This window comes from Mesitornis unicolor, unplaced genomic scaffold, assembly GCF_000695765.1.
Source record: "Mesitornis unicolor isolate BGI_N332 unplaced genomic scaffold, ASM69576v1 scaffold16617, whole genome shotgun sequence".
Classification (NCBI taxonomy): Eukaryota; Metazoa; Chordata; class Aves; order Mesitornithiformes; family Mesitornithidae; genus Mesitornis; species Mesitornis unicolor.
Genome location: NW_010194483.1, coordinates 17,515 through 75,179, shown reverse-complemented (window position 1 = coordinate 75,179; position 57,665 = coordinate 17,515). Strand labels below are relative to the sequence as shown.

Below are 57,665 nucleotides of genomic sequence, written 5' to 3'. Positions count from 1 at the left end.
TCCCTAACGTTCTGTGATTCTGTGATACCCTGACAAAAGGGAACTGACTTTAAAGAGCCTTGGTTTGAACTTCCCACAGTTAATTTTGTTCTTCTGAATACTGGTGTCCTGTATTATGTTTCTTTTTTTGTACTATAAATTAAGCATGCAGTCGGTTAAGCCTAGAAACAGGTGTTCAAATAAAATAACAAAATGTGGTTTTTTTCCAGTTTTTTTCAGTATTAGTTGTAGAGGTGAGATCTAACTATGCAATACTGAAATGGTAGCTTCTAAAGTCTTTTGCCTGTTGCATTGGGAGAAGAAAGTCGAAATTGGTGGTTTCCTAGTCCTCTGCTTTAAGAGCATCAAGTGAAATTTTGAAACTTTTTCTTTGGAGTAGAAAACTCAAATGCCTGGCTTTATTGTGGAAGTCACTTCTTTTAAAATAAAGTTGGATGAAATCCAAATGGTTTATTTACTAACTGGTTAGGAAGAAAGTGTCTGAATTTTTTTTCCCTCCCTTTTCTTCCCTTTTCAGATCTTAACCACTGAATCATAGGATCCTAGAATGGTTTGGGTTGGAAGGGATGTTAAACATCATCCAGTCCAACCCCCTTGTCATGGGCAGGGACACCTCCCACCAGACCAGGTTGCTCAAAGCCCCATCCATCCTGGTCTTCAGCACTTCCAGGGAACTTAAATTTTGTACGTTTTTGTTGCATATCAGTAAGTTGGACTATTTAAAAAGAAGCAGAGTGGATCATGATGTGCAGCTCAATGCTTAAAGGACTGGATTCACTTGGATTTACCTTAAACAGCTACTGGATAGGGGAGGTTTCCTCTCTCTACAAATACATGGAGGCAGAATGTGCTTAGTGGTCTCCAGCTTTTGAGTCTAATGGACTCTGGAGACGTTCATGAATCTTTGTGTTACTGCAGTACCTGTGAGTTGGAGTCTTGGGGACGAACATCACTATTTTGGTGCTGTAAAAATAAAAGAAAAACGGTTCTTGTTCCTCAACCGTCACAGTTAAGTTATTACGGTAAAGACAACATACGGGTATAGATTGGCAGAGAGACACAGGGAAAAGTGTGATGTTTATTAGTGTGGATAGCTGTGGTCTCAGGCTAATAGCTGTAAAACGCTGTGTCCCTTCTCTCCCCATGCCCTGGCATCATGACAGAGGTGGTTGCTAGTGATTAGTAAGAGAGGGGCGTAGATGGCTGGGGGGAAGTACAAGTGTAGCTGTTAGACACGGTAGAATACAGGGTGATGGACTTAACTTAAATTGTAACAAAGATTTAGAGGTTTGGACTAGATTCCTTCCTGATATCCTTCCTGATATCCTATTGTGAATACACAGCATTTTTTCTAGATGAGATTGCGTATCAGACACTGACAGGAGGCAGATATTTTTAGATCTTTCTCCTTTGCTGTTTGCAGAAGCACCTTCCCATCTTTTCAGGCACACGTTATTGATCACCATGCCCCTGTCCCTGCAACTTTGTGAGTGAAAATGCTGTGTGACTGTGTGCAATTTACTGCCGAATGTGGTTCTGCAGATTGCTTGCCCTGGCCTAGTGAGCCACGTTTTGGGATTGCTGACAGAGAGGGAGCCTAATGCAGTGACAGTGCTGGACAGGCCCTTGTTCACCTACTGTCACGTTCCCTCTCCCCCTGCTGTATTCGCTGTGGAAAATCCCACCAACCTGCTCTTCCAGGCCATCACTCTCTCTGTTCTTTGTCCCTCTGAGTGAAAGCAGGGAGTCCTCATTCCATTTAAACCTGAAGATGCATAATTTGTTTGTTATCCCCTTGTTCCTTCTCTTCCCAAACCATCCTGTGCATATATAGTTTATCCATGTTCTTTGTTACTAATTCTTTTCTCTCTGTCTTATGCTTTTCTCCCTAGTGGAAGCAGCAAATCAACTTTCGTCAGTAATTCTGGCACCACTAGAAGGAGAAAATGCAGTTGGCTTGGCATCAGGCTCTTATTTTGTTGGCAGTAGGGTTGATGTGAAATCCCTATTGAAGATGTGTAAGAACTGGAAGAAACCCTCAGCCCTCGTCAAAGGGAAGTGTGTGCTGATCTCTCGCTTGCGGTTTGAGGTTGATATTGGATATTCTGTGGAAGTGATTGGAGTATTCAAACAAATGGCTTCCAGAAATTATGGTGAGTCTCTGGTTGTTTCTGCTTTATTCTAATGATGATGTTGGGGCTGCTCGTGGAGTGCTGCGCATGCTTCAGAGGAGAGAGATTGTGAGAGTACGTCGCTCTGAAAAAGAATGAGAGGATGTGCTTTGGTGAGAGCTCCTTTAGTTCTTGTATAGTGCTGTATCTGTGTCCTGCACTTTGTGCCAGAACATGTCCTCTTCTGGGCCTGTTAGCCAAGGTGGTATTTCAGGACTCAGCATGATTACATTTACTGTTGAGGTAGGATGTGCTGATAAACTGCCAGGAGTATGGACACCATGCATAAGTTCTTATCTTTATTACCAAATGCAGTTGGACATTCTCATATTTCTCTTGCTTTACTCTGGTGTGTAACAGCTGCAACTGCCTGAGCAAACAGAGTTTACCAGTAGCTTTACTGATGTTTTTTAGGCAAGTGGGACTATAGAGCACTCTTCATGTTGGAATTCAGATTTCAATGGTAAATACCAGTTTTCCCATTTGTAATGTGGGAAATGAGGCACAACCTGCACAGTGTCACAGCAGGTCAGTGACAGCCTGGGAACAAATTCTGGAGCTCTTATTCTTTGGGCAGGGCCCCACCTGGCTCACTGTGTCTTCAGCTGACTCGAAATTCACTCTACCCTCCCTGGAAGCTGTAGGCAGGTGCACCCAGGGATAAACCTGCCAGACAATTCTGACATTCTTACTACATTTTGGGTATTGATCAATTGGTGAGTTTACTCTGCACCTTCCTGAGCACATTGTAGGGCACAGAGGTACAGCTGAGAGTGATTGTGTTACGGACTGAAGTCAGAATTTGTTGGTTAACAAATGGGAACCTTCATGCACATTCTTCATCCCTTCATCCAGTGAAGAGAGAGTGGTTGCTGAAATCCTTGGGTCGGTGGGTTCTTTACAATGGTTCATTAGGGGAGTTGACCTTGATACCACCACTTCTAGATGTGTGATCGTACTTTTAAATTTTCAAACTGTTTGCTTAATATGAAAGCAAACAGAGGAGAATTGATTGCTGGACAAGGTAAGAATTCTTTTAAAGCAGCTCTGAAGTGCAGAGGATATGGATGGTTAGCCATGTTCTTGTGGACAGAGAACTGAGTCTTTTGAAATGGAGACTTATGACACTGTTTGTCTTAACTATTGCAGATGTGAACACCCGAAAGTGGAATTTTCTTCTGGAGGACTATCCCAAACTAAGTAAGTATCTGCATTTTCCTGGCTAGGGCTATTTTCTGGGGACGGAAATGAGTTCTGACTTCAATTCTTGGGCAAAGCCTTTTCACTCTGGGGAGATAAGTTGCTAACGAACCACGAAGCAGGTGTTTTCCCATTTTGCCAGATCCTTACATGGTTTGCCCAGACTCTAAACTTTATAAATGTGTGTTATTCATGTCAGTCCTTTAGGGGCCTACTGGGAGGGTGGCTCTGTTTTGTTTCATGCTGCACAGAATTTCTGTGCTGTTCCTTAGAGCACATGGATGGATTTACTGTAACAAAGTTATTTTTATTGCTTATCATACAACAGCTCTACTTGAACTGAGGAGTTGCAGGAGAATCGATTCCTCTGTTCCCACTTGCCAAATTTGAAGAGGTCAGCATGGTGGCTGCCAAGCCTTCCTGTCTTGACAGAAATTCTGTCTTGCTGACTCTCAGTAGCTGAGCTCCCCTTATCCTCAGTGCCAGCCCACCTTACTCCCTCTTGTGTGTGTATCAATTCACATGCTGGCACAGCCACCCCTTGCTTAAAAACCAAACATATCGGACTGGTTTACTTCAAATTCTTTAAGTAGTGTGCGCAGTGTTGTGGTATTTCGCTTCACAGGCAGAAAATTCTGTTTTTCAGGTCAGAGCACTAGGTTTTCAAGTCAACTGATGATTTCTGTAACAACCAGTTCATCCGCGGTTACGGTCTGGGTGCTGTCTACCTGATTTTGTTCAGCCTCATATGTTACTTGTGGTAATAATGGCTATACTGGCAGCGCACAACTGTTAAGTTTTAACTGAGGTACCAGGCAGGTTAGAATTCAGATTGCTTCCATAGCTGAGTTAATTTTGAGGCAAACAGGAAAACCCGCCTGTTTCTCTGGCGGAAGTGTGCAGATCTGCTTGAAGCAGAGGCATTATTCTTGAAGCAGAATTTCATACTCTACTGAAATGCTTTGATGCTGGTTGATGGATGATTGAAAGAAAAAAGAGACAAAAAAAAAAGAGAAGAAATCTTTTTAATAGTGTTTTCTTTTCCCCTGCAAGTGCAATCTAAGGCCATGGTGTTGCTACAGTGTTCATTTCTTGACAGAAATTGACCAGTAGACATCTGTTTAATGCTGGTGAAGCTGTGATTCACTGAACTGAAATGTAGGACTGTGGTTTTTTGGGTTTTATTTTTTTTAAAAAATGGATGCCACTTTGCAGTATAATCCAGTCTTAGAAGCATGCTCCTAGCACACCTGCTTCTTAGATTTTTTCTATTTAGTTAAGTTTATAGAGTGCTTTGAGATGAACAGCGTTACACAAGTCATAAGTAATATTATTTATCACCCCAATTGTCCTGCTGAGTTTGCTGTGGTATTCGTGTGAGGGTGTGTGGCTGTGGAATTTGATTGGGGTAAGCTTCACAAAGATAATAAGCAAGGTGCTCTACACACATCCTTAGAAAGTGTGTCTGAGTGTTTCAGAGTTGAATTGTTGTTGCTTTTAGTAGTTTTTCAATGGCATAGGCTCCTGCTTCCATGCGATACCAAAGCACATTTAATAATTGAGCATCTGCATGCTCCTATGATGCGTGTCTTAACAACATTAGTAATGGTTGTAGGGCTGAAAGCCACATCGTAGAGCCTTGTAGGAATGCTAGATCATGAAAACAAGTGAGTGTGTCTTGGGGGAAGCTATTATGAAACTCCAGGATTGGGATGTTGACAGGCCCTGATTTCAAGGAGAGCTGATGGTCTCTCTCAATTTGCTAAAGGGGCCTCTTGTATGAGCAAAGGGCCTGATCCTGTAGCGCGTACTAGGCAGTCTGAGCAAGCACATCGTCTCCTAGTCTGTCACTCGGCCATGCTGGCTGGCAGTTGTATACATCACACGAAGGACTCAGAGTCCCATAGATTGAAGGAAAGAAAAAAAAAAAATTCTCCCTAAATGTTCTTGCAGGGTTTGGTTTGTGAGGGCATTTGAGGCTTCTAGCGCGTGCCTTTTTGAGGAACAGCATTTGTTTTGTGCCTGTTCATCTACCTACTTAAAAAAACCAACAAAAACAACAACAACAACAAACTTAAGAGGCTGGTTGCCATTTCCAGAAGAGATATCTGTTAGCTGGGAACTGTTTGTAGAGGTTAATGTCTCTTTGCTTAGTTGCTCAGTCATCTTTATATAAAGGTCACTTCAGTAAAAGATGTCTGTTGGATGAATCATGCTGGTGGCAGATATATCTTAATCACTCTCCCAGCTCATGTACAGAACAATAGCAACAGAATTATCAGTGAGCAAATTGTAGCAATTATGCTAACACATAGCTCAGTCTGAGTGTAATAACAAGCTTGTGCTGTACTTCGGGTGGAGAGAGTTCCTGCTGTTGAAGAAGTATAAATTAAACTGGAGAGTTTGAAAAGTTTGGTCATTGCCCAACCACAAATGGCCATCTTTTCATATGTGTATTTATTGGAATAGCTTTCCCCCTTCAAATGGCAGGAGTCCATCCTGCTGCTTTCCTCTTGGAGGTAACAAGTGAAAATACCTCACAGAATTCTGGCGGGGCATCTGCTGTTGGTATCGTGAGTTCCTATTCCAGTTTGCATAGCTCTGGTTATTTTTACAGAGTTTTTTTTATGTCTTCTTGACTTCATATACAAACCAACCAGTAAAAAAAAAATAAATCATTCTCCCTGCAGTAAAGGATCTGTGCACATGCATTTGTGTTCCTATTGTAGAGGTGTCTTTTGTTTCTCAGTCAGTGGTCAAAGATTAATGACTAAACATGTTTTCCTGGTCCCAGCTCCCTCCATGTTTTAAATTAGTATTTATTTTCATAGAAACTTGCTGTTGGACTGAAAAGGAATACTTTTATCTTTTTGGGATGGGATAGAGAGGCTACTGGAGGGGACTGAAATAAGGTTGTATAGGAGGAGAATTGCCCTCATGCTTTGCTTCTTGTGATGCATGGATTGTAAAAGATGAGGGCCCCAGGGTCTTTACATCTTTACATGATGGAGGCTGGGGATCCCTTTAGTTTGACTGGGATGGTTTTATGCTGCAGATAAAGTTGAGAGACTTCATGGGTGAAACAGCAGTAGTGGTGAGGGACTCCAGTGCCTGCCTGTGGGCTGCTTCTGGCCCCCACGCTACTTCTGTCCAGAACAGCCATGGGGACCGGTTGGGCAGGGAGCTGCTGTTGGTACCACGTCCCTGGAGGATGGCTGTTGGAGTGCTGCTGATAGTGGTACAAGAGCAGTTTCTCTGAGTCTTGAGGTGCTTCTTGTTTTCTTATCCAAACATGGTAAATGAGAGCTGATAAAGTAAAGACAGAGCCAAACCTGTGTGAATGTGGGGAACAGGAGAAGAAGAGAGTTTTCAAAGCTGAAGATGTATGATTTTGTTTAGGTAAATGTCTCTTGGGACACCCCTGATCACTCAGGGGTGGTGGAGACCTCAGTTACTTAATGCAGAATCTCAGGGTCAAGATAAAGATACCCCTGCCTTTTAGGCTTCAGGAGCTCTTTTGTTCAAATCTATACTTTTGTTTGAGTAAAGTGTGCCCTAAGCTTCCCTCAGTGTGAATAATCCAGCTCCAGCTGTATTAGTAGCAGTCATCTCTGAATGATGGCATCAGACTCTCAGTTTTTTATAACAAAGTCTAAATACAAGGGGAGGAGATGTGATTCATTATGTGGTTCTGAAATAGACTTCAGGGAAGAGGCCAGGCCAACATCTGTGCATGATGCAGTGCTTTCTTGAGCTGTTTCAGGATAGGAAATAATATTGTTGTTACATAACGTAAGTCATGTGTATGTTGCCCCTTCTGATAATAATCTGCTCTGTTCTTTGCAGTGGAAGTGTTACAGAGCCTTGTGTCAGTAGAAGTGGAGCCGCTGCCTGAGGCAGTGATACAAACCTTTGCTGCTCAAATAGAGAGATCTACAGCACAGGCAGACATTCCTGATGCCGACCTTTCAACAGTGGACTCCAAAATTGTGATGAGCCTCATGCCCTTTCAGCGGGAAGGTGTGAAGTATGTCACTTTTGCATGCTGTTAAGAGCTAGTCCTTGCCTAGAATTGTGTGTGTTAGATTGGTGCCCGGGCTGCATTCTTTTCCATGGAGGGCTCCACATTTCTCCAGAGTCTTGGGCTGTTGCACTCTGGCACTTTGGGCTCTTGGTTGTTTGGGATGGTATAGTTTGCTTTATTGTTTGTTGTTGATTTCTTTTTGGTGGATTTTTTTTTTGAGTGACACATCTGTTTGTTTCCAGCTGGAATTCTTCATCATGAGTCAAGAGGAAAGTAGCATCTTGCTAGTCTTATAAAATTGTTCAAATGATACATCTCTGATCTCCCTCTTGTGATTCAGTATGTGCCTAATTGTCATATGATATTTTTTTGTTTTGTAAGGTCATTTTTTTTTCAAATGCATCTCTTTTATTGTTAGTTTTAAAATATTAACTGTACATGGGAAAGTGCCAGGAAATGGGATCCAGGCCCTGAAAGATTTAAAATGACTAACTGCATGTAGAGATAAACCCTGTCCCCATGATAGGTAGTCATTAGTTGTTGACTTCAAGATGCAATCCAGGAAAGTTTGTACTTACTGGTGTTAAAGTGGCATTGTTATTAATGTTTTCTTAGGACAGAATGTGAGTAGTATTATGGAAAGAATGTGCTTTATTTGTAAGGCCTTGAAGACCACTCCTGATATGAAATCAGAGTGTCTAAAGACTGGGCTGAACCACTCTCTTTTGGAGCTTCCAAGCTTTGAGAGATATGTGAAAGTTGCTCACTTGTGTTAGGACTAAGGGAGAAGATCCAGGTTTACTAAACCCACATCACTGCCAGGTGATCCACATTATAGGCTTGGTGATGAGTTGTGCTCATCCTGGCTGCCAGGACAGATAAGTAACCCATTTCTTGACTCTTACTTATTTCCCCTCTGTATTTTCCCCAGTTTTGCAATTTTAAGAAATGGACGTTTGCTTCTTGCGGATGACATGGGCTTGGGCAAGACCATCCAGGCGATCTGCATCGCTGCGTATTACCGAAAGGAATGGCCCTTGCTGGTGGTGACTCCTTCTTCTGTGAGGTTTACATGGGCAGAGGTACTGTGAGCTTGACTGTGTGCAGGTGGCTCGTGCAGGGCATGTGTGATGGTTATGCTGTGTTGCCCTCTGTACAAGTTAAAATTTTTAAGAGATGTATATTAAGGGGAAGAAACTAAAATTGTACTCATTTAATAACTTCATTGGCAGAAATTGCTTGGCACTGACTGTATCACATATGCCTATTTTCTTTTATTGGCCAGTTTTCTTTTTGTGGTCCAGCTCATCTATTGGAAAGAGGGAGATCTAGAGTAAACATCATCTCTGACCCTCTGTTAACTTTGCTCCTCCAAGTCAGCTGGCTCCAAGGGGGTGTTTTACTCATCAGTGTCAAAGACAATACTTGCATTCCAGCAATTAGCTGTTGTATTCAAGCCCTTCATAGTAATATTTGCAGGTTCCTTGGCTGGAATAGAAGCCCAGATGCTGGGATTCTCCATTCTGTTCAAGAGGCCCCGTTATAATTATTGTGTTTGTCACAATACATCTTTTGGCCTGTCCACTGTATGCTGCTCACTCCTCCAAGTCCTTTATTCATGTTGACCAGAAGCCCAAGAAAGCTTGTATGGCTGGGAAATGGATCTTGAAATAAATCATTGTCACGGCTTGTGTGCCGAGACTGTTGGGTTGCCATAGGCTAGTGGAATGTTCACTGTGGGAGAAAAGGTGAGCCAGAGGTTTTAGGTCAATAATTTCATGCCTGAGCAGGACAGGGTGGGAGCTTAACTTTCCCTGAAGTGTTGCATTGATTAAAGGGGTATTGGTTGGAATTTGCTGGTTTTGTGCTGTAATCAGGTGGTTAGAGCATCTTGGTTTCTGTTTTCATGTCCAGTAGTGCAACAGAATGTTGGGCGACAAGAAAATTGTTTATTGAACAAGGGAGTGATGTTCATCATGTTTGGTATTTCAAAGGCCTGTCGGCCTCTGGGTCAACCCCTAACCTGAATCCATGGCTTCTGTACAGCTGGGAGCTTCAAGATGCTTTCCTACCTTTGTTTAAGTTTTGGCTTAGTGTCAGCTATGTACTTTTTGGTTGTGATCTATCCTTGCCCGCACGTTGGCCCATTTTGGTTGTGGTGTTTACCGTCTGTGGTGAAGGACAGTTCATTGGTAGTTTCTCACATACTGAGAAATGTGAGAAGCTCACATTTAACTTCTCGAGCTGCTGCATTGCTGAATAGAGGAGAGGAAAGGTGCTTGGAGGACTTCACAAGTGAAGGGCCAAGAGGCAGAGATGCCATTTCTCATCATGGCTCCTTGGGTACGTTTCTGTAAGGACCAGATCCTGACTGGTAAAGCCCCAGCCCGATCTCTGCAGAGCAACATCAGCAGAACGCAAATGTTGCAGAGAAGTTGGTGTCACTGGGGACACAATTACAAGGGAAATGGTGGGTGCTTAGTAGCTAACAGATGGGTTTGGGGGAGGATATCTTGCTCTGGTGTGTGGAGCATTTCAGGAGGTTGATTTGAATGACTATCACCACATATATTTCGGCTGCTGTCATAGAGCAGCTGGTGTGTTGTCAGCTTGATCTTTTCATTTTGTTTGGGTTTTTTTCTGTAGACTTTTTAAGAAGGAAAGGTAGTGGAAGAATTCTTGTTGATCTGGGTGAGTTGTACTTCATCCTCACTTTAGAGTAAACGTTGCTATGAGAGGTGTTTACTGCTTAGAAGTCTGTATTTCACAGCCTGAGGTTTCCTGTTGAGTGGGAAAACTAAATTTCCCTGTCAGTAGTGGTCACTGCATTCTCTGGCTCTGAGCATAGCATGTAACATTGTCAGGAGGTTATGCACCTTTCAACTACAGATCAGATACTTTTTTTTTTCAGTAAGAAGCAAGAATAGAGCATGTTTGAGCCTTCCTAGCTGTGGAAGGTAGGTGTGGCTAAGGCCTGTGAGTTCTGTTCTTGATCTTTCTTTCCATTACTAGGGTTGTTGCCTTGGGAAAGCTGCTTACACTTACTGTGTCCCCAGGTGATGTCTAGTGGCAGGTGAGGTGGCTGCACGTTCATGAGGATGCTGTGCGAAGTGCTTTGGGATGCCAACTGAGAACATAAGCACCAGAATGCAATTAATCCCTTTCCTCTTCCTCCAGGCATTTCACAGGTGGCTTCCATCCTTAAGTCCAGATAGCACCAATGTCATAGTGACCGGCAAAGACAACCTAACAGCAAGCTTGATCAACATTGTCAGCTTTGACCTCCTCAGCAAGATGGTCAAGCAACTTAAGAGCACTTTCCAAGTAGTTATTATTGTAAGTGAGACACTAAAATTTTGAAGTATGCTCCATTGTGCAGCAGAGAAGTGTGAAGTGGGCCTTATTTAGGACTGAAACTATCTTGTGATTGTGATTGTGCTCACTGCTTTCTTCATGAGTAGAAGCAGGAGGTTTCTCTGGAACCTTTTGAGAGAACTAGTGGAGCTTATTTCCTTTTTGACTCCTCAGACTGTTTTCTGTTTTACTGGTTATGGTGCCTCTCTGATTTTGTTGCGTTTGGGCATGTCCTCTGCTGGAGAGCAGTGTTTAATGTGGTGTGTCAATACAAGTCTTGAAACTGTATCTTTTTAAGGCGATTGGACTTCAGGGTGCTGTCAGTGTTTATCCAGTAAGCTAGATAACCTCTCAACATCAAATACGTGGGGAAAGCATCAAAAAATCTCCCTTTGCTTCTGTTCCACTGACAATCTGCATTAAGCCTTCTTTGATCCCTTGCATCATTTCTTTTGTAAATTACATTGAAAGCAATTTTTAACCTTTTACAGAGCTGTGGTAAAAAGCATTTTTCTATATTTCAGTTACTAAAAAATTCAAAACATCTGGTGTTTCAAATCCTGCTTGAATTAGTAGAGACCAAAAGTGTCTTCGTAGCTTACTATGAGTGTTTGATGTTCTCAGTCCAGTTTTCAGCACGCACGTGCACCCGTCCTTAAGATCATGGCAACTGGAACACAAAAATCCTTTTGTTTGTCAGCATCAGATGGGAACATAGGAATAGATGAAGTTACTTGGAGGCCAAACTACTCATGGGGGATTTGATTATTTTTCACCCCCTGCCCCTTCTCTGACAAGACATTGTCAGGGTGGAAATGCAGATTGGTGCTTTTGTGTGCTGGTGTCTGAGGTGAAGGGATTTGGGTTCTAGGGCTACTGCCCTGGGACTTTTTACCAGTACTGAGCTGGCAGATGTTCCTTGTGTGTTTATATGTTCAAATTTGGACCCTGTATATGTTTTAACAGATGAGAGTAGTCCTGCTGAGTGCTGGTACTCCTTGCTTTTTCTTCCAATCTTCTTTTGATGGCTAGGAACATTAATGTAGCTTATTTGTTAATCAGGCAGGATAAGGCTATGCCTGAAAGGCTAAGCAGTTGTATTGTCTTTGCATGCATGCTTGCTTGCTCATCCAGACGTGGAAAGATGAGAATGTAGCCTTGGAGGGCGCCAATTACTTTTGGTGTCTCAAGTTCTGCCTTGCTACAGCAGTAGAAATGAAGCTTGTTTGGGGGTGATGTCTCAAGTAGGAGGCTATTATCCACCTGGTGAGCCCTATCAGTGGAGCAGTTGGATGCTAATTAGATTTCTTTTTTTTCCTTATCATTTTCATTAACCCATTATTTAGGGAAGTGGCACTGTATAGGCCTCCTGTGTTTGCTGCATTTAAAGGACACATGGGGGCAAATGAGTATCAGTGGTGGAAATAATGTTCCTCTTTCTCCTCCCCTCTCCAGCCCCCTCTGCTAACTTGTTTGCAGTCATTTGAGTTTTGTGGCTTTAAGGTTTGATTTCTGTTCCATTTGCTTGCAGCTGCCTATTAAAATACAGGAAGCCTGCTACGCTGCATGCTGTCTTTTCGTTAAGAATTTGATGTGACTATCCTAATGCTTGAAATATCCTCTGGGATGGTAGACTTTTAATATTAGATAGCTGAGAATATTGGGAATTTGTTCTGTAGCCTGCAGTTAGACTGTGGATCAGAACTATCTTCACTTTCATGCTTGTTTTGTTTCAGGATGAATCTCATTTCCTAAAGAACATAAAAACTGCTCGATGCCGAGCTGCCATGCCTCTACTCAAGGTGCGTACACTGGGTGCCTAACCTCCAGCAGCTAAGATCAGGCTCCCAAAGCAGGGTTCCTCCATTTGCCAGGTCTGGAAGCCAGCAGCTGAATTCTGTTGTTGTGCACATGGAAATCCAGTAATGTAGATCCAAGAGCAAAATTTGTCTTTGGCTTAGTCGCTTGTTTCCATACAAATGTTAGATGGTAAGACCTAACAGAAGAACTTCAGAAGCATCCTTGATCCAATTGTGGTACTGCCACTGGTGAGTTTTATGGTGATGGGGAAAAAGGAAATGTCAAAACTAACTGAATGTATTCAGGGAGAGTAGAAAGAATATAGTAGTGGAGGCTTAAATTGTTCAATGGATATAATTTTTATCAGTTACTTTTTGGCACACAAATCACTGCTGTATATAAAAATGACATTACCTAAGTCCCTTCCTTGGTTTTGGGTTCTACTCTCTTACTGCAAGCTTCCAATGTATTTGTGTGTCTGGAGTTCAGGAGCGCTCTTGCCAGTTAAATGTACAGAAGTAGTAGGAAATGGCAGAATGTGAGGTTAGCAAGACACATGGCCCACAGAAAGGAGTATCTGACAGCAGGATAAATCTAAATTTTGTCTGCCTATTGTCCTGGAATCAAAGAAACAAACTCTCCCTGGTAGCCTCTAGCAGATTAAAGTTATGAGTAGTTTCTAGACACTGTATGTACATTAGAACAAGGTAATGCAGTTCCTTTTCAGCAATTATCAGCAAGTGTTTATATAGAGATGATTTGAACTGTGATGGCTTTATAGCAACCAACTTTTATATACTAGATTCTTAATGGCAAGCCAAAGGTGGTTGTCCTTGAATAACTTCATTGTTCTCTTTAAAGGCCTGACTCTTGTCTTCTCTTGCCTTTCAAATCACTTCAGGCTTTTAATGTTTGTAAACTAAGTAGGAGGTCCAATTTTATGAGCAGTTTGAAGTACAATAATTAGAGTGTATGTCTGAAAATGGTGGAAAATAACAAATATATCTAATTGCACAATGCTGTAAAAGTGGTCTTATCCTTTCCTACTTGTAGCTTTGTAACAGTCAGCTTGTCAAAATTATTTGCAGGCTGCAAGATATGAGAGTGAAAGATGGCAGCTGTTAAGCGGAGGTTAATTGCCTGTGTGAACTTACTGAGATTTTACAGTTTTATGCTGTCATATCATTGGTCTTGGAGCATTGAGAACTGCTGCTTCTGAAACTGAATTTCAGTCTTCTGAAAGCGTTAAGAGTTTCATGTTCATATCATACATTATCTCACCTGCAAACAGTATACAGTACCAGATGTTTCATGTTAAGATGCTCAGGTAAATTTTACTCTGCTGCTTGTTGTCCATAAATTCTGAAGCGAGTATTTGCTGCAATAGCCACTCTTCTGCCCTCCTGCTTTCCAATGCAAGCGCTTTGCTTTAAAACTAGCCCCTTTGGCAGCTTTGTCTTTGGCTCCCAGTGAGCGATGCTGTGCTCACGACTGGCATGGCACATCACAGCAACGCTTTTGTGTTTGAAAGAACTGGATTTAACAACTATACCATGTCATCTTTATAGTAACTAGTCAACAGGGTAAAAATGGGAGTATTTTCAGTATTTTACATGATTCTTCGAGATTGTGTGAGAGGCATTGATAATCATGCTGCTGAGGATAACATCCTTTCTCTTGCCTTTCTGCTAAAAGGATTAGAGCAGTACTGGGGCTTTATGAGAGACCAAAAGGGGTGTAGCCATAGGTACACTGCTTCTAGCAGCTCAGTCCCTACCACGGGGTCACAGTGTGAAGCGGTACCAGAGCCCCTGTAGCCAACGTGAACCTTGTTTACTTTCTAAGCATTGCCACTTCTAACTGCTGTTAGCATTTTACTACTTTAAACCCTTCTGAAATTACCATACTTGTTTGTATTTCCAACAAGGTTCATAATGTCCTAAAGCAGGAAACCTTAGCCTTGAACTGCCTTTTGGGTACAGAAAATAAAAAAACCCAAACACCTAAGAAATGCGATCCTTGGTCCTTACAGGCTACGAAGATTTATGAGTCCATAATGACAGTAGACAGATCTAAGTTAAAGTGTTTGTGAGCCTGAAATGTTTCTGTTGCTTCCATCCGTACTTAATGGGTTCTTTGTATCTTGACAAAATCTGTTCCTGTGACTTAACCATTTGAATAATAAGTAAAATACAAAAATTGTTGTGGCTGTTTAGACAGAACTGCACAATAATCAGATCACATCAGTATATTCATAATAAAGATGACTTACCTTGGATATTAATTTTGAATCTGCCTTGTTAGACAGCCAAGCTGAATCTCCACCTCTGAAATATTTAACCCGTGGTTTCAGCATTTAAAGCCTCATTTTAGTTTTAATAACTGACATTGACCAGTTTTCAAAATGAAGTGGTATTTTTAGGCATTCAGTAATAATTCATCTTTTCCTGCTTTCCTCTATATATTGTGGACCAAGGGTGGTGTGGAATTGTCGTGCAGAGCCACGTATTAAACATGCAGCCTAAGTTCGTCAGTTGGGAACTTCTAGATATGTTTTCAATATTAAAAAAAAGCCACAAACTCTGTATGTGCGCAGTATTTGGTGTGTGCAGCATTCATTATCTTTTGATGTGCTTAACTGCTACCCTAACAGAGATTTAGGGAAGTTCTGGTTGAGGCAGTGGGAAGCATGACCAGAAAGACTTCTTAGTGCATTTTTATAATGGCTGGATGTATGCAATGACCATGCTCGCTAGCTGGTAGCTTGCACTGGTTTGTCATTAGTTTGGAGTAAGTATATAGACATGTTGTGCCCAATTTATTGTTACAGGACAAAACTTTGAGAGGCATTTATACACAAATAGTAAGATAAGGTGAGCTGAAATAGCAGCAGCAAAATGTTTAGGCCAGATCTCTTACTCTTTTCACATTCACAGTGGATGTGCAAACTTGTGGGTGTGCAGACTTATACATGGGGGAGAATGCTTCGTCTGCCTGGAACCAGGTGGCACAGTTTGCACACAGTCTGTGTGCATCCCTGCAAAATTATGAGGACGGATGGATTGAAAGCCATAGTAGAAAACAGTCCTTTGATGTTTGCTATGTGGTAAAAGTCTGTCTTTCACGGTCAGCCAGCTTTCACATTGGCTGGTCTGTGCCAGAAGCTGCATGAGACCTGTCCCCAGCTTCAGCATCTCTTAGGGGACTCCAGAGGGCTAGAAGTTCCTCTGTTCAGAGTTGTCCTTTTTTCTTATTTCCAGGTGCATCAGAGTGATAATAAACTCATACTGTTGGGCTTTTTGATTGAGTCACCATTGTCAGGTCTGGCTTGTCCCTGCCCCTAGTCCAGACCTGTACTGACAATACTGGTTGTTCCCCTTGCCTCTGCCCTGCATCTGCTTTGTCAGAGGCAGAAGTGTCGTGGTGTTACACCTTTTGTAAGCATTTTGGTTTTTTTCCTTCCAAGATTAGACTGGCCCACACATGAACATAGGAGAGGGAGTATACATCCTACCCATATCCATAAAACAGCAAAGCCCTAGGGTAGATGAAGAAAAAACAACGAAACAGAAGTGTTTCTCTTGGGAACTGGAGTGAAGAGGGTTCTACATCCTTTGACCAGCCAAAGTGCTGCATGGTCTTTGTTCTTCTGTAATTGCATGGAGTGCTGCAAGGGCATGGAAACTGAGGGTCTCAGCGGAACATGCATGAGTTTTTTGGAAGCATAATGCTATTTTTTTAGTGGAGAACTGGGTTACAAACTGAGAAAGAAAGAGCAGTACCTAATAAAATATTCCTGTGGCATAACATGGTCCTATTACTGTTGTGCTCCCTATGGGCTTTGTTCCACAACATTTAGGTAATACTACTAATGGGATTGTTCCTATTGAGCTGCTGTTCAGGTTAATAGCACAATACACATCCTGGTGTTTGCAGAGTTAAAGGTCTTAGTTTCTATTATGGAAGTCCAAATACATTGTGTGGCTGGAATCTAATATTCTTTGCACTTCTTTTAATAAAGAGATGCTTAAAAATAATAGAGGGAAATAGGTCAGCGCTGAGGGTAGAAGGTGAGGAGGGAACACGAAAATCTCCATTTCCAGTGAGAAATAAATAGCAGATGACTTTAGGCATTATAGATCCATATAGATTGGATAATAAGCCTTTGCTTGTTGCTGCCTGCTGAGAAAAGGAACTTTATCTTGAAATCGGAGAGGCTGTGAGCTCTCGAGGCTGTATCTTCAGATCTGCTCTTTCCTTCCTCCGCAGAGTAGGTTGGTAGTGACTTGTTTCGGTCACACTGGTCGTTGTTATTTGACACATGTTTTCTGTCTAGAGGTCACTTACGAATGGGGAAAAGCATTTACATTTTTTTGAATAACCACTGTAGAATCATCTTTTGAAGTGGGGGAGTGCTATCTATCTTACCCAAGTACAGAAACAGACTCCTCAAAACAGCTGCAACCCTTCCCCTTTATCAGATCTTCTATTTCATCAGGTGATTATCTCTGTTATATTATGACCACTCTCAGATTTTTCATTTCACAGGATAAGGTATTCTTATGCTAAGCAGTTCAAAATGACAGAGTAAGCAAAAACCGGGGACACAAGTAATTGTATCAGAACCAGCCACACTTATTTTAAAAAGTTATGTCAGCCTGTTAGCATATGCCAGAGCTCATGCTGTGAAATTCATTTAAAACAGAGACAGTCATCGTATGTTAATGAGGCTCTTTGCATGTTCAATTATTTCTCTGTGGCATAACCCCCCGTCTCACCTACTCGCCTTCGAATTAGTTGGGTGCTGGGTTTTGACCTCTAAGGTACTTGCCCCTGGGGGTTACTATTTCATAAATTATTCTTTGACTTTGAAAAGTGACTTTTGTAAATTGTCACAGCTGTGGAATTAGTTCTTGCTGGTGTCTTGTGTGTGCAGCTGTAATACTGCAGAGCGACAATTGCCTTATGTTACTTAGAAAATGGGGGCTACAGAACAGGTCTCCACTAGTCAAGTCATTGTCAGAGTTCCCTTAAGCAATGTCACAAGCAAGTAGCTGTAAGAACAGTCACAAGGACATATGAGAGAGAGGAGTGCTTCTGGGGAAGATTAAACTTCATGCCTAAATGCTAATAGTCAGCTAATGTTAGTTCTCTTAAGTGGAAATATGTATATATTTAATTACAGATCTGTTTTTGCTAGAAGGTCCTTGCTGGTCACTGCAATCTTATTTTCTGTGCTGTTCTGTACTATTCTTCCAGAACTCAGAAGAAAGAGGGTAAGCTCTCAGTCTTGACAGCACAGAAGGTTCATCAGGAAACAGTAATTATGCAGTTCATCTGGAATATTGCGTCCAGTTCTGGGCCCCTCAGTTCAAGAAGGACAGGGAACTGCTGGAGAGAGTCCAGCGTAGGGCTACAAAGATGATCAAGGGAGTGGAGCATCTCCCTGATGAGGAGCGGCTGAGGGAGCTGGGTCTCTTTAGTTTGCAGAAGAGGAGACTGAGGGGAGACCTCATTCAAGTTTATAAATATTTAAAGGGTGAGTGTCACGAGGATGGAGCCAGGCTCTTCTCGGTGACAAACAATGATAGGACAAGGGGTAATGGGCACAAGCTGGAACACAGGAGGTTCCACTGAAATTTGAGAAGAAACTTCTTCTCAGTGAGGGTGACAGAGCACTGGAACAGGCTGCCCAGAGAGGTTGTGGAGTCTCCTTCTCTGGAGACATTCAAAACCCGCCTGGACGCCTTCCTGTGCAACCTCATCTGGGTGTTCCTGCTCCGGCAGGGGGGTTGGACTAGATGATCTTTTGAGGTCCCTTCCAATCCCTAACGTTCTGTGATTCTGTGATTCTGTGATCAGCAGAGACTTCTCTGCAGGAGCAAATCTTCATTGGCATCAATTCAAAATGAGTTGCCACTAGAAAGATGTGAATCAAAGCGGTTTCTTTCATCCAGAATTTACCAAGCCTTCTACTCTCGTCTTCCTAGGATTTTTTTTTGTTTTTCTCTCCTGGGCTCCTTCTGTCATGGATTTTAAAACTGAAAAGAGACCCTTGGGATACCGGGTTAGACCACCTATGTTCCACAGAATTTTCTGGAATTAATTTCTTCAAGTTCTTCACAGCAGTTGTGGAGATAGTGTCTTTTGGGTTTGGGTTTTTTTGTTATTGTTTTGACTGCTGGCAAATTAGTGTTCCACCCTCACCTCACGTAGCTCCTGAGGAGCTTTCTCCAAAGAGGGGAGCCTTAAGAATGGCATAAAACCTTTCAACACATTTGGGTTTCTGTTGCATTTAATACGCCCCTGATCTGTTTTGAGTGAACTTTTCCTGCTTTAGCTTTATCCAGAGTTATTTGAAAGGAGCTGTCTGTAATTGTGCATGACCTCCGTGTTATTAGTCCAGGAGGAAAAACTTTAATTTGGAGGTTTCTTGCACATGAGGGACTGGCTTGTCTTGTTTCAGGAGATTTCTCAGGGTGGTGTCAGTTTATTCTTCAAAGGTTTTTGCAAGGCATCAGATACTGTTTAGGTTCTGCTCAGTTGTCTTCCACTGTTACCTTAATTTAAAAAACTGACCTAATTTCTGCTTTATCAGTTTGTTCCTCAAGAGATCTCATCTCTTTGGCCTCTGTGACTTCTCCCTCTTGAGTCGCATAGGCACCCTTGTCTTGTGCAAACTTACTCTCTCCTGTCCAAAGGTTTGACCTCTCCTCTAACTTCATTCGGTAAATATCCTGCTTTTTAAAATGTTTGTGGAGTTGTCTGCTCCTGATGGTGATCACATTTCCTTCTGATGGGTTTAATAGGGATGGAGGGAGAAGGCAAGTCCCACCTTGATTACAACCTATATATAAGTATCTGATAAAGAGTCCTGAAATTAATTTCCGGTAGCTGATCTGTGAACTCTTTTTCTGCCACATTTGGCTGGTGAGTGGATGAATCAGCTGAATAGATTTGGGTGAGCGGTAGATCTCAGTGAAACGATAAAAAAAAATTCATTTTCTTTTTCATTTAAATGTGAATGAGCTGTTGGTACAGATGTCACTCAAGAATCTCTGTGATTTTAATGAATCTGCATTAAGTCATGCAGGAAATTACAAGGCGCTTGTAATTTAACTACTATATGTGAATTTACAACAGTAGAAACTCATAGCTCTCATCTAATAATAGAATTAAATAATAATGGAGGTATGAGGGTAGAAATACATCTTGGAGGGTTTTATGTCTATAGTGCAATTCTTTTTCCCCACTTTTTGGGAGGACCTACTTTAGATGCAGGTGTCCCACCCCACCCCCTTCCTGTCTTCCATGCAACACGTTTTACAATATTCTTACATGACTCGTAGTTATTAATTCATGTTCTAGCATCCAGCCTGCTGTGCCTAGATGTAACACCTTTCAGGTGGGCCTCTTCAGGTCCTGCTTCAGGCAGCTTCATCATTCTCTCCTTGCTAGTGGAATTTTAAAAAATAAACAAAAAATTAAAAAATCCTGCTTTCTCAGGATCTTTTCTGCTTTTGTGAGGAAGACAGTCTGTTTATGGCTTGCTGTGGCAGATTTATTAGAAAAGAATTTATTTTGGAGGTGAGGATGTACCTGAGAGGTGTCATTTTCCTATGACATCTGATAGCAAGTGCAGTGTTGAGCCAGGGATAGCACATTAACGTGTCTACTGGGCAAATGCCAATTCAGAAAGTCCTGTCATAAAAATTGATGTCCCCTTCCCGTACAGTATGTGGATGATGAATAAGAAACAATATGAATTCTCCTGCTTCCTAGAAGTTTTAAGCACTGTCCTTTAGTGTCTTCAGGCAGTGAAGACTGAAAGTCTCTGTGGAAGGTGAAGCAGTCTTCCACTTAGGGTGCTTGGACAATAGCTCTGCGATTTTCTTTGGGGACTGGGGATGACTTCTTAGCAGGCTCAGCTTATATTGTAAGCTGTATGATAACTATGGTCCATCTTGTTTTCCCAGGCTGCCAGGAGAGTGATCTTGCTTTCGGGAACCCCCGCCATGTCGCGGCCCATGGAGCTCTACACGCAGATCGCGGCTGTCCAGCCAGCCTTCTTCCCACAGTTCCACTCCTTTGGGCTACGCTACTGTGATGCCAGGAAGGTACTTCAGGGGGAGAAGTGGCAGGCTGGGACTCTGCAAACAGCATTTTATTTTATTTTTTTCAAAATGTGAGGGCTTTGTCTTTCCTTCCTTCTCTTCGATGTTACATCGTCTTTTTTTGAGAGAGTCTCACTCCAGAGTAACATTTTGAAAGTTCTTAACCTGAGAAGCTCTAGGTACTGCTCTGGGGGGCCTAAGACTTGAAGGCAGTAATGCATCTTGTGAAAATCTACCCTGAAAGCCATGGAAGTAAAAAAAAAAAAACTTAAAAAATAAAATAAAATTGCCGTGACTAGGGAAAGGAGCCTATTCTAACAAGAACTTCCCCTAGAGTGTTTTAAATAGGCAGGGTAACTATGGGGCCTTTAAGCAGCTGCAGGTTTGGCCTAATTGAATAAAAAAACCCCCCAAAAATGAGTTTCTGTTCTGCTTTAGTGACTGTAAGTAGGACTGCTTTTCTGACAAAGACAGACCTCTGTTGCTTGAGATTTTTGATTTTATTTTTCTTCTATCTCCAGGTAAGTAAAAAATGAAGACTTACAGTCAGTCCTTGTATTCCATCTTCTTCTAATTCAGGAAATAGATGTGGTCCTCAGCATATCTTGAAATAAATTAACTTCTCTTATCTCTGCCATCTGCTCAGCAGTGGATTCTGCAGAGTCACTGAGTCCATCCACTGCAAGGGACTGGCTTTGCAGGAAGCCAGCACGATGGCAGGTGTCTGCCTTGCTCTTAAGGGTTGGGCAACTCAGCTGTGCTTGGATTTGCCATCTCTAGAGCTGCTGTGTGTGTTGAAACACACTGCTGAGAAGAGCTCTCGCTGCTGCCTGTTTTACAGGGAGGCTCTAGCATCTTCTGTGCTGCCTGTGTAGACATGAAAAGGGGAACCAAAGTTCCCCTGAGTTCTGATTTGGAACAAGAGCCCTCTAAGCTGGCTTGCTCTCCAGTTCCTCCAGGACAAGCGTGTAGCAGTTAGCATGTGGCACAGAATGGCTTTGCGGTGTGAATGTGGACCTGCAGTGCATGAACTTGCTTGCTTTGCTTTTGTTCTCAAGTAATCAGTTTAGCTTCTTGTAGCTTATTTTCTGTGAAACTGGGCAGTAACTTTCAGCAGAGTGTTTGGAAACATCAAATGACCCCGTCAGTGCTCAAAAATATTTACAGAAGAACTGAACATCATCACTGTATGCCATAAAAATAGTTACAGGCCTAATTTGTAGGGCTTCTGTGTTTGTTTTCTCTGTTTTGGGTAGCTAACATATGCCAAGCTTCCATCAAGAAGAAACATATTTCAGTCTCATATGAAGTTCTCAAGTCCCCTTTTTCCTGGATCTGAATGCCCACTTCTGCTTTCACAGCTAGTGTAGTGCTGTTCCATGTAGGTCCACATGTGCAAGATAAATGGTCAGTTAATTGGCTTTGGTACTCATGCTGATGCCATTGATTAAAGTAAGGCCATTTAGCATGCAGAATCACAGACACAAAGCTTGAGTTCTGGAAGATGACAGCATTCATGTTAGCAGAGCACTGCCTTCCTGGCAGAGGATAAACTTACTGTTTCACCATCCATAGTAGGAATCATGGAGGGAGAGGGCCACATCTTCATTATTTCTGTTGAAAGATTCCTGCCTGAGCAGTGTCCAGAATTCTTCCTAGAGGGAAATGAAGAGATGCAGTTTAGTCTCATTGGTTTTCTGCAGTAAAAAGGGAAGTTGAATTTCAACGTGTGAGCGTAAATAGGTTTGGAGTTTCATAAACCCTTTGAGGGTAAAGTTCTGCATGACTAGCTGCTGTTTCAGTTATGAGGCATGTGGACCTGAGATAAGATGTTGAATTGGATAAAAGAAATAAATTTTTTGGACAGTCCAGGTTGTAACAGTGTATTCTGTGCAAATGAGTTTTCTACCTGTGAAACTCAGCATGGAGGTCGCAGTCTGTATCAGCTTCCCTTCAAAACGTCTGCGGGGTTTCTAGCACAATTTTGTTGCTCTGTTTGACCTGCCTCTGCTAGACAGTTGAACATTACTGGTCTTCTCAGTGCTCACTTGGGACATTTTGCTACAGTTAATGTCAGTAAATGCTGGAGTGAACCTATAAAGAACTTGGTTATTTAGAGAAGAAGTCAGGCTGCTGGAGATGGAGATATGGGTAGTGTTAGAGGAAAACACGCTACTGCTGAATACTGGGTTGCCATAGATCCACTCAGCAATGAGTAGATTAAAAGGTGTTTTGATGACTGTGGTCGTTCCCTCCTGACTGTAGCATGTTCCTCATGTTCCTTTTTGCAGCTCTAACCTGAGATTGTGTTAGGAGTTACATCCTCTCTGAAGAACTGTTGTGGTACTTTTGCTGTCATTACTTAAATAGGTTCTTTTTGTCCTGAAAGCGGCAGCATTACGAGTGGGGATGGAACTGCACAGAACCAGAGAGGTTTTGCAGGGCTTTTGGAGATCTGTCAGGACGAAAGGTGCTCTGTAAAGATGTTTTGGTATTAATAATAAAAAAAGAAAACTTTACAAACCAGAACCATTCAATTTAAAACTAAAACCTGACTAGTTTCTATTTGAAGATAACAGATCTTATGACAGAACATTGCAAATCTCTGACAGATGTGATTAGAAAAGATGTAAAATAAAAGTTTATCATTTTGTAATTCAGCCTCCCAGCATCTGTACTCTTAAAAATGCAGCAAGTGAAATGTCACCTGCTTATTTACAAAATATCTCGAGTCTGTTTCCCAAAATACATGCTGTGAATTCATTTTTCAAACTGGGTGATGTTGGCAAATATTAAATAATTTCTATCTGAGCACATGCTCTGAATTCGTAAGAGTTTGGCAGCTTCTGCTAACGCTGTAATAAGTTTACTGACTCATGTAAGATGCTGTAACACTTCGGTAAGAAAATCAGTTGGAAGCATTTGTTCTGGAATGTTATGGATCAAAGCCAGATGTGTATTTTGGCAAAATAAATGCCCCTCTTTTTTCCCCTCTATCTTCTTTTCCACAATAGGTTATGAAACTATATTTTAATAATGTTTTTTATCACTAGCTAGGTGCAACACAGAACTGATGTTTCCCTGTTTGCAAATTGTTCCAGCATCAGTCACCATAAAAAAAAAAAAAAATTAATCTGAATATACTGTAGGGATTCTGCCTGTATGGGCTGTTTAATATGACAGTAGATAGTGTATTGGCTCTGTGCCTTGTTCTTTCAGTTATGATTGTGTTACTCTTCTGAAATGGATTGTGCTATGTGGAGACAAAACATATATATTACTTGCTTTTTATGGAAGTGGAAAGTGGGGAAAACATTGGCTGCACATGTAGAATGAGGTAGCCTGAGGAGAGTGTCCAGGCCCTGTAGCAGGTCTTGCTTAGCAGCGTAGTCAGCATTGATCCTTGCTCCTTAGCTACCAGTGTGGAGCAGCATGGGCAGAGGGCTTATGAGACTGGGTGCAGCACCAGGTGAGTCCTTCTTGGTTCTCTGCATCTGCTCTGCTGGGTCTGCAGAGCCTGAAGGAACGCAGAAAGGGGGCATGAAGTCTGGAGCTCAGCACTGTCAGCTGTCGTGCAGCAGGCCTAAAGCTAACAAACCCAGCTAGACTTGAGCCAGCATTTCATGGACCTGAGGGATGTCTGCATTGCACTCCTGCTTTCAGGAAAGCAAAGCAGTAATAGCCATGTTGGCTTTTGGAGGGCTTGGCTTAGATTCAGGTGGGCTTACTACCTCTAGCTGTATACCAGTGTGCTGTTGTCAGAGCCAAGGTTTTAACTCTACAGGAGCCAAACTGGCTTTGTGTCTAGAGTTTGAATCACTCCCTGCTTTAATGAACCAACTGTAGATAATCAGGTGGTACCATGATTATGTAGAAGTAGTAAAATGAGTTTTGATGGTGGGCATAAGTGCCAGAATCTCTAGTCAGTTAGTGGTTCACATCAGTACAACATGGCAGTAGCATTCCAGATTGTCCTGTTATGTCTCAGTCTGAGGTAGGAATGTTCACTTTCAGATTTCAGAGTGGTCTTAATTGCCTATAAGCTGTTTGATTCCTCCTTTTTGTCTTATGGCATGTTCTCATCCCTGTCCCATCAAAGCACCATCCCTTAACGCAGTCAGCAGCACAACTAACCTTATGGCTGGTATGACTTTTTTTGTCTCATGCATTCTACAGGAGGATGGAGGCTGCAGTGAATACTTGGGAGCTTTTTTCTATTTCACTTCCTTTTCTGTGTTTCAGCAGGCTTCTCTTGGGGAAGGCAACTAAAAGACAGATTCTTAAGGTTAAATCTATTTTGGCAATTAATGTGGCACAACAAGAGTAGAGCAGCAGATCAAAGGGGTTCATGCTGAGGCTCCTCACATCTGCATTATATGCGTTTCAGTAGGGTGTATGCATACATACGTAGGGGGTTATTTTGGGTGGTTGCTCTAAGACCAGAGGTTGTATTTTGGGCTTTTTTTATTGCTGGCACTGCCAGTAAGACTTGGAATTAGAGCTGTAAGGAAGATTTCCCCTTCCCCCGGCTTGGTTTTCAGTATTACTGTAGCTGTACCTCATAGATTTCATCTTATTTGTGAAACTTCAGCAGAAGGGTAGGTATCTCTTTAACCTCTGCTTCAGCATAAAAACCTTATAGGTGTCCTCTCCAAAAGAAAGTTGTTTAAAGATGTTTCTTTTGGTGAATGTACCATTTTTGATGCTACAGTTTGTCAGCTTAGTTGCTGTTTTCTGGAGAACAGATGATAGGCTGTGGGGTTACCAGTAGGAGAAGTGATGAGCTGGAATTAATGGAACAGGTGTGTGTTGTCTGCATACAGGATCTTGGAGGATATGGCACATGCAGAAGCGAGTGCTTCAAGGAGGAGTAAATGAAGGGTTTGTTCAGAGGAGCTTTGAACTGATGATGCTTTGAAGAGACACTGCTTGGAGTGATGAATTTTGGGCCACAATTTATTTATGGTTTGCTTGAGTCCATTTCTGCCATCACCACGTTTGGCTCACAGTATGTCAGGAAGCAGATCAAGAGACAGGTCACAGTAGAAAACAGGCAATTTTGACCTAGCGTTTTCTAGGCATGTCAGACAAGTGTAACATCTCTGTAAAGGCATTTGGGTTAAGGATGTTTGTCCTTGTGCTATTAGAGAAGATTTTAGTGTCCCTTTCTGCTTAAAGGTGGGGTAGATGTGTGTCTGCAGAACTGCAGTGAGTTCTGTCAGCCTGTCCAAATCTGCAAGCAGAGAGCAGAAAGCCTTTGCTGTGTGAAGATGAATACCAGGGCACAGTACTGTGGTAGGGATCCCTACCTGCCTGCGTAGTCCTCTTCCCTCCACCTCCCTGAGCACTTGCAGATAGGAAAAAGGGAAGTTTATAAGTAACCTTCTCATGTTGGATGTATTGGTTTGTACACTTCTATCTTATTGCCATTTTTTGTCACATCTCCCTTCCTACTGACCATGAAGTTCATGCCTTGTCCAGTTTCCCTGGAAGTTTTCTCTTCTCTTGGATTGCCTGCAGACCAGTCTCTAGTAAGTTTGATGCTGATAACTGCTTTGGTCTTTCCCAGATGCCATGGGGCTGGGACTACTCTGGATCATCCAACTTAACTGAACTTAAAATTTTGTTGGAAGAATCCATCATGATCCGACGCCTGAAATCAGATGTGCTTTGCCAGCTTCCAGCAAAGCAACGCAAAATGGTTGTGGTGGCTCCTGAAGGCATTAATGCAAAGACAAAAGCTGCCTTGGCAGCTGAAGCGAAGAAGATGGCCAAAGGATATAAAAGTGTAAGTCAGAAACTGTTTTCATGATAAGCCATTGATATTTCAGGTACCTTTATTTAAGAACATCAGTGGAAAAACAGTACCCCCGAGTTCCGAGGAAGGCGAGAGCCACACTTCATGTAGAAAGCACAGTGGAAGGCTGTTGAAATTAAGTTTTAGTTTAATTTAGTTTTCAGTTTTAAATTAATGTACAACACAATCAAAACAGTTTGGTGGGGTTTTTTTCCTTACTATTTATGTGATCTACTTAGTCTCTCTGTCTGAAATAGTATTTCCTCTCTTTATTCTTCTCTCCTTAGTCCTTTCTAAATGTCTTTCTTACCTCCTGCCTCTGTGCTTCCTCTTCTTTCTTGCCTTGTAGTCCCATTCACCCTACAAACACAGCCTTGTTAAAGCTGCGTTGTAAACAGAGGAGTAGCCTAAAATATGAAGAGTGTATTTTTTTGTTTGTTTCTCTTGTATGGATGGCAAGTGCATGTTCTAGGCTCCTGGGTTGCTATACGGTTCTGTAATAACTTAGGAGTTTTTCCTTGCCATTTTAGTTGGGGAATTCTTTCTCAACTCAAACTGTGTGTGATATGCTTGTCATCCAACTTGTAGGAGTTGAGTAGGAAGAAGGAAGGGAGGTGTCAGAAATAGGAGTGTGTGAGTATCTGCCATGCCCAGTCCAGTCCCCTTTTGTTGTGCATTTTTAGGCTGATTTTTTTTTCCTAGCAAAGTGTTTATTGGCAGCCTTAGACATCCCAGATCTGTAAGCAAGGAGAAAAGACATGTCTGTGACTCACTTATTTATCTTTCTCTCTGCAGAAACAACAGGAGAGGGAAGCTCTTTTTCTCTTCTACGGCAAAACGGCAGAAGCTAAAATCCATTCAGTCATGTAAGCTGCGTGTCATTGCTTCATTCTTGCCCAGTAAAATGTGGTTTTCCACCGAGAACTGGAAAATGGTGCCTTAGAGATAACAGCACAGGGACATAAAGAATAGCCTCAAGCCAGCTTAGAAAAAAATTGATTTTAATTACAATGCACTAAACATTTGTTTCTCTTGGAATTCCTAGGCTGAATAAGTCTTCTGATTTCATTCCAGATATGGATCTAAATTGTCTTTTGAACCATCTAAAATTAGTTGATGTTTGGGACTTGGATCAAGTTCCCTGCTCTGAACCCTATTTCAATTTAGGGATCGGGGAGTAATGAAACTTAAAAGTATCAACAAAATTTGAGAAAACAAATGCTGCAGTCTTGCTGCAGCAGGAACCCTGAGCCAAAAAGCTTATGAGATGGACGGAGCTTTAGTCGTAGCATGCTCTAAGGATGTCAGAGCCTCTACTGAAGTTCATGGCTTTTCCACAGAGCTCACATGGGACATCAGTAGCAAAAGTTTTTCTATCATAGGTGTGCTTTTCACTCTATCTTCCCTAGGGATAACTTCTTTCTGTGACTTTATATGCTCTTTCATTCTTACCCTTTTGCTGAGACTGCAAATGAGTCATTTTAGGTCATATAGCATGACTTTTTAATAACTAGTATGCAAATAACATGAAAACAGTTTACTTTTTCACAGCCCTCTGAATGTAAGGACCAGCTGATGTGTGCTGTGTGATTCCACAGTCTCAAACCTTGCTGCAGAATCTGCCTGTTTGGCACAGAACTGCACTTCGGAGTCCCAGCACTCATTTCTGTAGAAGAGTTTCTTCCTTTTATGTTAGTGAACAGTTAGAAGACTTTCTTCCTTTTATATTCAGTTGCAAATGTGAACTGAATATAAAACCATGAAGTGCTGTTTACTTGACTCTCTGGTAGGAACTAGTAAATTTTTTTTTCTGGAGTTTAGTAGCATTTAAAATACCACTTATTATAAGCTGCTAATGTACAGTACCATCGAGTTAATGGTACTGTGCTGTGATCATCAGCGCCTCCTACGTCTTTCCCTTGATCACACACAGAATGGCTCGGTTGGAAAAGACCTCTGAGATCATCATGTCCAACCGTTCCTGTCTACCCCCTAAACCATATCCCTAAGTACCTCATCTACCCGCTCTTTAAATACATCCAGGGATGGTGACTCCACCACCTCCCTGCGCAGCCTGTTCCAGCTTCTGACGACCCTCTCAGTAAAGAACTTCCTCCTTATCTCTAACCTGAACCTCCCTTGGCACAGCTTGGTGCCGTTTCCCCTTGTTCTATCCCCCATCACCTGGGAGAAGAGACCAGCACCCACCTCTCTACAACCTCCCTTGAGGCAGTTGTAGGTGGTGATGAGGTCTCCCCTCAGCCTTCTCTTCTCCAGGCTAAACAAGCCCAGTTCCCTCAGCCGCTCCTCATAAGGCTTGTTCTCCAGAGCCCTCACCATCGTTGTGGCTCTTCTCTGAACACGCTCCAGAATCTCAACATCCTTCTTATAGTGAGGGGCCCAGAACTGAACACAGTACTCGAGGTGCGGCCTCAAATGATGTCAGTGTCTTCCATTGCTCCCATTGAAAGGACTAGCCATTTGTTAAATACATTATGAGAATAAGATATAAAACAATTGTAATGTGTTGGCATCTGCTTGCTATGCTGAATCTTCACTTTGATATTTGTTTTGCTTTAAAATCCAGCAATCCCACTTCTCTCCCAGATTTCTTGGTTAAATGATATTGTCAGATAATTGGGATCTGAACATCACAGAACCCTGGGAGCTGTCTGCAAAGCACTGATACATCTTAATATAGCACTGGAATTCCCGCTTGGTGTTTTCTGACAGTTGCTGCTGACCTAAGCTGTGTTGTATTTAGCAAAGAACTTGGTATTCCTGATCTTCACAACAACTTTGCTATTCCAAAGAAAAGATGGCATTTGCATCGTCTGTTCTGATAGCTGTTGCTATACTTAGTTACAATTTTTAGGCTTTTAGGTGTCTTTTCAGACTCCAGTTGACCTGATTGTATCACAAGTTACTAGATAGAAGTGGGTTCTTCAGCTCAGCTATTAGTCCGTGGCAAAAGCCAGATGTTTTCATTTAATTAACACTGTTTAACTGTGTTTAAAAGGAGTCTTGTTCTCTTTCATTGGATGTTGGCCTGTATGCGTATGGATAATTCCTAGAAATAACTGATGTATTTAGATTGTTAAACTCTGTAAATTGTCAGTGTGAACCCTTGCAAGAAAAGTTACCTCTAGAATACTCTGATGCATGTATTGAGACCTTTTCTTATAAAAACAATCCTAAGCATACGTAGAAAGGATAATTGTGTACAGATTAGCTTAGTGTATTGTGGCTGTGTGCAAATTAGAAATACAGAAGGGTGAATGAGATTGTAAAATAAGTATAGATGACCTCCAGCTGATTGGTCTGGCATGTCATGTTTCCAGTAGGATATAATAAATTGATATGGAAATATCAATGCAGGCAGCTGTCCAGACATAGTGAAGAAAAATGAGTGGATTTTCCTGCAATGTCTTTTTTTATCTGAGGGAGGCTTGACTTGAATTTTAGTGCGACTTGTTTTATGCTAACCTATTTCCTAGCTTCTGTGTATACATGAGCAGTATCTTTAAAATTTGTTGTGAGCAAAACCTGTATTCCCATACTATTATATTGCACATAATTTATAGACTTTTGTTTGGGTTTTTTTTCCTCTTTCATGTAGAGAATACATACTGGAGTTACTGGAAAGTGGGAATGATAAATTCCTAGTGTTTGCTCACCACAAGATAATACTGGATGCAGTAGTTGCAGAGCTGGAGAATAAAGTAAGTAATTGACTGAGTTGTCTTAACTTTATCACTATTCCAGCTTCAAAGCTGTTTAAGAGCTCCCGAGAGTTATGGCGGGTCAGATAGTTTATGAAAGTTAGTGACAGAGAATTTCTACTTGCTGTGCTTCTGAAAGTGCCCTTCACTGAGGGAGCTGAGCTGTCAGGGTGGATGCCTCACAGAATGCACTTTGTGTTAGCTGAATGGCTTTTGTTGTATCTAATGTTCTTTAATCTCCACTGCCTGCCCTGAAGCTTGTGAATTCTTGGAGGAGCGTTACCCTGTGTGGCCTTCTCTGCTTTGTCCTGCAGGCTTTCCTCAGAGAAGGAGAATGTACCAACCAAAGTCCAACTATGGCTGCCTTCCTTTATCTCTGTGGTGCTCTTACATTTTTGAACTGGGATACTGTAGGGAGACTTGATAGACCTGCTAGTCATCTCTCTTGACTTCAGAAGTGTTTGGCTAATTATTCACTGTACCTGAGTTGCCAGCATGTTGCTGAGGACTGGTGGGAGAGCAGTGGACATAGGAACAAGTTACACATTGTGAACAGAGGGGAGGTACGTTAGACACTGAGCTACAGTGTCTGCCTTAAAGATGAGGAAAGGCCTTAAAAATGTATTTGTTGCCTTTTTATGTTTCTGGTTCGCCCACGGGAAGGGGAAACAGAATCCACTAAAACATGGAAGGAGGATATAGGAAAGGGGACACAAGACCTCTAAAAAGTATCTTCTGCATTTTCACAGCATGTTGAATACATTCGCATTGACGGCTCCACGCCTTCAGCTGAGCGGCAGTCTCTGTGCCAGAAGTTCCAGTTCTCAGAGAAGCAGACTGTGGCTGTCTTGTCCCTCACTGCTGCAAACATGGGCCTGACGCTGTCTGCTGCGGACCTGGTGGTGTTTGCAGAGCTCTTCTGGAATCCAGGGGTGTGTGTTCTGGAGGGGACAAGGGTGGATACTCCTTGGAGCAGAAACATTAGTGCTTAGGAGGTGATGTAGGGGGCAGGAGACTTTCTCTAGGGCTTTTCTCTTTCTTTCTCTGATGGCTACTTGTCTGTGCATCTCCAGGTGCCTGGCTTTGCACCAGTGAAGCTGGTTACACAGCTTCATGGCTGGGGAAGATGGCATGGAAGGGAAACATGCTCCTGTTTCTCAACTTGACAGAGCTCTCAACAGCTCGTCCAGTCAAGACCTGAAAGGGTCCATCATCAGTGCTGACCCTCTGCTTTTGAAAAATGCTCAGTGCCTTTTGGGAACTTAGTGCACCAAATTACTTCTTGGCTTAGTCTGTGTTTGAGAATGCAGTTGTTAACAGGATCCAGATGAGAAATAGTTGCTAAGCACAAGAAACAAGATCTCCTTGTTCTCTGGTGCTTACACTGTTTCTTAGATGTTGCAGCTCTCACTTTATTTTCTTTGTCTTGTTTTTACATAAAGGTTTTGATCCAAGCAGAAGATCGGGCACATCGAATTGGGCAGACCAGCTCCGTTAATGTTCACTACCTGGTGGCTAAAGGCACAGCAGATGACTACTTGTGGTAGGAACTGAGAAAGATACTTTGGTTCTTCTTCTACCTGTTTTCACTGTGTGTCACATATGTGGTGTAAGGTGCTGATGTCTACAGCCTGTGAGGGGAGGAGCAGTTACTGCCAACCAGGGCTGCTGCAAGCTGGTGATGTGGCCCAGCCACAGTGGTCATAAGTGGATGACAAGCAGGAGGCATAGAAGTAGTTATCTGACAAAGAAAGGGCTGTTGGGAGAAATTTTGGGAGAGCTGATGCATCTAAAACCTTCACAGCTTCTGTATAAGGAGAAAGAATTGTCTTGGATACAGCCCAGAGCATTCATGTGCTGGGGTACTGCAAAGTGCTGGGGTACTTGCAGGCAAAGCCAACAGACACTGGAGATAGTCCAGTGTATCATGGATCTGGTCTGAGGAGCAATCTGGCTGCTGAGTGCTTTGACAGGGAGCTGTGGAGGAGGACTGCATTCTTGATTTCCTCTTGCTATTCAGTGAGCCCTTTGGATGGATTAAAGAAGTGCTACTGACCCACCTCTGGGGACTTGTGGTCTGAGTCTTTTTGGCTGCAGCCAGAGCTGTCAGTGGACGCTGATCCTTAGTGCTGAGGAATATGACATCCTGGGGAAGGGGAGGATCTGAGGAAACCTTAGTGCTGTAAAGGAACTGACCTGCAAATGATGAAAATAAATTATCCACCAGCTGTTTCATTTAAAGCCCTAAATTACATCTTTATTACCTTGTTTAAAGGAATGAATGAACTAAGTGAACTTGTGCATTTCCCAGAATATCATGATGGCAAATAATTATAACCCTACAATGCTGGGATCTGGAAACTGATGCATTGCCCAAGTTTCATGGAAAGTTAATGACAGTAATTCTGCCTTTATTTGTGAAATGCTGTCCATGCAGTCATTAATGCCTAATGGGAAGGAAATATGGCTCTTAAAAGGAGGACAGTGGCATCCTTTTTAAAAGCAGCAAAAAGAACAAGATTACAAGGTTACTTGGTAAATGCATTAATTGTGCTGTGGCCTTTGCTGCTTTTGACGTGTCCAGTCTGCAGGTGCTGTTGGGACCTCTTGGCAGGATTCTTCCTCCTGCAGTACATTGGGAGATACCCTAGGAATGCTGATGTGTCTGTTGATGGGGGTTACCATTGATTGCCCTGAAGACTGAACTACTGGGTTCAGTCTTTTAGCTGCATCCTCTTGTTCTGACTTCATAGCGTTGGCATTGCCTCAGTCAGCTAGTTTCTTTGTTGGATATATGTATTCTCCAAATATTTATAGCCTGAAATCCTCTTCTTGTTACTTTTTTAAGATTGGATTGATACTTATTTAAATTCAATTGATTGAGATCCCAGGGCAGCATACAATCATCATAAACAAAAGCAAGAGAGGTTAATAAACTATCAAGCTTTGGTAGAAAAGCAGTCTTTATACCCTTCTGACATCTCTTTTTCATCTACACATAGTAGATGATACAGTGTCCTTGCGTATTTTCTCTTGTTCACTAATTTCTGTTTATCTCTCCTAGGCCAATGATTCAAGAGAAGATAAAAGTGCTGGGGGAAGCTGGTCTTTCAGAAACCAATTTCTCTGAAACAGCTGAATCCACTAATTACTGCCTTAAGGTAATTGACCTAAAAGATTATTGATGGTCCCTGGGAGAGGCTGAATGGGCTTTGGCTTGTGTACATCTAGATTGGCAGGTGACTGACATGCTGACATTACACCTGTTCTGCCTTTAATGCCACAGACCAGATTTTCCAACTCCTCCCAGGATCCGTGCCTTGGCTTGAACTCTTCAGAGTTCCCAAACCTGCTCCATGCAAGGAGACATGATAGCCTCCATAGTCTGAGATATGTTTCATACATACATATACGTATATCTCATATATCATATGATATAAACACACGTGCACTGTCTCAGGAGGAGTGCCCTCTGATTGTTGCTCACTTTGTTTTTATATGACAATCTGTATGCAGATTCCATCTGTTCTAATTTCTCAGACAGATCCAAAGCAGAAGACCATCTATGAACTTTTCCAGAAGACCTTCTCTGAAAGCAGAGATGAAACTGATGAAGTTTTGCTTTTGGAAGCAGTTGATGCTTGCTGTGAGTTTGACTCTGGCAGGGACTTGCAAGATACAGAAGGACAGACGTGTTCAGTGAGTTCCCCCAAAAAGCGGCGTATTGAGGAGTTTTTTAAAGTTTGATGGTGACAGCAAAAGAGATGGTGGCTAAGAGATTTTTTTAAAATGGAAAATAAAGTTATAAAAGCAATCAGGTATATTTTTTGAGTTTTCCAAAATAGAAGACTTAAGCTTTCTGTATCTCTAGTGCATTTCACCTCAAAGGATGAGAAGGCAATCTGACAACGTGACGGATGAGCAGCGCACACCTGGCAGCCTATAGGTTTTGCAGTCCAGGTTTTGCTGATGACTAAGTGGCCATGGGCAAGTTGCATGCTACTTTGTTTCAGCACATCAGCTTCCACAGTTCTGTTTAACAAGCAGATAATGGGTGTCTGTCCACAAGTAGAACTGCTGTGAAAAGTAACTTCTCAGCAGCTGCAGACTGCTTTTAACAATCAATATTCCACCTCCAAGAATTTTACTTTGTGTTTATAGGAGTTAGTTCACTGGCAAAATTTGGCCCTTACTTGGGTCTCTCACAAACTGGCTCTCTGGCATTTTTTGGCAATTAGGAGACGAGATCCAGACAGATCTTAATGTAGAGGGGAGGGAGAGGAGGGAGAGCCAGTCTTTGTCTGTGCAGAGCAGTGAGTACTTTGAAACTCAGTTGTGTAACTGTCTGCCAGGTGGTGCATGTTGCCTGTTGGGCACAAGTCTGCCTGAGCACACTGATCCTGGCCTCATCTGCCAAACCTTAGGACCCACTCCGTGACACATGCTTCTTGTGTCAGTGGAGGGTGAAGCTTGTGCTGACTGCCAGGGATTAAGCATGGCTGCTCAAGAAGGGGGTGCACGTGTGTTTTCTTTTAAGACTCGAGACTGATTTCTGCAGATGAGTGAGGAGAGAGGAATACATGCAGATTTTTGCTCTTGCTTTGTAAAAATACTGATTTAGGACTGAGCTGTTTAAATAAAAAGTTTAAGTTGTGGTTCCCAAGCTTTTGATACTTTTTCTCTTTTAAAATTTCATCTCTTATTTGGACCTTAAGCTCAAATACATGATGCAATGGAAATATTAGCGGGTTTTTTGGTTGGTTGGTTGGGGGTTTGTTTGTTTTTAATATTTACAATGACTGAATGACTGAATTCTTTTTGGGAACACTTCCTTTTGTGCTTTCTAAAACAAATCAACTTTTCAAAGGGAAACTCCCATTATACTTTACTTATAGATTAATTAATAGCTACTTTCATAAGAGATTTAGGCTGGTACTCTAGGACCTGTTACTTCTGTTACAGCTCTGTTGTCGTTACACTGAGAATGCCAAAAGCAGCACTGTTGCTTGATGCAGTTGTTAAAATGCCTGTTTTCAGTTTGTGATAGTCTTTATCATCCCCGCAGCCCTGTGAACTTGGAGACATGAACTCCCAGCCTTGGTGCTGCGTGAGCAAACCTGCTGTTTGATTCCTTTCAGGAGCTTGTGACACACTCACTGTCCCTTGGGCATGACCTGATTCCCCTTCACAGCGGTGATGCCTCTGCAAAAAACTCTAGAGACCGCTTTTTATGTGGGCTTGATGTAAAGGCAAATGGCTTTGTTTATCACAACTGGTCTTTTCAGGCATCTCAGCATGATAGTCTTTACATTTCTTGTGTATTATTGCCAGTGCAGTGTAGCATGATCGCAAATTAACGTCTTTCATGCTTCTGGTCATAGTAATAGAAGGTACTTGGAAATAGGCTAGTGTTAAGCAACTGTGATCAGGGAGTACAGGAGAAGATGCAGTTTCACAGAGGTACCAGTTAGCTGTGTTTTACAGCTGTACTCTGTAGGGAAGGGCTGGGGAGAAGCAAACTGAAGGCTTATATTTAGCTTCTGGAAGCCAGGAGCTAACATGCTCTGCAGGCAGGATGCTTGGCTGTGCGCAGATACCAGACAGTGACAAAGACCTCTCTTCCATGGTTGAGGAGGAAAAAGACGGTGCTACAAGGTCAACCTGATAATAACTTGGATATTTTTTCCTGCATCAAAAGGTTTGATTATCCCATTTTCAGCAAATGTCATCGTGGAAATGCCCTACAGGCTGTGTATGCAGTAATGCTGGGTCTCATTCATGACTGCAGAAGGTGCTTTGGTGTGTGTGCAAGAGGAGAGGAGTAGAACCAAGGGTCGTGTGACTGGAGGAAATGCTTTAGCTCTGGATTTGAGACCAAGATATAAATATAATTTCTCTTTCTCCAACAGCTGGCCACGAGATACACATTTTTTGACATTTTAAAATGTCCTTCTTCTTAAACACAGAGTATTGAATCTGTTTCTAGGGCGCGTGATCTTTCTCCTTGCAGAGAGGGTTGTTCTGAGTAAAGGGTGAGAAATGTTGCTGTCTGCCTACCAAAGAAAAATACGGAAGACAAGATTTGTGTACCCATATTGTCATCTCCTATAGGAGTAATTATCTTCTTCCTTGTAAAGCTACAGCTACTTCAAAACAGTATTTTTCTGAAATCTGCTGGAAGCACCCTTGGAGAATTCTGCTTCCCATAAACTCAATTTATGTTATCCATATATGGATAAATCCCAGCCCTATTAGAGGGATGCTAGGTGTACTCTTTCTTTGTTAGGACCCATAAAGTCTCATCTGGTTTGCTGGAGAGTTGCAAAGGCTCTTCACGTACACTTGAGATTCTCTTTATCCTTACGAGATGAAAAAAGGGGAGAAGAACCTTGCAGGAAAGTGCTTTTAGTCAGTACATCAAGGGATTGGAAAGACTGTGCAGGCTGTAGCCCAGTTACAGCATTAGTCTGTCAGTATCACGAGGAGGTGGTTGGGAAGCTGCCAGCAGGCTCGCAGAGGATCTCCAAGGCTTGCTGATGAGAATGTGTACAAGGCAGTGTGCAGGTTGCCAGTGAGACCCCCAGGCAGGCTTAGGAACAGGCAGTGCTCTTGGGAACTCTTACACCTGCCCATCGAAGATGGTATAAATAACTTTTTGGCATTACCTAGAGACCAGTAAAGGCAAGGACCCATCTTACTGGATCTTGGAGCATCTTACTGTGACTGGACGCCTTGTACAGCTGTGTCCGTGCTCTCACCCACGTTAGAGAAAGGCACGTTTTCAGGAAGGATGCCGAACCAGGAACAGCAGGTAAGAATACCTGAGCAATAAAACAGCAGGTCAAACTCTATCTCCAGTACACAAAGCTGGCCAGCTTGGGGCATGCAGAAGAGTTTGAGGTAGTGGACTGCGAAGACAAGGCTTCTGCAGCTGTGCTGGCCTGTCTGCATCCATCCATCTTAGTCACTTGGAAACGTGTGTTTATTTTGGCAGTGCTGGGAATGGCTGTCATCTGAGAGGGCTGGGTTTGGTTGCTGGCAGAGCTGTCTGTACTGCTGTTAGATGAAGGATATGACCATGCGTTGTACTGTCACAGCAAACTTCAGCTCTGTGGATAGATGGGAGAATAGCAGTAGATCCTGGTTGTGTTGGCTGACAAATGTTTGTTGTTTTTAACCAGTCACAGAGCAGCCCACAGAACTTTTTATTTTCTACTCTTTTTTTTAAAAAAAAAAACCAAAACAACGTTGGTATCAAAGATGTATCCAGTGAGTCATCATCATGATGAGGATCTGAAAAGGGCATATATGTTCCTAGGATGTCTTGAATGATATTTTGACTCAACATAGGAAGATATAAATCATAGAATAGAACCATTTAGGCTGGAAAGGACCTTTAAGATCATCAAGTCCAACCGTAAACTGAAACCGCCAAATCCACCACTAGACCATGTGTAGATGTGGCACTTAGGGACATCTTTTAAATACCTCCAGGGATGGTGACTCAACCACTTCCCTGGGCAGCCTGTTCCAGTGCTTGATAACTGTAGTGAAGAAATTCTTCCTAATATCTAATCTAAATCTCCCCTAGTGCAACACGAGGCTGTTTCCTCTTGTCCTATCACTCGATACTTGGGAGAAAGAGACTGACCTGCACCTTGCTCCAACCTCCTTTCAGGTAGATTTCAGAGAGCAGTAAGGTCTTCCCTCAGCCTCCTTTCTCCAGGCTAAACACCACCAGTTCCTTCAGTTACCCCTCGTAAGACTTGGGCAATGAAGGTGGTGAAGGGTCTAGAGCACTTCCCTGGACATGCTCCAGCACCTCAATGTCTTTCTTGTAGTGAGGGACCCAAAACTGAACACAGGATTCGAGATCTAAAGCCCTACTGAGCACTCATCTGGAACAGGGCCCACCAGCTCCTGGGAGGACTCTCACTCTGACGGGAAGAGAACTTGCAGGGATGACTGGGGAACAGGGAGCCTGATGGAATTAAAAATGTGAGAGTTCAGACCCTCAAAGCAAAGGCCAAAAGGGGATGTGATGTCTGTCCATCAGCATCTCCAAAAGTACAGACCCCATCCAGGGAAAAGCTGACGTAGTGGCAGCGTATGCTCTAGTTGTTACATCCCTATTAGCTAGACTGCAAATGAAGAGGGAGGGCTGTTGTGGGTTGAGGCAGCCAGGGTGAGTATGGGGCTCTAGCGGGAGGAAAAGCACCTGCAAAAAGTGGACAGGTCCTCTGGGTGGGCTGGGCAGCTCCGGCTTCCTCCTGGCAGGAGGGGATGAGCTGCAGCCAACTCTGCACATTAAAAAGCTCTCCAGCTAACCGGATTACAGCTCTTAATGGACGTTAATGGGTTGTTAATCCCGTTATGAGCATTGCAGCTTGGCAGTGTTGGTACAAGTTTCCCAGGCTGTGTCTGTGCCAGGTCTGAGCGGTACAGGAGCCCTCCTGGCCCCACGCTACAGGGCTGGTCCACCCCACTGGGTGCCAGGAGGCCACCTCCGTGGCGTCACGTGGAGGCTTTGATGGCTGATTGTCTCACTGGGTGAACCAGTCTTAGGAGGAGCGGCGGAGGGAGTTGGGGTTGTTTAGTCTGAAGAAAAGAAGGCTGAGGGGAGACCTTATTGCACTCCACAACTACCTGAAAGGAGGTTGTAGGGAGATAGGTGCAGGTCTCATCTGGCAATTTACAACCGACAAGAGGAAATGGCCTCAAGGTACAGCAGGGGAGTTTACCATTAGGCATTAGGAAAAACTTCTGCACTGATAGGGTTATCAAAGACTGGACCAGGCTGCCCAGGGAAGTGGTGGCATCACCATCCTCGCATGTATTTAAAAGCCATCTAGATACGGTGCCCAGGGACATGGTTTAGAAGTGGGCACGGTAGAGTCAGTTAACAGTTGGAATTGATCTTAGAGGTCTTTTCCAACCATAACAATTCTGTGACAATTCAAGTAATGGGGTAGATGCCATGGTTGCACCTGCTTGTGTTACCTTGAAAACTCTGGGTTTAGGGTTGGTATGTTTTAAGGTTGAAATTAATCCTCATTGATTTTTTTTTAAAAAATCCATATATTTGTTTTTTAACCCCTTCTGCAGCTCCGGTCTGGTTTTCTGTTCTTTTTGTAATTCTGACATCTACCAACTATTTATTCCCTTTAAAAAATGAGGTGAATGAACGTAGCTGATCCATCTCCTTTCCTGCTGTGGCCTCCTTGGGTGGAAATCCCGGAATCCGAGCTTTCACCGTACAGCTCTCGTTCGGTGCTGCTGAGGCTGAGGTACCGCTTGGGTTTTGCATTGATACACGGCGTTTTCTGAGCGATGCATCTCCCGCCATCAGGCTGCACCAGCGTGCCGTTTGGTGTGCTGTAGGGTAACCGCATTGTCATGGAGAAATGTACGGAACACACAGCGCTACCGCAGAGCTACGGCACCACCCGCTCCAGACACACCCGCTCCCAGGCCCGTCTGCTCCACCCTCCGTGGCCTCGTCGCCTCACTTCCGGCGGCGACGGCTCGTACTGCGCCTGCGCAGTTCCTGTTTCCTCTCAGCGTCGGCGCCGGAAAGGAAGATGGTGAGTGGGATGGGGGCGCCGCGGCCTATCCGCCGCCATCTGCCCTGCTCCGCCGCGCCGGGGCCGCGAGGGGCGGCGGGACAGACCAGGAGGGCCGCCGGGCTGAGGCCTTGTGTGGGCTATGCCCGCCAGCAGAGCCCGACCGCGCACGGGGCTGGCTCTCGCCTAGGTGGCCTGGGGAGAGATGGCGGGCCGGGGAGGGATGGAGGAGACGCCGGCAGACCGAATAGGTGTCCTGGGAAGAGGCCGGGCCCAGGTTCACAGCGGAGTGCGCGGTAAGGGGGTGGCGGTGCTGGGCGGCTGCAGCAGCCGGAGCCTCTCGCTTGTTCTTAGCAAATACTTTAATTACAGCGTCAAGGAGAGACGTTGGTCGGCTGCAGCGCTGCTTTTATGTGCTGAGCGCTTTGCAGTCGCATCAGGATGGGAGAACAGCCGAGGAGATTGCGATCTCAGTAAAGCTGAAGCTTGTTCTGCTTTGCTTCCCAACAGGCGAAGCGCACCAAGAAGGTTGGGATTGTGGGTAAATATGGTACCCGTTACGGTGCGTCCCTTAGGAAGATGGTGAAGAAGATTGAAATTAGCCAGCATGCCAAGTATACCTGCTCCTTCTGTGGCAAGGTGAGAGACCTCTTTTCCTAAAACAGCCTTTAAAAAGAACTTTGTTGCTGATGCGTGAAATGCAGTTTGATGCTTTGGTAGTTCTGCTGAAGAGAGAACTAGTTTTGAGACTGGGATTAGTTTATTGTGAACTTCAGGCTACTGTCAGAATTTTTTAAAAAATAAAGAGTTGTTGGATGTTTCATGTGTGTGTTTAGTGGCAATTCAATGAAAATGAACATATTTCATGACACAAAACCACCTGACAGAATTAAAACAATACCCTTGTTATCCTAATAATTAAGGCATGACTTAAACTGGTTTTTTCCCTTCAGTAACTTTTGCAGCTTACTTAGGGGAGTTTGCTTTTCTCACAGCTTTTGATTGCAGTTGCTTATTTGTATTTGTGTGCTGTACAACTCCGAATGGAGGAGAATTACTGATAAGTATTCTTTTCTGCTCATGTACATAATCAAAATTTACTCTTAAATCTGGTTTTTGACAGTTTGAGAGGCCCATCAGCTCATCCTTTGCCCGGATAATTTTTATTGATGCCTGTAAAATAAGTATCTTTTAAGTAAGGAAATTTAAAAATGTTTCTGTCTGTGGGGGTTTTTTTGTTTGGTTTTATTTTTTTTTAAATATTTAATGTCTTTCTGCTGTGAAGTGACAATATTGGTAACCCCATTTGCAGAGGTGCTTAAATATAGGTCCAGGCAAGCCTGTCGTCATCTTCGCAAGATGATGGAGACGAGCCTGGGTGGAAGGAGCTCGGCACCCACAGCTCACTCTTCAGATACTGTTCAAAGGGGGTCCAGTTTAGAGCAGTCTTGGGATGTCAAGGGAGCACTAGTAACAGCGGTGCTAACACTGGTCACCTAACCGGATGAGAATATCAGTTGTTATGACCAATTCAACTCCTTAGTATTTTTCTTTTTAAAAGAGAACTGGATTTTTGATTATGCACTTAGAAATGAGCCACTCTATATCTGGAGTAAGAAGTATTTCAGAAGGACTTTACCTGTTGTGAAGAATCTGAATAAAGACATTCCCTGATGGGTGCCTGTTTTAACTAGGCTCATAGGTAATACTGTGGTGTGGTACTGATGTTCTCACCTGAATGTTGTTGTTTGGACAGTAATACAAGTTCTGTTGGCTTTTTCAGCTGATGGAGAGTGCATTTTTTATTTTATTATAGACAAAAATGAAGAGGAAGGCTGTGGGTATCTGGCACTGTGGATCCTGCATGAAGACAGTTGCTGGTGGTGCCTGGACTTACAAGTAAGGAAATGAAGAAACTCTTTATCAGTGTTAATTCTCACATAGCTAAGGCATAATACAGCTTTTTTTTCTTTCTTTAATCTACTAACCATTAAGTAGATCTGTCCCGAGTTATTGACGTGTGGGGTTTTTTAACCTGCAGTGGTAATATTTGATTGAAATGGATCAAATTGGATTTTATTGCTGTTCCTTCCAGTAACTGTTGTGCAGTTTCTTTGAATATTACATTTTTCCATCATATTACTGCTGCTGGTTTTGGTGAGTCCCTCCAAAATTTCTTTATCTCTGGACTTTATCAAAGCAGTTGTTTTAGTCTTCAGAAACATAGGCTCTGCATCTTTTCCCAAACTTCAGGTAAAGAAATTGAAACATCTGCAAATGCTGAAGCAAATATTTTTATCTAAGTAGTGTCTGCCTTGGCTGTAGTGGCATTTTGTACAGGAGATGTGAACTACAGTTGTTGCTTGTACGAGGCATCACCCATGAGCCAGTTTTTTGGTGATGTTGGAAGGAAAGGAGCAGAGAGAATGGCTGGTTCATCTAAGCCATCCCAGGGTGCTGTAAGTGTCCCTCTGACCTATTCTGAAAAGAGCTTCAACAGATTCTAATAAATATTATGCCTCTCGCCTGGGGATTACTTTTCCTTCCTTGATTCTTTTGATTGTATAAAAATTTTGTGTAAAGATTTCAATTGTGTAAGGGAACTCTTAGCTCTTCTTTCAAAGCCTACGCAGCATTTTTTTGTGGTTACTACCCCAGCCTTTTTGGTTCAGAGACACAGATACCGTAGGCAGAACCAAGTTTACTCCAAGGAAAATGGTTTTTGTTTTAAAAGCATTGAATCATAGTTCTTTTTATGATGTTGCCCTTGCTTACTCCCTTTCTTTACTCTTCCCCCATTTCTGGTAGAAGACACTGTTGTCCCACACAAACAGTCGCTAGGAATCTGAGCCTACGCGCTTGTGGATGTAGTCGATGCACGACTGGATAATTTGGGTGGAGATGTAGCTTGTGAAGTTGTGTGTGCTTTTGTAGACAAAGGCCTACACTTTGTCATGAAAATCAAAGTGGAATTAGCTCCCTGCTGACAGTGCAATCAGGCGATAACTGTTTGAAATGATTCGTGCTTTCTCAAAAAAATGACATTGGCGCGGGTTGTTCTACTGCCACATGCACATGACTCTGCTTCTTCTTCCAGTACCACCTCTGCAGTGACAGTCAAATCTGCCATCAGAAGACTGAAGGAATTGAAGGACCAGTAGAAGCTACATCCTGTTCTCCTTGTGAAACATCCTTTTCTTTCCACTGTCAAGATCTGTCCTTTTAACAATAAAAAGGTTATAATGGAGTGGAATCATGTTCATTTTTCTGCAGAAAGTCCTGTCTGTCTTTCTGTACTGTATTTATAACTATGGAGACATTAGTAGCACTATGCAGTAGTTGAGTGGCTCTTGTTACTGGTGAAGCTATTAAAAACCACTTTTCCTTTCCAGTTAATTGCGTACTTTGTAGCTTGAATGTGCTGAGGTGAATCTGAGGAAAGCTTTAAATGGCTTGAAGAAGCCTGGCACATCTTGAGATGTCCTTCACGTCTGTGCCTTGAGGAATAGCGTAGGGCTCCATGAGTGGAGGAATGGACAGATGTAAGGGGGAGGAGAGAACATGGAAAACACTACTCTGCCTCTTCCTGTTTGCCTTTGAGGACAGCTCAGGGGAACAGGGCATGTGCTGCAAGATACAGAGGAAAAAAGAGCATCATGACTGGCGTGGGGGCAGAGCTTGGAATAGTAAAAGAGTGGCTATTGTCCTATGCTGCTGGCTGGTGCTGCTTTACTTTCCAACATCAGCTGGAGACAATTGCTTGTTGCAGTTCATGGTGTGTTCTCTTGTGTGCGCATCTCAAGGTCAGTCCACCTGAACGCGCTCTGTCGCATCCTCTTCACAGCTCTGATCGCAGGCACCCACGTCTGTGTCCAAGTTCCTTAATCCATACTGAGTTGCAGCAATAAATGTTCATGTGGAACCAACTGCTGGGACATTCAGTCTTGGAGGAATAGCTGCTGTTTGAGTTAATAATTGTCTCCAGATCATCTCCTTATACCATCAAGCTTAAGATGCCAGAACATATTTTTCTATGGTCTGTTTGTCAGATGAGTTTCAGATTGGTTTGAGGTTTGTTTTTATCTGGGCTTTTTGGTCATTGCAGCACTCTTCCTGTGCTTAGCAGTACAGATCAGAAAAGATGAGTCTTGGCAATAACCTTGATAGCTGCTGGAGGAAGAACAGTAAGCAGGTAGCATAGTGGTTGCTTGTTCTTGCTCCAGCTTTAACTTATCACCACCCAAATCCATTTAAAGTTATCGCAATAATGTCATTGATGAAGCTGACATCTTTGAAAAATGGATTCAGAACTGGGCCTAAATACAAACTTCCCAAGCTGCAGAGCGTCAGTGGCTCAGAAGTTTGACTGCAGTGTCCCTGAACTTGTTTCCCTAAACTTTTATTTTTTAATTCTGTTCTGTAAACTTCCCTTACTGAAGTAAATCCATGCATCCAGGTATCCAGTGTCATTCGTACCAACCTGCAAATCCTTCACATGACCTCCCAGCAGTGGTGAAGGCCATTCCCTGGGTCTCGGCTGCTTTCTGAGAGAGAGATCACTGCACATTCCTCTATTGACGCCTTGTTCTGCCTGGTGGAAGAGTTGGGTGACAGGCTTGAAGTGGAGGTGGCAGTGAGTGACTCTCCTTAGAGGTGATGGCTCATCTTTATAGTTGTAGATGAACATCATCGTGGCCTTCTGCACATGCATCTTTTACAGCAGGGTTACAAAGGAAATGTAGGTTCAAGAAACTTGGCTCAACTCTGCCTTATTTTTGCTGCTGCTTTTGTTACATGGCATGCCCACAGCAGCTTTCTCTAGGTACTTGACAGACCTCCCAGCGTGGTTGAACTGCCTGCCATGGGCATTGCTGTTGCTGGTCCTGGTTTGTGCTAACCAGTTTTTGTGCGATGCTGTCTCCAAGCTGCATTGAACTTTCTGTTAAGATGTTTCTGCTCCTTTGAAGGTGGCTATCCACCGGTGCTCTAGTGGCCAGCTCACATGGAGCTGAGTGAGTTCAGGAGATACTGGCTGCTCATCTGTGCATCACCTTGGGAGAGTGCTTTCAAGAAGGGTTCTGAGCAAGGACAACACTTAAACTGCAAGAAAATAAAGACAATTTCTGTTACGGTAAAGGTGTCTTCATGTGAGCCCTTTTGTAAGGAATTTATAATGAAACCACATGAGAAAACCACCCAATGTGCTTGGGGAGAGGTTCCTCTGGTGATGTGGCCATACAGTTTTGCCTCTAGAAGGTGCTCTAGGGAGCTTGGGTTGGTCTCTGGAGGCCCATGTTTCTACAGGGAGGCATCGTGCAGCCAGGTGAGGCGGATGGGGCTGACAGTGTGGAAGCAGCAGCCCAGGTTTTGGGGTGGTGGGCTTGAGGGTGGGAGAGGGAAATGCTGTTTTCAGTGAAGCTGCAGTAGAGGTCTAAAACTCCATCGCCTGCATGAGGAGTTCCTATTGCAGCAAAACTTTGCAGGAATCTGCAGTGATAAGAGGGGGTGTGGATGTGTCTCATCTGACGCAGGAAAGTCACTGCTACACCAGAGAAAAGTACTGCTCAGTCCTTGGAACAGCTGCAGGTGTCCCCTGGCTAAACACGTCCTCTCTTCTGGAGTTCTTGAGCTACTAAAACCAGATATTGGTGGCAAGCTGGCGAGTGTGCTCCTGGCAAATTCGGACTTGCCTGCTGCCTTGAATGCTTGTCTGTGAGAGGCTGTGGAGGGGTGTGTTATTGGCTCTCACTGCCACTGCACCAGTGGGATAGTGGTGTTCTGCTGATCACCTTTTTATTCCTGACTTAGTGTGCCAGGGTCACATTTCCTTGTCCTTCTCCCCTCCTAGTTCTGGGTGCTGACATACGGCTGCACACCTCTGTGCTTTATTAATGCAGAGGTTGTAATTAAAGTCCAGGTTTCTGATAAAAGCCCACTCAACTGCTGTGAAGTAGCCATTCACTAACAGTTGCAGGGATTATGTTTTGCTATATTGACATCCCAGGGTGATGGCACACGTATCTTATCTAAAATTACTTCTGTTCTTGCTGAGGAGTTATTAATTACCTTTGGGATTAATATTTGCAGAGAGTGGAAGCTGGGCAGGGTGGAAATAGGAAGAAAAGTTAAGGATGTGGGATGATATTTTTTTATCTGGACTGTGTGGTCCTACCTGCACCCCTTCATGGGCTGCACCTGCAGAGCTCCTGGGGTTGGCCTTTCCTCCCAAGAGCGCCGTGGTAGCCTGGCCTGCTCCTGAACTGGGGCATTTTGTACCGGTGAACCTTCAGGGCTGCCAACTGGGCACGTTTCCCCAAAGCGAGAGCAGGGAGGAGGGTGAGGAGGGCAGGGATGATGAAGGATGCTGTGGCCAGGGCGCTGTCAGCTGGCAATGCTGCAAGCGGCCAGCGGGCGACACTGCCGCTCTGCTGCTCACAGCCGCTGCTCGGCTGCGTCTTAGCTCCCTTCCCCATCCAGGAGAAAGGCCCTGCTCACCTGTGCGCCTGCCGTAGATTCTTAGCTCAGCGTTTCATGCTTTCACCCTAAAATAGACCGTGTAGTGATTTTGGACTGAAACACGGGTCTGTGCTAAAAGAAATCAAGATGTAGAAATAGGAATGAGGAGGTTGGAGATGGGGTTTTGTGGTCACCTGTCATATTTAACGGGGCTGAACTTGTGCTGTTGCTCTGCTCAAACCCTGTATATATCCTCAGAGAATTTGTTGTATTAACTGTGTGATTTGGCCAGATGACCCTCAAAATTTGTTGCTTCTCCTGGGAGTCTTGGGTGAAAACAGGAATTCTTAGCAGTTTTACTTACTGCTTTACAGTATGCTTGTTGTTGAGCCTTAGTCAGGAACTTGGACAGAGTTGTTTTAGGAGCTGTAGAAGCAGAGAGTGAAGTGCTGGCACTGGTCTTGGAGGGTGTGAGCTTATGGTAGTGTCTGACCCAACCAGATGGCTACAGCTGTGGGAACTGGAGGAGGGTTTGATGAAAATTGAGACTTTGACTGAGTGTTCTGTAGATGTGGCTAAGCAGGTTGGTTTATCTCGGCTGCTTTTGAACAGCAGGTGGGAAGGGGACCTCTTTCTCCGAGCAGTCTATCAGTCCTATGGGAGTTTTATGCTGGGTCAAGGACATAACCCAAGGGAACGGTGGCTGTGATCAAAGAGGCATTTCAGGGACACAAAGGAACTTGGAAACCAAAGACTGAAAGGACTCAGGGCAACTGTCCTCATTCTGATTTCTCTGTTAAGCATTTATCTCCTTCCAAAAGAAAATAATTGCTTTGTCTTTACCCCATTTGCGCTTCCTGCTCCCCGCTGCTCGCTAACAGCTGGTTTGGACTGTAGGGGATCATGATTCTAAGCCTTGGGGACACAATTTGTGTTGTGCCACACATTAAAGACTGCTGGGGCCTAGGGCTCATGGGGATGAGAAAACCTCAGCCACAGGCACTGTTTGTCCCTTCTGTGCATCCCGAGTTAAAGGCAGTGTGGATCAGCCTGTGTGCAGGTACTGCCTTTTCATTTGTTTAGTTACTTGGGGATTTGACTACAGTGGAACCTGACAGGTATAAGCAATGGGCACCATGTTTTCAGGAGCATATCAAAGCATGATTTTTAACTTCTGCAAACTGCAGATGTCTCGGCCTTACTGTAAAGTCAGCTGCCTTCACCCGTGTGTTAGACCAAGTGCTGCCCTTTGCCTTTCTGAGCTTCTTCATGCTGCACGGCAGGAAGATTCCCAACAGCGCTTCAGAAACAAGAGTGACCGATGCAGGTGGGTTACCTTCCTGGGGAAGATATACCCTGTCCTGGGAAACTTTTCTAGGTCTCTCCCTAGAAATAAAGGAGCTTTGGTGATGAAGTTTACAGCTGACTTTGCAGCTCAGAGCTTTAACCAATGAGAGAATCAGCGAGGACTGGGGTATGATGTGAGTGTCACTTCAACAGGCTGTAAGTCACCATCTGATTTAATATATTGTCCCAGCTTTGAGCTGCTGCTCGTCTTACCTGGGTGTTCACCAGCTCCCTTTGGGAAAACAGAGCATCACAGAGCTTGTGGCCCAGCTCCCATGAAAGAAATGGGCAGGCAGCACTGCTCTGCTTCCCAGCAATGCAGCATCGCTCACAGCTTTTCTTGGAAAAACAGTTCCTCAAAGGATGCTACAAAGTGATATGCAGTGGCACGAGACCGTGTATTTCCAGTGGCTCAGAGTGACAGAGAATCGCTGCTTGAAACCAGCCCCAGTGCTCTGGAAGCGGGCAGTTGCCATCAGTAGCATCCTTCCTTCAAGTATTCGATCCTTAGCGGATGTCTTTGGAGGCATGCAGCAGGGTGGAGTTGTGGATGTGCTTCAGGTGTCCTTGTTAGATGCCTGGATGCATTTTGAAAATGGCTGCTTAGAAAATGTCTAATTGCTATTCCACATATTCAAAGTGGTTTTTTCTCTGACAAGGCTTTGGCATGCATTGGATTGCTAAATATACTTTCTTCTTGCAAATTCTTGGCAGGAAACTTTGTAAGGAATAACGCCAAGCAGTCTCTTCAAATGTTAACAAGCTCATCGATGTGGCTTTCCCAGCACAGGGTTTGTGCTTTTTTTTTCCACCCCCCTTCCCAAAAAAATTCCAACCCTTCTCCTTTCTGTACAGTGTTGCTCTGAGCATATGAACTATGACAGCTCTGCAAGAAAGGATTTTTCTAAGCAGAGCTAAAAAAAAGTGCTTTTTTGGTGTTCAGCAGTGTGGTGTCACTGCCCTCCTCATCCTTCTGGGGCTCCTGTTAAGTTGGAAGCTTGGGTTTTGGGGTGTTTCTGGAAAACCTAATCCATTTCCTCTTCTCTTTTGCCCTGTCTTGCTTTTTCCTGTTTTCAGCAAGCTGGACTGTATCCTTGCACAGCCACCATAGATTTGATGTCTTTATTTTCAGTAGCCTATTAGCAAGTGAATGAGGCTGTTATGCCTCCCACCAGTGCTTATACTGGTGCAGAAGCAGCCCTGGAGCCTGTGCCTACAGCCAGACAGGGACCCGCAGGTCAGAACTTCAGGCCCAGGCTGCCTCACTGCCCCTGCTGCCCTGGCATCTTACACTGCCAAAGCTAAACAAGAGGGGAGAAGCCAGCACAGCATCCAATGTCTCCTTAAAAGAAACCTTCTCCTAGGACTTTGGCATCCATCGATATGTCAGGCTACAAACCTTTCTTGAGCTTCACCGGAGACAATCTTGCATAAGCATTTGGAGAGCCAAAGGACCAGCTTTCGCTCCCATCTTGTCCTCTCTTACTCATCCCCTGACCCAGAGTGTGAGCCGTCGCTGTGGGAAAGTGTCCCAGCTTCCCGGTGAGCAGCCAGGGGAGCAGCACGTGGGGCTGCACTGATCACAGCTGCCCCTTGTCCCTGTGGCAGCAGAGGGACAGCTGGCTTGCAATTCTTATTTTTGTGCAATTACAAGCACAATATTGCTAGGTTACACCAGCTGAAGCTTTGGGCTGCACTTGGAATATGTGACTTCTGTAAAAGATTCCTTGGGCTTTGCCTCCGACGTGCTCTCCTGGTCATCTGATGGACACGCCTTGAGACAGCTGGCAGAGTTGTCCAGGCCACGTGAGAACCCACCACTTCTCCACTGAGGTGTTGTTCACACTCTGTCTTCTCGGAGCATTGTGACTTTGGCCCACTCCTGTGAAATGGGCCTGTTAACCTGGAGGGTGGAGAACCTGGACCTGGCAGCTCTCCTGTTGATGGTGACTTCTTTTTTGTACTTTATTCACCAAAATGGAATATTTTCAGCCTTGATTCAGTGGGCTATTCTGAAGGGACCTCTGTCCACACCAGGGAATGTCTATTTATAATTCATGAGTTTGGTTTTAGGAATTTGCTCTGTGACCCCTCTCCATTTCTTTAATTAAATTTCATATTGTAAAAGGAACATTTTATTCTTCAGCCCTTGCCCACCCTGAGACAAATGTCCTGCAAGTTGCTGCTTTGCTCTCTCCTTCAGGCAGTTCTGGATCATCTCCAGTTCTTTGAAAGTGCGGAAAGAGGATCCAAATCCTCCAAATAAATATTATTTCATGGAAGTGGTGCACCAAAAGGGCACTTACCTTTTTCACTGAGTATAGTTCTTTCAAGGCATCACCTACTACTGGACCTCACCTTTGAAGGGAGAAGTTTTGATGCAATGCAAAATTTTCTACAACATCCCAGCTGTGAGGCCAAATGGTTTGCTTGAAGGTAGGCTCTTGGTCGCTAGCAATGATGTCTGTTTCCATTCAAGCTGTTGGATTTGAAACTGTTTTTACTGTAATGGATTGGATTTGAGAGTAAAAGGCAAATCTGTAAAGGGAACATATAAAAAACTCTTAAATGTAGATTATACCCGAATCATGCAAGGGAAGAAGGGGAACAAATAAATAATCTAGGCATTAAACAACTAATTTTTTAACCTTAGTCAGCTGAAAATGTGTTTTCTTTGTTCATGAAGAATAAGAAAGAAATAAATGCAACTTTCTGTAGCAAGTAAAGGGTTCATTTCAAAGTAGGTCCACCTCTGACAAAAATGTGGTATATGCTGTGATAGTCCTTATGGACCTCAGAAGAAGACTATGCTGGTACCTATCAAAACACAGAAGAAAACAATCAAAGGGAAAGACAGATGACAATAGACAATCAAACAGGTATGGAAGCCTTAAGAAACTGGTTTGTGATCTGAGCCCATCAGCAGTCTGGCCAAGGGCTCTGGTTTGAATTGTTATTACCAAATCAGTGCTGAGCCGTTTAAGACAGTGGTGGTTTTTACAAAATGGAGATTAAGCACTGGTAAGTCATTTCACATTGCTCACTGGGAGAATCCAAGGCATTAGACATGGTGGTAGAGCTGCCAGTTGCATCACTTCTTTTGTTTCCAAAGGGTGGAGATCAGGGATCAGAGTGGTTGTATGTGGGGATCAGGCTACTTCATCTGGCCGATGTACTGTCCTCCCCTCTCCCACTACTTCCCCTCTTTTTTGGTGTGTTCTCACTGTACATGCATGCTACTGGAGGATGTGAGGTCCTTGAGGCATGGAGTCTCTTCTTGTTCTGTCATCTGTGGAGAGCTGAGCACAGAGGGCCCTGCATGCTGCCTTTTACCTCTGTTGTTTATCTGTAGGATGGAGATCACCCAAGCCTTTGAGAATAAATTTCAGCATGGCATTCCCTGCCATCACTGCAGGAAGATGGTACTTCTGTCAAAGGGAGAACTTGCCAACGCTTGCAGAAAAAGGGGTTGCGTGGAAATGGGAGAGACTCTGGCTTGTGGTCTTGCTCTAAAGCAGCTGTATTTTTAACATTCAGAAGCCAACAAAGATGAAAGACTCTTGGTCAACCTCTCTATTCTCTTGGAAAAAAAATGTACAAAGACTTGATAAATATTCTGCATTAATAAATTCCATTTGTCTTATAAAACAAAGTTTGCCAGCTACCAAAGCAGGGAAAATATTTTACATAACTCTGAGTGCGACGTCTAAAAGGTTGCTATGAGCCTGGTTTGTACAACTTTTTCCACAATCCAGAATGTGAAGGAATGCTAAGCTTCACCCAGGCTAGGACCAAGCTTGCTGCATGTGTTTGTGTGCTTTTATGCTGTCTGGTTGGTTTTATTGCAGTGGAAGTGGCAGGCTGGCTGCCTTCTGGGGAGTGGAGTCCAGCAGGTGAGAGGCAGGCCATGGAAAAAAGAGACGGAGGCACGAATATAGCCGAAAAGCTGTTTGCAAACCCAAACCAATGTCCCTCACTGTGCTGTGGGAACGTTGCTATAAAAGGCAGGAAAATCACAGCTGTCTACTATCATTGTTTTGTTGTTAATTTTTAAGGGTGATGATGATTAACCAGTGGAGCAGATTCCCCAAGGTTGTTTCTCAGTCTGGACTACTGACACTCTGATTCCCAGGACTGGGACTAAGCACTGGCTGGTCCTGCTTTCTGTGTGATGGTTTGCATCACCGTGCTCTGGTTTTGCATCAGACTACGGCACGGCAGCGATCAGCTGCAGTGTCCAGGAGAGCTGCAGAAGGCTTTTCTTGCCGCTTGCAAGCCCGTGCCCTTGATACGGCTTAAATTGTCCCGGCATACAGAAATACACATTGTTAGGAGTGGTAGAGGAAGGGGACAAGCCTGAGATGAGCAGGGTGCAGCTGAGACCTGCCTCCAAATGGCAGTCCCAAGACCTGTTGGAATTTGGCGCTCGGAGAACTCCAAGCATGCTCTTTTGGCTGTGTAGGATGTACGTAGTCACAGCTGACCAACCTCCCTCCACCCTTCCCGTCAGGCCTCTGCCACTCTGCCCAGGTTTAACAGCTTGGCTTGCAGCAGCTGGGCTTGTTTCTCTGCTCAGTTTAAGTCCACCTTGTGGTCATCTCTGCCTACCCCCTTGAAGATGAGCTGGCTGCAGCTTTTTACATGCTTACACTTCTCCTTGAGCCTCCCTTTGTCCTGGGCCATCTGCCATCAGCCACCTCTCTTGGAGGGCAGGAGGCAACCAAAGGCTCCTAAGTCTCTGTCAGTGCAAAGGCCAGCCAATGCTGTGAGCTAAAACATGCAGAAAATGAGGGGTTCAGCAACTCCAGGTGCATGAGCACCATATGGAGCTTGGTTTCTACAAACATTGAAGCCCCCAGCCCCACTGCCTGGGATATGCATGCTAGGAAGATACACCATGGCTAGAGCCACATGGAAAGTGGCTCTTGGGAAAGCATCTGAAACAGTCGACTAAAGATTTATCCTGAATTGGGGTGAAAATTTATTTCTGAATCCCAAACAATGTCTCTTGCAGAGCTGTGGGAATGTTGCTATAAAAGGTACGAAAGGCCCAGCTGTCTACAATTATTGTTTTGTAGTTAATTTTTAACAATGAGGGTAATTACCCATTGGAACAGATCCTCCCTGGGATGTTTGTTGGTCTTGAGTATTTAAACTATGAGGTCCTCTGAGCAAAGACGTGTCTAGGGCAAAGTGTACGTACAGCACCGAAAATGGCAGTGCCTTCAGCCACAGCTTGTGCAAACCCACTTTCGGTTGTGCTGCAGCAGCCTGGGAGGGCGCGTGTGGCCAGACACGCTGTCTCAGCAGAGGGGTGTCAGCTCGCACTGGGGTGGCAGTAAGTCTTAGGAAAACCTGGAGAGCGCCTGAAGTCTTTCTCAATTCCATCAGATTGGTATTTTACAGCAGAATGTCTTCAGTCAGACTATTTCTAGACAGCCCCTAGCTAAGAACAATTAGTATTTGTTTTAACAGCAATTGAGGCTCTTAAGAAAGAGTTTCAACAGCTGAAGGATCAGCCCTTGATCACCAAGAGTTGGGATTTTTTTTGTTTTTCCCTCCCCCACTCCCTCTCAATAGACTGTGTATAAGTGCCTTCTCTTTTAGGAATCGGTTCTGGAGGCTTGTTGCTAAATTATATCTCTGGACAGAAAAGCAATGCCAAGCCAGTCCGTTGATTTTGTAATGTAGGACACAACCCCCCTTGCCCTGCGTGCAGTCATGCACAGACTCTTTGGCATCTAATTAATAATTTGCAGTTAAGCAGCAGCTACTTCCTTGCATCATTTCAATGCGGTTGCCAAGTGGAAAATTGAAAAGCAACAGAGAGTGAAAAAAACGACGACGACAACAGCAACAACAATAAAGGTTTAAAGTTCTAGGAAATTTCACGATGTGAGGTCAAAATTCCTTGCTTGTTCAGGGACTGGGCTATTGGCTGGCAGGCGCCTCTGGTTAACATGGCGAGGCCCTTTCTTTTCCAAGCCCTGTTCTCCTAAAGCACCTCCTGTTTGACTGGAGTTTCTCAGCCCTAAAATGTGTGTGTATTTGGTGAGAGGGAGGAATGTGGGACTAGGGTGGGTTGAAGAGAAATCAAATGAGGGTTTTTCTCCTGGTTGGGATGGTGACAAATGCTCTAGGGGATGGGGACAGGCAAGAAAGGATGGTGCAGCAGAGCTCCCAGGACAGGACTGGGAAGAGGATGGGGTGACACAGCTAAGGGCTTTGCAGAGCAGAGGATACCCAAGAGAGGGCTTACAGCCAAGGGAGACCTGGTCCTAATTTTTCTGGATCTTGAGGAACACATCTCACCATGAGCCTCTTCTCCCAGTGTGCTGGTCAGCATTTGGACTGTGTTTGACCTGTTCACGGCACAAAATGGCTTTCCTCTGGATGGAGGGTTTTTTAGCATGGCCCTATTAGAAAACAATAACAGTAATGTCTCATGAGTTAGGTTTTCCACTCTTTTATGCTGCTAGCCCTGGGAAAGAGCTGGAGCATGCAACATTGCTGGCACAGCAAGAAGTACCACAGCTATCAACAGCTGAACTGAGCACTCGGTGTTTTTATGTGTGTCCATGCTCGAGGTTGTCAGAGACGCGAGGAGAAGGGGCCCAAGGGAAGGCTGGTGTTTAGAGCATCTGACGAGTTGTTTCTGCTTTGCTTGCCTTGTCTTCTCCTCTCCGTGGGGGAAGCCTGTGAAGGCATGTGCTTGTAACTTTTCCCATTTACTACCGCAGTAGTCTTCATGACGTTGGCAGCCCCAGGATCTGTGTGACTGGAGACCAGTAATTGTCTGTGGGAGACAGACATAAAACATCAGCAGTGTCAAAAACATGACCTGTGAGGAAAGGCTGAAGGACCTGAAGAAGAAAAGGCTTTTTGAAAATATTTTTTTAAATACACAAAAGATTTTGCTATAAAGTGAAAGAGTCTCATTGGTTCTCTGTATCCGTTGCAGACCTGACAAGAAGTGATGCTTGAAACTGCAGCAAGAGAGATAAAGATTAAATGTCGGTTGGACATCATCTGGCCAAGTAGATCTGGTTTACCTTACTTTGAGTTGGAGCTGGAGCAAAAACCTTCAGAGGTCCTGTCCAGCTATAAAATTCTACAATTCTACGATAGGAACAACTTCCTCGCAATAAAGATGGCCACATGGTGATGATGTGAGGTGTTAGCAATGTCATCTCTGGAAGTTACAAGTTGGAGATTAGGCAAAGGCTTGTCAGAAGTGGCTCGGGGAGAGCTGACGCTGTTTGGAGGATTGAAAGCAGACTGTCCTCCTGATGTCCCTTCTGGCTTTGGCTTTTAAAAACATCAGGTCCTACCTTTCAAGCACTGATGTCTAAAGACACCAGGCTATGCGTCCTCCATTTCTGCTTGGAGGAGCTTGAGGCTTAGAGATACCTGGCATGAGAAAAGATAGTGGAACCTGGGAGGCTGAATGGTTTCACCAAGAAAAATGCTGTTCCTCATGTTCACCCTTGTGGGTTGGAGGCTTTATAGAGAGGGAAGGAACCAGTGGTGTGGATGACTCATGGCCTGTTTCTAAAAGACTCAATAACGCTGAGTTGAATCACTGAGCGAGCATGGGCAGAGCTGCAAACAATACCCAGAAGTCTTGGCCTCCTTCCTCTGCTCCCATTTCATGATTTTATTACTAAATCTAAACCTGGGGCTCACAGTCCTTTCCAGGGAGGTATGTTTAACAGCACACATGTATCATCACCTAGATCTCTTTGCCTTGAGCCTTTGTACACCAAGCAATGATGGAGGGGCTTGTAGCTTCTTGCAGTTTCTTGCTCCTGTGGGATTCCCGTGGGCTGAGTGTGACTGAATGGCTGCGGCCCTGTGATGAGAAACGCCTGACACCCTGCTGGCATTGAGAAAGGATTACTGTTTCCCTGCTTAATGCGTTTGTTTAATGCCCGTTCCGTGAGGCTTTCTCAGGCTGTTTTCCTTTGCAGGATATGTCTCTGTGTGTGCAATTAGCCAAGAGACATTAGCTTAATGACTTGTGCGTGCCTGAGTTAGGCCCGGCCCCATCTCAAATTGCTGCCTTTTCTCTTACCTTTCTCCTGTCTGGAAACTTTTAATTCTCTGCAGCACAAACTGCTTTGTCATGCTCATCCCCGGGGCTGGATGCAGACAGTGTCTCTTGCTGGTCCCCAGCCAAAGAAACCCTGCTATCACACATAATTACCTCCTTGACTCATCATGACTTTTATTACCTCCTCCTTTCCCCCCCCCCGTTTTATAACTTTGATTTGCTCTTTCGAAGCTATTGTTTCCAGCCCTGTATACCCAGTGCCTCCAAAAGACTGCAGTGTATTCATGCAGGAATTACTGGGGCGGCCTCTGTGGTCTGTTTTGTGCAAGAGCTCAGGCTGAGTGATTGTTTTGGTCTCTTCTGGCTGGTTTCTGAGCTGATGGGTTAGGCAGAGGGAAAGAAATATCTGGCCAGCAAGCTGCATTGTTCAGGAGCCTGATGCTGAAGCACAGAGTCCTTCACCATAATGTAGGTTATAAGTTTATTTTGATGAACTGTCTTGGTCATCTTCAGTGGTTCAGGGCAGCTGGCTGAGCAGCGGCTCAGGTAAGATGAAGGGGACATTGACCATTCAGTCTCCTGAAAACTGTGCTAGAAGTTTTCAGGACTGCAAGAGCAGATCTCATAAGGAAATATCCACCCACTGCTCTTAACTACCAGCAATGGAGAAGACATCACAGCCATTGGTGAGTTGTGCCAATGAGCGATTCCTCCTGCCAAGCTTGTCTCTAGCCTGAATTTGGCCAGTTTTGCTGCTGTACCATGGATTGCATTATGATGCAGTCTGTCAGGCTAAAAAGCACCCATCTATCCATTCTCTTCTCCATGTATGTAATTTTTGCCTCAACCAAATCACCTTGGGGTTGCATCATTGACGGGTTGAATGGCTCATGTCACACTTTCAGATTTGAAATTACACCTTTGAACCTGTCCTCCTTTTGTTCTCAGTCATTTTCTTTCCCATGTACTTCAGCCCCAGCTCCAAAACTCAGTGTGACAAACGTGCCTGCAGAGGGCACTGGGAAAAGCCAGGCTGCTCTTTCTCCGCTCCTGGCTGGACTGAAGCTTGCACTGGCTCAGCTGGCTGGCATCTCCTCTGGGCATAAAAGGATGAAGTTTCCAGAGCCACCAGTGTGGAACTGTTTGCAGTGATCAGACCTGCACGACAACGTTTATGGGAAGAAAGCCAAGCAGATCCGGGTATCTTATGGGCTTGCTGATAGTTAAAGGCTTGGTCAGATAGTTCTTTTGAACCAGACATTGGCTGCCTAATGCCACCTCTGGCGCTTCCCTTAAATGTGGGGGCAGAAGGAGTGCTGTACATTTTGGATAGCAAAAAGTCACTTTGTCTGCATCTCTGACTTTGTGAAAGGTTTCATTGGGCCTGCAGAAGAGTCAAAATCCTTTCCAGTTCCTCCTTCCTCACTCTTCTACCCGTAGGTAAGGTCCTTGAAGTCATCACCTGCAGCTTGCACTCAGGAGGGAGCTGTACTTTCTCCCTTGAAGGGAGAAAAAACAGGTGTTTGGGTGGAAGACTTTCTTCAAGGATTTGTCTTTGGGTACAATGTGTGTGCCGTGGAGTCAGCTGTTTTGGAAAAGGTGATTTGAGATCCTGCCTGGAGCAACAGAAAAGTGACAAGTTCATATCTTTCATTGCTTTTCCTCAACAATTTGCAGTTCTACAGTAGATTCGGCAAGGCATCAGCTTCAGACTTGGAGGAACAATCTGAATTAATTTACCTTATCCCTGCTTTAAAACCTCCAATATCTCACAGTTTATTGTCATTCTGGAAAGCACTGTGACATTTCTCTTATTGCTGAATACATTGTTCCTATTAAGAAATGTCACTCCTGACTGTTTCTGACATAGATGGATATAAATCAAGTGCATTCCTTCCTTTGATGCAGTTAGTGAGCAGAAGGTGTGGGGAAATTGTTAAGCTGTTCAATACTGCAAATTAAGGCCTTCAAGAACAACAACAAATCCTTGTCTATAATGAAAAGAGCAAAGGTGTGTCAATCTTGTTTAGTTACCTGGTTATAGGATGCAGGTTCCTTTACTGA

At 43.8% G+C, this 57,665-nt stretch overlaps 2 protein-coding genes across 2 annotated transcripts; both read left to right on the top strand.

Moving 5' to 3' along the window:
* Nucleotides 1-1,892: 1,892 nt before the first annotated feature.
* Nucleotides 1,893-33,929, top strand: SMARCAL1 (SWI/SNF related, matrix associated, actin dependent regulator of chromatin, subfamily a-like 1; the record flags this gene model as incomplete). The annotated part of the gene is made up of 14 exons (XM_010187829.1): nt 1,893-2,153; nt 3,321-3,371; nt 7,218-7,398; nt 8,327-8,477; nt 10,573-10,731; nt 12,486-12,551; nt 20,526-20,666; nt 26,233-26,451; nt 27,256-27,326; nt 30,080-30,182; nt 30,932-31,114; nt 31,625-31,725; nt 33,247-33,343; nt 33,723-33,929. Coding segments are annotated over 14 exons (1,991 nt in total), but the record flags the coding sequence as incomplete, so codon positions are not given.
* Nucleotides 33,930-39,752: 5,823 nt separating this feature from the next.
* Nucleotides 39,753-43,001, top strand: RPL37A (ribosomal protein L37a). Its single transcript, XM_010187828.1, has 4 exons — nt 39,753-39,766; nt 40,256-40,384; nt 41,562-41,644; nt 42,843-43,001. Exons 1-4 carry the CDS (start codon nt 39,764-39,766, stop codon nt 42,904-42,906), a joined length of 279 nt encoding a protein of 92 aa, XP_010186130.1. The 5' UTR covers nt 39,753-39,763; the 3' UTR covers nt 42,907-43,001.
* The last annotated feature ends 14,664 nt before the right edge of the window (nt 43,002-57,665 follow it).

Excerpts from the sequence above, each read along its gene's own strand:
- RPL37A (XM_010187828.1), top strand. Across the intron at positions 40,385-41,561 it reads CCTGCTCCTTCTGTGGCAAG|ACAAAAATGAAGAGGAAGGC; the intron begins GTGAGAGACCTC and ends ATTTTATTATAG. Across the intron at positions 41,645-42,842 it reads GGTGGTGCCTGGACTTACAA|TACCACCTCTGCAGTGACAG; the intron begins GTAAGGAAATGA and ends TTCTTCTTCCAG.